General features: G+C 34.6%; 6 protein-coding genes and 1 long non-coding RNA gene across 7 annotated transcripts; 6 read left to right on the top strand and 1 right to left on the bottom strand.

Moving 5' to 3' along the window:
- Window positions 1-9,950: 9,950 nt before the first annotated feature.
- LOC128186064 (uncharacterized) lies at window positions 9,951-11,377 on the top strand. Its single transcript, XM_052855791.1, has one exon. It carries the CDS (start codon window positions 10,087-10,089, stop codon window positions 11,062-11,064), a length of 978 nt encoding a protein of 325 aa, XP_052711751.1. The 5' UTR covers window positions 9,951-10,086; the 3' UTR covers window positions 11,065-11,377.
- A 2,034-nt stretch (window positions 11,378-13,411) lies between these two features.
- On the top strand, window positions 13,412-14,728 carry LOC128183846 (uncharacterized protein F54H12.2-like). Its single transcript, XM_052853025.1, has one exon. It carries the CDS (start codon window positions 13,412-13,414, stop codon window positions 14,726-14,728), a length of 1,317 nt encoding a protein of 438 aa, XP_052708985.1.
- Window positions 14,729-27,113: 12,385 nt separating this feature from the next.
- LOC128186368 (uncharacterized) lies at window positions 27,114-28,721 on the top strand. The gene is made up of 4 exons (XM_052856170.1): window positions 27,114-27,163; window positions 27,489-27,566; window positions 27,835-27,972; window positions 28,202-28,721. The coding sequence occupies exons 1-4, from the start codon at window positions 27,114-27,116 to the stop codon at window positions 28,419-28,421; spliced, it is 486 nt and encodes a 161-aa protein (XP_052712130.1). The 3' UTR covers window positions 28,422-28,721.
- Window positions 28,722-36,252: 7,531 nt separating this feature from the next.
- Window positions 36,253-39,422, top strand: LOC128183147 (uncharacterized). Its single transcript, XM_052852038.1, has 4 exons — window positions 36,253-36,405; window positions 36,749-36,837; window positions 37,704-37,882; window positions 38,737-39,422. Exons 1-4 carry the CDS (start codon window positions 36,377-36,379, stop codon window positions 39,346-39,348), a joined length of 909 nt encoding a protein of 302 aa, XP_052707998.1. The 5' UTR covers window positions 36,253-36,376; the 3' UTR covers window positions 39,349-39,422.
- Window positions 39,423-40,328: 906 nt separating this feature from the next.
- Window positions 40,329-41,928, bottom strand: LOC128185954 (putative nuclease HARBI1). Its single transcript, XM_052855673.1, has 3 exons — window positions 41,460-41,928; window positions 41,084-41,260; window positions 40,329-40,947 (listed from the first exon to the last, which is right to left on the bottom strand). The coding sequence occupies exons 1-3, from the start codon at window positions 41,910-41,912 to the stop codon at window positions 40,435-40,437; spliced, it is 1,143 nt and encodes a 380-aa protein (XP_052711633.1). The 5' UTR covers window positions 41,913-41,928; the 3' UTR covers window positions 40,329-40,434.
- Window positions 41,929-46,068: 4,140 nt separating this feature from the next.
- On the top strand, window positions 46,069-46,766 carry LOC128185889 (uncharacterized). Its single transcript, XR_008243857.1, has 2 exons — window positions 46,069-46,345; window positions 46,454-46,766. It is a non-coding gene; the product is annotated as an uncharacterized LOC128185889 (long non-coding RNA).
- A 12,673-nt stretch (window positions 46,767-59,439) lies between these two features.
- On the top strand, window positions 59,440-64,417 carry LOC128185640 (ficolin-2-like). The gene is made up of 6 exons (XM_052855241.1): window positions 59,440-60,301; window positions 60,580-60,664; window positions 61,019-61,158; window positions 61,381-61,477; window positions 63,380-63,544; window positions 64,012-64,417. The coding sequence occupies exons 1-6, from the start codon at window positions 60,002-60,004 to the stop codon at window positions 64,278-64,280; spliced, it is 1,056 nt and encodes a 351-aa protein (XP_052711201.1). The 5' UTR covers window positions 59,440-60,001; the 3' UTR covers window positions 64,281-64,417.
- The last annotated feature ends 7,672 nt before the right edge of the window (window positions 64,418-72,089 follow it).

The raw sequence follows: 72,089 nt of genomic DNA, 5'->3' as shown, positions 1-72,089 counted from the left end.
TCTCTGCAAACAGCGTTGTCTACCTGTCTGGTGACTTGGGCAGTGCATATAGAAGCACTTGAAGAGATGTCATCATCTTCATTCATAAATGCATTAAGACGGTTCACCGTTATATGAGAAGTGAAGTTGTTCAGGTCAGATAGGGGTACAGAAATGTATCCTCCCCTGGATATGTTCCAGAAATTCTGGAGAGAAGAAGTCATTAGTTTACTGATACGATGCAACGTTGTCTTCAAAAAATAAGGTCCAAAGACTGCTATTCTGGTACTAATGGGAATCTACTATATGGCCCAGCTACATGTACAATATCCAGCGGCATGCAGCATGGTTCTTCTTTTTATCCAAGGGGGTATCTTGCAGGACATGAAGCAGGTATGCCATTAATGAAAAAGCAGAGGAAGTGTTCAGGAATATTTTATGCAATTTCTATTGGAGAATTACAATGAGTGCCTCAGAACTGACTTGTGACCAGGATGACTCCTCTGAAGATGAAGAATATGAGCCTAGCTTTCATCTATCATTTAAGTAATTATTATAATATGTACAAAGTTTAAGTACAGATGAAAAATATTTGATTATTAGAAATATTCTAGAGGAAATAAATACAAGATATTATAATGAGCACGTGAATTTTCAAAGCTGTATTAAAACCAAAGAAACCAGTAAATAAAATTGTCTTTGGAATATATTCACAAGGATTCAAACATGGCAATGTAAGTTTTTGTTTTGTTTTTTTTACCTATGATTTTTGTTTCATTTTTTTTTATTTCAGAAATAAAATTAGTAAATTGCGCACAAGAAAAATAGCGATTACATTATTTATTTCTCTTAAATATAATTTTAAGTCGCTGTACTTGCGAGGAATTGCGTCAAGTAATGAGCAATCTCGCGCAAGCGATTAGCGACTTGGACGACCTGCCATGTCCGTGAGTAATTGATAATAGAAAAAAAATAACACGATTTTACCTAGAAAGTTAGCTACAAGTAAGTCAATTTTTTTTAAAACACACATTACAATGAGAACTTCAGCCAGACAACTGTTAAGTAAAAAAGTAAATTTGAGGATAACTTGAAATGTGAAGCAACTTTGTGTGAAAATGTCTTCTGTAATAGAATGTAGAACGAAGTTGTAAATTAGTCTTTTCATTTTTTTGGGGGGGGGGGGGGGTTTAAGTATGGAGCAGTGTGCCACTCCACTTCTTTCTTCGTAAGTGTCGTTTGTGTTGTTTTTAAAAATAAAACGTACTCTCCAGTGTATATGATTTAAATCTCCGTTCTGTTTATTTATTCTTTATGATTTACACTTAAAAAAAATAAAATTGATCATCATTTTTCCCCCATATGTAAAGTACTCCACTAGCATCCAGAAAGAGGACGTACAGCTCCTCACCGGGATGTTCGTCAGGGTTAGTATTTTTTTCCCAAAATTAACTCAAAATTAATAGCATTTCATATTCTGTCCGTACATATATAGCACGCCGATGTCAAAAAAGAGGAGGGGAAACCTGTTAGTACATTTTATATTTAATGAAACACAATTTCTTGTAAATGATCTTAGAAATATACGTATATATTAATTTTTTCATATATTCTTAACTTTAGTCCCTCCACTTCGTCGGTGCCGATTCGGTCAGTAAATTAATTTTGATTTTATCCTTTTAAATAATAAATTCGTTATTTATACATTGTGGTTTGCAGTAAATATAATGTGACCCTAAATTCTCATGTTCATTTAGATTACCCCCCAATGCGCCGATTCGTCCAACTGTCTTCTGGAAAATAGGTATGTATGTCTTTTTTAATCACCATAGAATAACTGTTATATCAAATACTAACTGTATGATATTTATGTCATTTTTAAATTGTCATGGTTTTGGATGTTTACGTTATTTATTCATGCTTTTATGTATAACATTATCTAACCAATTTTGCACATTTTCTTTACACTGTCTTTTAATCATTTTATTTTAGTTTCGAGAGACAGCTGCTGTGAGTTATTATTTTATATCATAACGATTTCATTTAAAAAAAAAAGAAAGAGAAAATTAATGATAAATTTTTACGTGTATGTAAATTAAGAACTATGAAATACAGTTATTTGTTAACAAATATTTATTCATTATTTCATTAGATAGTCTATTTTTATTCTTTTTTTCTTTCATTTATTTATTAATTCTATATTTATTTATTTTTATTTTTTATTTGGTTTATATTAATTTTTTTTACATAGGGATGACACTGTACAATAAATTTCAGATCGCTTGAGGGAAACGCAAGCATGGCCTCGGCCAGCACCTCCACCGCGGCGATGGAGGAAGAGGAGCCCGAGTAGACCGAGAAATAATTGGAAAAGTAAGTCTATGTTGATGATTGAAAATAAAATGAATGCACTGAAATAAAATTAACAGATGAATATTTTGAATGTAATTAAAAAAACAATGAAATGAAATTTTTTTTTTGTCATGAATTTAACAGTATTGTCTTTGATTAAATTTCTTAGATAAAATTAACAAACAAAAAAATTAAATATAACTTCAAAATGTATTTTTTTTTTGTCATGACTTTAACAGTGTTTTGTTTGAATAAATTTCTAAACTTAAATAAACAAACAAATATTTCAAAGACATAAATGAAAAAAAAACAAAGAAATAAAATGTATTTTTTTTCCTATGAATTTAGCAATATTTTGTTTGATTTAATTTCAGATTAACAGAGGTCCCCTTCCCCCCAGACAGGAGGAGAAAATGGACATGTTTTAAAATTAATAAATATTTTTAAAAGTGTTTGCATTGTTAGTTGTGTATATTGCAATTGAATTACTTGAAATAAAAAAAACCTGGTATCTATAGTTCCAGAAATCTGAAGACTGAGCAATGGATTGATTAATTAAAAAAAAATTCTGCTTTGGGGTGATGACTCATATTTCCAAGCACATTGGAAAAAAAAAGTTTTCAATATATTCCAGAAAGTAACATTAAAGTTTGCGTTTAGGAAAAAAGAGGCTTTTTTTTATATAACTATCTCTTGGACGAAAATGTACAGAAGACAATGTGTACAAAAACCGTTTATCACGGTGTCCGATATTTCCGATGACGCCCTTGGGTACTTCTGATTTTTTTCTGATTTTTTTTCTTATCAAATATGATGATTGATTTATCTCATTTTTGTTTCCGCAAAAAATAATTATATCAAATATTTACAACTTTATTTAAAAAAAATGTTTTTTTACTTTAACAAACATCTATTGAATTATTATATTATTAGTAAAAGACGGGGGGATTTTTTCCATTAGCGTCTTCGGATATTTTAGATCCCATATTTTTTTCATAAACGATATTCTATGTAATTTCTTCAATAATGTCTTGAGTGAATTGAAATAAATAAAAGTATGATTTATTATTATAACACACTGTTAATGTATTTAAATTATGAACCTGTGAAAATTGTTAAAATGCTGTTAAAGCAGAAAGACAATTTATTTTAGATCTTTGAAATTTTTTCGATTTTTGTAACCATGAAGATTTATTGTATTAAAAACCAATCACTACTTATTTTATAAGAAACTATATTCATTTTTGTTTTTAAATCAATACTAAACATAATTCATTTACTTTTTTATTCTAATATTATTTGATATACGACTATTAGTAAAGAAATTAAAATTATTGATATTCTATATTTAAAAGAAAATATATAAAAGAAAATGTCAGCTTGACGCCTTTGTGGTCGTTCCTTTGATTAATATCTTTTTGTAACTTTGAAAAAATAGGTATTTTAAATAATACATTTTTTTTTTTACATATGGAAAAATCGTTATTGATATTTTTTATAAAAAAAAATTAGGAGGTTATTGCAAAATCGGGATGAAACAAAGAAAAAGAAAGATTGAACCGACTACGTAACTAATAAAGGTATAACGCTAAAAAAATACTAACCGTTGTAAATGTCAGTTCGACTCTCGGAATCTCTCAGGAAACTGGTGCCTGAAGTCGACAAAAAGGTTGGTGACGAATAAAAGAGATTGAGTTTTGCAAGAATTCCTAAGAAACCAGAATCAAATGGATTTTTGCCAAGTTCAATTTCCAAGTCAAACGACTAAAATATTAAATTGTGAAAAAATATACCTTGAGTGTGCACAAAGATTATTTGTGTTCACTGACATTAATATGTAATTATGTTTAGTAAAAAATTGTTTCAAATTGTATGTTTTTAAACAATATTTTAAAAAATTCTTAAAACTTTTCTTGTCGTAATTGATGGGTTTGCAAATAAATTTACATTAATGAAGCCAGGAAAACGCCAGAACAGGCGCCATTATGAAAACTGGAAATTCTTCGCCTCAAACTGGAGGCAACATTCTCCGATCGATTTTAAATATTTACAAGTTGAATAAAATGTTTCATTCACAACTAATTAATAAAACGATGATTTTACTGCTCACTAATATAGCTTTTATGGGTTCTCTCATCCCATTCAAACAGAAACATTTATTCAAACAGACTGTTGAATACATTTTACGGAACTGATGACATTTGTTATAAGTTGGTGCATTTAAGACATCTCGCGAGAAATAGGTAAACAATCCCCGTGATCGACAGTGGTTGTATGTGATAGGGTATGGCGGTCGCCCGCTTGGACACGTGGGTTCTCTCCGGGTACTCCGGCTTCTTCCCACACCAATGACCCCCTCGCGCTAACATCCGTGCCAACGAGAGATATTAATAAAAGTTGTAGAACTTGCTTATCAATCGTTGTAAAATAAATAAAGTTTAATTTTAAACATAGGTAAACAACACTGTTGTTTTATGTGTGTGTTTATCACATTATATAAATATGAATCTAGAATGCCGCTTCCAGTTCGAGGCAGCGAATTTACAGTTATCGTAGTATCGCTGGTTCTTCAGGTTTTTCTTGCACAAAAAATATCAAAATTGTTAAAAAAAAGCCAGAAAAACTTCAGATATTTCAAAGTAGACCACCAGAAGAATGGATTTCCACCAGTCTAGCCAACCCGACACGCAGAAACGCGACGGGATGAATGTAGAAGGCAGACAAGGGGACAAATCGCTGTACTGCTGGATACAACACTCCAGATAAATGAATGAGGGACAAAAAGGAAATCAACTACTTCTTTGTCATTATTGTCTCCAAGCGGTGTTTTTAAAATATAAAAAAAACATAGTATTTTCTGGGGAGTTTTCACCTTAATTGTGCTTATGTGTTGAAAAATTTAATTCAGAACTAATGACGATGAAAAATTAGTGGTTTATAAATTGCATTTATGTTATACATCATCAAAACTTCTCTCCTAGGTAATCGTACTATAAATCGTTTGTCAATATGATTTTAGCATACTCGCTTTTTGAAGTACAAAACAAACTTTCCCGTAAGACAGTTATCCCAACGTAAGTATATCGGAAGTACAACCCTTAGTATAGTTTACGATATTGTTTGTACAAAATGCGTTTTTTTTCAATTTATAAAGAAAGATGAATTTTTTTTTCTGTTACGAATTGTGAAAGCCCTTATAAATATACACCCTGGGATTCATTGTTAAACAATCATGCCCACCAAGTGATTTCGAGACTTTAAAAAATGATTTTATGAATGAATAACGAATTCAAATACGTTTATAGATAACAATCGGAATACAGGTGTCACGTTTCATTCACCTGTGAGAGAGGCGCTAGAAGGATTACTCCACCTTAAATGAAACCTTCTAACATTATATAAGCATTCAGGGATACTTTTTTAAAACTTACTGATCAACATACATCATAAACAATAGAGAAAACAAAACATACACAATGAATTCATAATACCTAAAAATAATTCGGAAATAAAAACGTTGCCAGAAAAGTTCGAAAAGTAGTTAAACATCCACAAATTGTTAATTCTATCCTAATTAGGTCGCTTGTATTTTTTTCCACTATGATGAACAATTATCAATTTTTAGCTCATAAATTTAAGACGGATAGTGTTTAAAATGTCAAATTACTTATATGATTCTAGGTCGTATGTGTTTGATTCATTTTGATAAACGTGAATAATGTTCTAAGGTATAAATTAACATTTTGCGAAGGTCTGCAGATTTGTTAACCCGTACATAATATCATTTTTTCTCCGTTTTGAATGAAGGTCTCAAACCAATACAATTCCAAAGGTTCACTAACAATCATGGTGTAGACAAAATAAATCCCTATATTCCCGTTCGATTTTAAAGATTTCCTGCCAGCAACAGTGACTGTATGTTTTATAAGATAAAAAAACAACATGTTAAACAGTAAAATACATGCTTGATTTGGCCTCGTGTAGCAATGCTCATGAAATTCTTAGTATCAAATTTAAATTATAAATATAAATTATATATTAAATATTACCTATTATTTCTGATTACAAAACTACAATTTTCTTAATTTATCTTCAAAATTAAGAAAGATAGAGCATATTAAACATGGGTACCCTCATGTATTTTTTTTCAACTAAATTTTCATGTTTGTGTGAAAAGTGACCCCTTTAAATATTTGATTAAATTTTATGATTTTTGGTTGATATACAGTTAATATGTGCTTAGGGATGACTAAAAAAGAATATTAAAGAAACAGGAGGGGGTATAAATATTACAGAAAGTGTATATTTAGGATTAAAGACACCTACCCTATGAATTTAACCCACATTTTCTCTTACACGTGTATGAAAGTTACTTAAATATGTCTTTTATTTTTATTATCTACTTTATATGTTGGACATAAAATAAGAACATAAAACACAGAAGATTTAAAACCAACAATATATCTCACCAGTGATTTCTTTGTTCCAGCAATTCCACTCCAAACTTTCAGAAATCATACACATATATCATAAGAACATGCAACCAATTAAATAAGTCCTCAATTTTCAATTCTTTCTCGGATTTCACAACTTTAAACAAATCTAAAACTAAGTCATTTGGTATATTGGAAATAGTAGGTACTGACCCACTGTTCAAGTCTTCGAGAGTTATTCTAAAGTGTTCCATGCTACCTATATGTCATAATCTAAGACAGTACGATGTTTTGATACATCCTTTGGATCTTCAAGTGGGTACAACTTCCAGTATGTCTCAGTAAAATCAGTAGAGCCCAATTTCTTGTTGGATTTCTCAACATTAAGAATGTCAATGAAGTGTTCAATCAGATTTGTTTTCATTTCTCGAAAACAATTCAGTTATTAATCATACATTAAACTATATTGCCACATAAATAATAAAATACTTAGCCTTATATAAAGAAATAATGTCATTAATAATGTCAGCGCCACCTATGATCGTGAGCATTGCTACCTCCTGTGAAAATTCGAGGCTATTTTGTTTGTTGACTGTCTGTTGTTTCCCGAGGGAGTAAAAAGCCTGGACTCGGACAATGATATTTAAACTCAGTATGATATGCGCACAAGCGCGAGAATTGTCGTATTCTTAATCTGTAGCTTTCGGTCTGTAAAAAAATCTTATCGTTTACCATATTTATTTTCAGTCTAAAACTGGTGTTTTCACGCCAACGTACAACATGTAAACAACAGCTTTGTTTACATAGCAATGAATTGTAAGCTCATTTACTTTACGTCGCTACTTTTATTTTTATTGTTTTATCATAATTCATTATTTTATCACATGCTGCGCTCTCCCCAACGGTCGCACCGTAATACATATTATTGTATATAAAGGCCCAGTACTGCCACGTTACTACTAGCACTAGCTAGTAGGTTAACCTTTTAAGCTAGATAACCAGCCGCCCTCATTTGCATAAAAAGAAAGTGCATTCAGTTGAACCGCCCAGCGCGGGGGGGGGGGGGGGGGGGGGGGGTAGTAGGGTTCCATTGGGGAATAGCTTGCATTGCTCTCCATTTCTTAGTAAAATATGACCAATTAGTGGTAAAAGTTTAACTGTAATAATTTTGTAACGGTGGGAGATATTTACTTGAAATAACCTACATTAGTTAGACCGATATTTGTTCCGATAATTTCAATAAAAAAAACTGTTTCTGAATTGATTCAGAAAAATTAATATATTGCTAATTGCTTCGAAAAAACGTACTGAGAAACATGAATTTTTAACAACAAAAAATGAAATTTGAAAGTGTTAATAGAATCTGCATCTGGTAAATTCAGTGCCAAAATAAAACCCATCAATTAAATTTTACAGTTTGACCACGGACGGGACCCACTTGCAATTAGTGATAAAGATAATGGCATCTTTATCGGCTAGGGGTGTTGTTCCTTAAACTGCCTTCAAAGCCAGGTCTGGTTGTTTGAAAAAGGTCAAGTGCTGGTTAAAACTAATAAATCAGACCTGAGTCTAGGTGAGTAGTATTCAGGGTTGAATGTTCATAGAACCAGACTGCAATTATCGATATAACTGTTCACAGTACATGTAAAATGGGTAAAGAAAAACTTAAGTGGCTGTCCAATTTTCAATTCAGAAAAGGTAGTGTGCCACACAACAAGAGAAAGAAATTTCAAGGGAGCAATTATCCTGAATCGAAGAAACCACAGACAGTTAGGCTAAGTAGTGAGCTATATGAGTAGTAAGTAGGACAGAGTGCAGTCACTCTACAGTCAGGATGACGTCATGGGTTTTCCCCATAAACGAGGTCAAAGGGGGAGTCTGCAGTCAGGGGGGAGTCTACAGTCAGGGGGTGGTTTACAGTCAAGGGTCAGTCTACAGTCAGGGGGTGGTTTACAGTCAAGGTGAACTCTACAGTCAAGGGGTAGTCTACAGTCAAGGGTTAGTCTACAGTTAGGGGTAGTTTTTAGATAAATACAACGATGATACTGATTTGTTATTAAAAATGGAAACTAAGGAGAAGCAGTACAAATGGAAAATTGTAGCCTGGAATGCTTTAAAAAACAGTGACAAGAAAAAATGGACTTTACAAGAGAGTCAATGGTTTGACAAAAAACAGGCATGTATGAATGATTTTAAAGAAAAAATGAAAAACGGTTACGATGTTGTAGACAGCTGGGGATCCGAAGAATACCTAATGAAACGTCAAATTATGCCCAGAAGGACTTATACGATTTAAGTTACACATGGAGATTTTTGCGTTAATTTTTCATTGGATGACCATACGAGTTTAGGGTATAAAAAGCTAGACAACACAAAAACACAATCAATGTGACAAAAATGGCTGAACAAATGGTCATGATGGAACTTCTAACAAATAACTGTGGAAACGAGTGTAAAGGCATGCTAAATGATGAGTTGAAAAAAAGAATAAAAATTATTATACCTGGGATTTTTGCGGTCGCACTCATTATTTCTTTGTGCGTTGTTGTCAGTGTCCTACACCAGGAGAAGAAAGACGACACTCTGATAGACTGTGTTTTACGTCTTACATTAAAAACTGAACTTAAAACTTGTTCATTTGTGGATCAGTACCCCCTTTCAAATGAGATTTACGTCAGGATATGTGTCAACGAAACTGTCCAGATTGAGATAAGACGGTTTCATAATGGAAAACCTGGAGATGAAGGAATTACCTTGACCAGAACACAGTGGCAATACCTGAAAGCATCTGTAAATCATATGGATGTTTCTATTTTGAAGCATAGAAAAGTGAGAAATAATAAATCAGGGGATGAAGAATAAGAACAAGACTGTGCACTTTTCAGAAACGGTTACGGTTATCCTTATTCCCTATGAAGAACGAAAAGGGGAATGGATGATCATGGCTTTGGACAGATATCGCTTTAAAAGAAGAATAGAAAACGCATCAAATATAATAAGCCCTGTATTGGAGAAACATTTACAAATAATAGTAAGAAATTACACTACGCTAGATGATGACAGTCAAAGACAGCATCCTATTTTAATATCAGAACTTACAGTCAAGGAAGAGTCTGCAGTCAAGGAGCAGTCTACAGTCAAGGAGGAGTCTACAGTCAAGGGGGAGTCTACAGTCAAGGAGCAGTCTACAGTCAAGGAGGAGTCTACAGTCAAGGAGCAGTCTACAGTCAATGACGTCATACGATTACACACACCAAGTGATCTAAATTGTATATAAACTTAAATCAATTTGGAAATTTTACCAGTTCTTGTCGTCAGCAAGATGGAGCAAAAACACCAAGATCTCATCAAAGCAAACTACTCTACATTGGTAAAAAAGATGATGTCTGGTTCAGTAGCAGGACACTTATACGCTTCGCACATTATTACAGATGAAATGAGACAGAAAATAGAAGCCGAAAAGACCAGTTATGACAAAAACAGGAAACTATTAAACATTATTTTGCGTCGAGGTTCTACTGCTTTTATGGGACTCCGAAAGGCATTACTCAAAGCTAACCAAGGCGACCTATCAAGACTCCTGATGAACACTGATGAAGATTCAAAAACCGAATACGAAAAGAAGTTAGCCATGGCAAGGTCGTTAGTGATCAACATGAAAGACAGGGGTACGTCTGAATCTAAAAAAGACAAGCGTTTGCAGGAGCAAAGATGCAGAATACCATTAGATGACGTAAACGACCTCTTCCTCACTGTCATGCCTTACAAGGGGATACTTTACATACATATCCGACACCTTGCAGAGTCCCACGGCCGACTCATTGCCACAAAGAAGGGGGTTACCTTTCCTTTCGACCGATGGTTAAAGTTTGAAGCTCTTTTACCAGATATCCAAAGCTACATCGACAATGTCGGACAAGAAAATGACGAAGCACAGTGGCATGTTGGCGGAGGAGTGTTCGTTTCGTTATCACCGAACAATCCTACAGTAGACATAAGACATTTCTGGAAACCAGATGACGCTACACAACCAGTCCCAACAAAGAAAGGAGTCACACTAAACAGGAACAAGTTGGCAAGACTTGACTATGCTGTCGAAGAGATGCATGAGTATGTTCCGGAGTTAAAAGACGTAGAACTTTGCATGCTGAGCGAGTCTCACCAGAATCAACTTGGAATGCTTAACTGTCCCGAATGTACTCCTTTCGGATATGACCCACAAGAGACTCTACCCTCCTCCATGGAATGTAACCCTGGAGATTCTCAAGATCTAATGAACAGGGAGCGTGATTTTGAATGACAACTTTTTAAATTAATAATTTACGTTTGGTGGCTAAGATATATATCTATACATCTATTCATATAAATATATCTATACATGTATATATTATGTATGAAAACATTGTATTATAACAAAAATAAAATGATAATCGACCAAACAAGACTTGTGTTTTGCTATAAAACTGTGCTCTTAGAATCATGTAGATAGTTTGTGTCAAGTATGTCAAACTACACGGATTACTTACGGGAGCTTTATTATACACCCGGTAAACCAGGCGCATTTGCTGGTCCCGAAAAATTGTATCAAGCTGTAAAATCAGAGGGCAAATATAAGATTGGTAGACAAAAATTAAACAGTTTTTAAATAACGAAGATGCTTACAGCCTGTTTAAGCCGATTCGAAAGACATTTTCTCGCTCAAATGTGGTTGTTGACACGATTGACTCTATGTGGGATGGTGATTTGGCAGACGTCAGCAATATAGCGTCTCATAACGATGGATACAAATTTTTGCTAGTGTTAATAGACATATTCAGTCGATTTTTATTCATAGTTCCTTTGAAAAATAAAAAAAAATCAAACGATCATTGAGGGGTTGAAATCAGTTTTTCAAAAAGGGAGAAAACCGCAAACATTGAGAACAGATAAGGGTAGCGAATTTAAAAATCGTTGGGTAAAATCTTTCTTAAAAAAAGAAGGTATTAGTGTTATATACACCCAAAACGAAACTAAAGCAAATTATGCAGAGAGGGTTATACGCACCATGAAAAATTTAATGTATCGCTATTTCATGAAGACAAGAACCTACCGCTATGTGACTGTATTACAAGACCTGGTGAACAGCTATAACAGAAGACCACACAGATCCTTAGGTGAAAATGCACCCGTTAGTGTCAATAAAGATAATGCTGACGAAATCAGACTAGATACATATTTATCGAGACAGAAAAAGACCAAACTAGACAAGAATGTTAAGGTTCAAGAGGACGTAAAACCATCAAACAAAGTATTACGAAAAAGAATAAAACCTGTGTTCAAGTTCAAAATCGGAGACAATGTGAGAATATCACAGCTCAAGCATCCATTTCAAAGAGATTATCAGCAAAAATGGACAGGAGAATATTTTAAAGTGAGTGTCAGATATAAAAGAGGAGGAATTCCTGTGTACAAAGTAAGAGATTTAGACGATGACGCAATCGAAGGTACCTTCTACGAATCGGAACTTCAGAAAGTCATAAAAACAGGAGATGTATTGTACAGAGTTGAAAAAGTGTTGAAAAGGCGGCGTCGGGGGAACATAAAAGAGGCCTTTGTAAAATGGGAAGGATGGCCGCGTAAATTTAACTCATGGATTCCAGAAAGTTCTTTAGAAAACGCCCAATAAAAACGAGCAAGTTTCATCTATCCTTTTTCATTCAGAATGAGCGTCCGAATGGTATTGACGTCTACCGACTGCTCTGAATATTTTGATAACAAACCAAATTGTTTCCGAGTTCAATTAAATAAGCAAATTCCGTTCGAAGGATATTGGTCGGTTGCATTGACAGAATTCTCAACAGAGAGTTGGATCTCTTCAAAGAAGAAGAAATCGGAGTTGTTTGTGTGTTGTGATATCTGTGAGGAAACGATTGTTGGAGGAAAAGACGCTCCTCTTTTGAGACGTGTATGTCTTGGGGAAAACCCGGAAAACATAACGTTTACTGCACCCTATTACATTCCGGTGAAAATCTGCGAATTACAACAGATCTGTATATATATAACGGACAGAGAAGGAAACTTGGTTTCATTTTTAGATGGACCGGTGGCCGTAACACTTCATTTTAAAAAGTTCCCTCACGTTTTATAATGAACAGTCAGACTTACGTTAGTGACCCCAGAATCTGGGAAGCGTTTTACAAAAACATGGCAGAGAAGAAGTTTAATCCTTACAGGTACAAGCCTAAGCAAATAGGAAGAGGAAGAAAACGACAGAGATCTTACGTCATTCCTTTGAGGCCACACTCACAATTAGAATCTACCGTCAACTCAACTCACGTGACTCCCATAGCTGCAGTGGAGGAAAGGGCGAAAACTGAACACGCGAATGATATCAAAGAAGGTGTTCCATCCGTCAAGGTAGACAGTAAGAGTATAAAAAGGCCCCGTTCTGGATATTCCGTCATTCCTACAAAGAAGAGGAAGAAGGCAGCACGTTCCAATCAAAGACAGAAGAAGAAACCCAAGTCTCGTAAACTAGCTAAGCAGCGAAAATCAATCAAAACAAAGCCGGTTACAAAGAAAAGGCAAATACCTGTCAAGAAAACAAAGTCAGCTCAAGTGAAAAAATTCAAGATTGACGCCTACAAGAGTATCTTTCGGGAATAAATATGGCCTTTTTAAGCGGTGATAACAAAGACATAGCTCAGCCTATGGAACTGTCTCTGTTTGCATCTCCTACCAATCAAGTAGCTGTAGAGAAAGTATATTTCACGGAAGCTAGACCAATATCCAGCATAGGTGTATCAGACACACCAATCGAAATTGTAGTTTCGGGATCGGGTGCAGAATATATAGATTTAAAAAGAAGTAAATTTTACGTAAAAGCACGGATTTTAAAAGCCGACGGAACAGCTTTGGCTGAACAAGAAAAAACGAGTATCGTCAATCTACCTCTGCAAAGTATGTTTTCTCAGATGGACGTCTATTTAAACAACAAACTGGTGTCCTTCAATACAAACAACTATCCATGGAAAGCGTATATCAAGACAATTTTGTTCAGTGGGAAAGACGACTTGAAATCTCAAAAGCAGTCAGAATTGTTTTATAAAGACGAAGGGGCGATGAACGACGCCAACGCTTACAACGGAGGTAATGCTGGACTGGTGCTACGATACGGTTTTACTGAGCAAAGTAAAACTTTTGAGCTGGAAGGAAATCTGAAGGAAGATATTTTTGATCTTGACAAGTACTTGATAAACGGAGTAGATATTTACATCAAACTATTTAGATCCAGTACCCCGTTTGTAATCATGTCTGCAGAATCCTCCGCAGCTTACAAACTAGAACTGCTGGATGTCGTGTTCAAAGTTGCAAAGGTACGAGTTGATCCTGGAGTATTGCTGAACCACAGTAAACAAATAGAATCGACGCCTGTAAAGTATACGATATCAAGGAACGAACTAAAGATGAACACCATACCCAAAGGATCGACCGAATTTTACTGGGACAATATTTTCCCACAGGCTGTACCAGACCGTATTGTGGTAGCTTTGGTAGACCAAAAAGCTGTCAATGGTGATTATACGGCCAACCCATTCAATTTCGAACACATGGGGGTAACAGATGTCGGTATATACGTCAACGGAGAAAGCGTACCTGGTAGACCACTAAAAACAGACTTTTCGGCGGGACAGTATGTGGCTGCTTACACGCGTTTGTTTGAAGCCTCGGAAAAATGGAACTCTGATGCTGGACTCGATATCTCCCGAGAAAATTTCGGATCGGGATACTCCTTGTTTGTCTTCACCATCGATCCTTGTGGGTTTGGCGAAGAATATTTAAACCTCATTCGTCGAGGAAATACCAGACTGGAACTGAAATTCAAAGAAGCTACAACTAAAGCTGCAAACGCCCTTGTATTTGCTACGTTTTCTTCCCTGCTTGAGGTGGATAAGTCACGTGGCATCAATTATATTCAACCATGAACTCGACGCAGATGTTAAATATTGTGAGAACGGACCCATGCTTAAGACGTTACGTAAGAGGAGTGTTTGCTAGCAACACGCTACCTGCAACTGTGACTCAGTTTCCGAGTGCATTTATCGTGAACACACAACCTTTACCGTCCCCCGGAGAACATTGGGTTGCGTTTATTGTGTTTGACTCGTTTCATGTAGAATTTTTTGACAGTCTTGGAAAATCACCAGCCGATTATAATCCCGATATACAGAACTTTTTCAATAAAAATAAAATGCATTGTACTTTCAAAACAATTCCATTGCAACCCTATTATTCTGATTGGTGTGGGCTTTATGTATTGGTGTATTTAATTGCCAGATTGTGTTTCAAATATTCGTTGAATCGTGTGTATGCTTTGTTTCCTAACATACATGTCAATGATACCTTTGTAAAACATTTTATGCATGACTATGTGAGATATTAATAAAATGAGTTCAAACAGTACACTGTGTTATCATATAAATATGAGGTTAAACGCCACGTGCTCTCAGTTTAAGAATGACCAAGGAAAAAGAAACAGTGATCATGAACGACTGGTGGAAAACACAAGCTTTGCTTCCATTTTCTGCCCCTACGACTATTTTGATTTGTGGTTGCACACAGAGTGGTAAAACCTATTTTACCAAATCACTTCTCCAACATGCGAATGGAATGTTCTCTGTTCCGGTGGACAAGATTATTTACGCCTACACCGAATACCAGCCCATCTTTGACGACATGTCTCGGTCAATCCCAAACTTCACATTACACCAAGGTTTGCCATCTAAAGAAGACATAGAACAGTATACGGAGGGTGTCAATCACACCATCTTGGTCTTGGATGATTTGATGTTAAAAATAGCTCAATCGCAAGATTGTGTTCACCTGTTTACGGTGACATCTCATCATAGAAACGTGACTACAGTGATGCTTTCACAGAACCTTTATCCTCCCGGGAAATATGCCAGGACCATATCTTTAAATTGTCTTAATGTTATTTTGTTTAAAAATTACCGCGATTCCAGACAGGTAATCACGTTCGGTTCTCAGGTATTACCGGGACAGGTTTCTTTTTTCAAAGCCGCTTATGACTCAGCGACCAGAAGAAATTTTGGGTACTTACACGTCTGCTCAGAGCCTACACAAAAGAGGGAATACCAGTTAAGGTCTCGCATACTCCCCGGAGAAGATATGATAATTTATCAACCTATATAAAGTTGTACTTAAAACATTTCGTCTTAGTTCATAATTATGAAGCAGACGGTGAAGAAGCATAGAGATCTCTTAAATTTCCTTTTATATGCTGACAGCTCACAACAAAAACTAATTCTGAAAACCTTAACTAGCGAACAATTCGACGTGATAAGTGAAATAGCTCTTAATATTTATACTGGTACATATCCTTTACCCAACAAATATATAAATGGGCTAAGACCATTCGAATCAGACATTCGCAAGCTGGGATCCAGAGAAGTGAGCAACAAGGAAAAACGCCGAATATTATTAAGTCACATTGAATTGGTGCCTTCATTATTGAAACCCATCGTGTCGAGTTTTTCATAAAAATGGCAAAAGAATTGATACGTGTGCCTAAATTAAAGTATGACCGTCTTGTGGGCCAGCATGCCGAACAACTGTCCTCTACAGAGACTCAAAATACTCCGGATTTCCCAAAGGAACGTATGGGCGATAAAGAAGATAAAAACAACATGTTACAAGCAGGAGGGGGTTTTGTCAGCAAGAAGCAAACTATTGGCAGACCTCCCGGAATATCTGATGGTAGACGCAAAAAGAAGAACAAAAACATTCCTTGACTGACATATTGACATTTATTAAATGAATATAAAAAAACCCATTTTTTTACATGACTTGTGAACGAAATTCAATAAAAATGATGTACAAATATACATTTTAGCGTTATCGTTAATTTTTAAAAACCAAATGGCAATGTGTCTAAATTGGGTAGAATTCTACGTTTGGTATAAACCATTTTATAGTTTTTTGTTTCGACTCTGTTGAGCAGTTTTCTCTTTCTACTGTCCCTCGAAATTTTACAAGGATTGACGATCTCGATTTTACTTTCGGGTGACGTACAGATGATGGATTTTATGGCCTCGAAATTGATTAATTTCGAGTTGGCCCAGTTCAATGTAAATCCTCGAACTTTACATTCTTCTTTGCCAGACGATGTGCGATAGGCATAGTTCTTTGGACCCCCCGAGACAAATTCAACAATGTAGCCGTCTTTGGGGCGGATCTCGTTCGTTAATTCTCCTAAGTAATTGCCTATGGGAAGGTAACCCAAATCGTCCGACCGTTTCGTCTTAAAGATGACACTGTCTGTATCGAAATACAATACGTTTTCATTTAATTGATCGAGAACACTGTACAATTTCAGTCGAGCCCACATAGTGGTAAACGATGCCAGAAAGATATTGGTTTTGTTATCGAATTGAGTAAATAAAGGATTGTTGCTCCATTCTAAATTAAGAATGTCTTTTGAGACGATGTGGAAATTGTGGGGGATTTTGGTCGGATCAGAAAGCATTTGAAAAAATTTATCGGCCTCCGTTTCGTGAATAAACGTGGACTGTTGCATGCCCAACCTCTGACCAAATTTGCCCCAGAAGCTATTCAAACAGAGTTTGGCTAAACATCGCAACCCTGGATTCAGCATGATTTTATCGTATTCTAAATCTATGCCCTCTTTTTCTTTGTAATCCTCGATGTATTTACGTTTTGCCTCTTCCGTTTTACAATCATCTGGAAATCCCGACGCCTCCTGTTTGATTTTTAAGAACATGTTGACGTACTGAGTAAACAATCCCCCTTCACACGATTCGGCGTTGTACATGGATGACTCGGCAAAGTGATAGACTTCGTAGATATTCAAGATTGTGTACCCTTTAGACATTGCCATTTGAATTTCAGGAGTACACCACGTGCCTGTGATGGCCCTTTCCTCTAGGGAACACGTGCAATCGTTCTGATTTTCATTGTCCGCACAAGTTCTACACAAGGGAAACTTCAATTTTCCATTAGAACTGTAAGGAAGCACGGGGTGATAGAGTTTTCTGGGAGGTAAAATTTTAATTTTAGCAAGTCCAAAATACTGAGAGATGTCCTGAAAATTGTCCGTGACGATGGTAGGATGTCCAACGGGATATCGACAATATTTGTTTGTCCATGGATAAAGACTGGTAAAGTCGTAGTACTGAATGGTTTCGTCTTCCGCCGCCTTGTAGTGCAATTTTATGGCATTAGTTCGACCGCCAAAAAAACTATCACGCGGGTCCAATCTGTCCTGTATATCCAATGTCGACACGAACTGCTGTAAGACCGCATTCTTTTCCAGTTGATATTTAAATTGATGTTCCCAAATAAAGACGACTTTGTATCCTAGATCCTTGAGCTCTCGTTCTCTCTTCTTCGTCATTTCATATAATTCCTGGATCGTCTGATTGGTGGAAGGATGTCTGAGATGATGACGATCTTCGGCGTAACAAGACGGACAACCGTGGAACACACAACCTATTTTTAAAAAAAAAATGAGAGAAAACAGTAAACGTATTTTTATGGTCAACACTCGGTACGCCGCCGCCGCCCCCCCCCCCTTCAATTGAGGGGGAGAGGGGGTAAATGTTAAAGATATATAGGTTTATGGACTTACCATAAAATTCGTAAACTGTTCCTTTTCCGGTTGAAGAGGGGACAAATCCGTCACATCTGTAATTGGTGCCTGGTATCTGAAATTCACCTCCGTTAAGAGCGTGTGAAATATGAATGGAGTTTCCCCGCTGACGGCTTTTTTCCATTAACCACTCTAACCATTGAATCGAAACTTTACTGTAGTTATCACGTTTCGTATACCCTTGAGAAGGCACGACAGCTATGGGACTCTCGAACTGTCGTTTGCCTATTTGCACGTTCTCGTCATTTTGAAGGTCGACTAGGGAGACCCATGATTCCTCGACGTTGACCACTTGCAGTCCTCTTAAATGTTCGATGTCGTACCATTTCGTGTCCCCGTCTTTGGTTATTTGTATTTTTTTCTTGCCTTTCAAAAATAAAGACTTAAAAATGCCCATGCATACACTTGCGATGGTGACGTAATCGAAAGGGTCGACTCCATAAGTAGTTTGTGTTTTTAACGTTCCGTCTGCTTGTGCAACGTTTTCTTCGATGGTCGTCACGTCGATCATTAACTTTCTAAATTCGAGACAGCCCCGTCGCAATATATCGACGTCCGAGCGGCAGTATTGCAACATTTCTTCTCGAAAATGAAACGTCTCGTCTTTTTTCGTTGCATGCCAGTCTTCTAGTTTCTTTCGCTCTTCTGTCGACAGGAATTGGTATCCGTAGTACTGCAAGTCTGGATACGGGCCCACGTAATTTTGATGAGCTTTGGTGTTGAATAAATGAGGAAAGTACCCTTTGCAGAGTTCTTGTAGACCAAACGCTTCTGGTATTTTAGCTAATTTCATGGGAAGAAAATTGAGAGAATCCATAAAGGTTAAATTCAGTTTTTGGGCTATGTGCATGTACATAATTTTGGAACCATTGTATATGATTTTGCTTGGTCGAATGGAGTGTCGGTCGATGAGAACTTCTAAAACGGGGTACAAGTCAAAACTTGTTGCATTGTGTGCAATTAAAATCGAGTCTTTGCAGTGCTTACTGGTGACGTAAGCGCAAAAGTGTTCGGCGGTGTAGTCCCCGGAAAACACCAGTTCCCTTTTTCCACACGTGTCTTGACATGGCGGTGAAACGTATTCTCCTTTGAGTGTCCTAGAGCAACTTCCACATCGTGTTCCGCAATGACTGCAGGTGGCACCCTCTACCAATTCCTCCTTTTCGCATTGATGACAAGTGCTCTGTAGCACTGCAAAGTTAACTTTGTGTTGCATTAAACCACAGGAAGGATCACGGCAGTTCTGACATAGTTTACAGTTGACGCACTGACGTGGCTCTTTAACGCAATGTCGACATCTGACACGAGACGGACTGTATCCCGCCTCACACTGAAACACGTCATCTTGCCGTGTCTCAAAATCGTAAAAGAAGAATTTCTTGTTTCGCTTTTCGATGTCAGATCCAAACGGTTTCTGGTAACAATTATGTTCTCCAATTTGATATTCTTGGCAGTTAGGGCACTGCCATTCTTCGCAAACGTGTAACTCGGGGGAACGCTTCACACGTTTCATAACGACTCTACACTTTGTACACTGGTAAAACAGGTCGCAGGCAGGGGGATAACTCTCATTTTTGACTGTTCGTTTTTCTTTATGGCTTTTGAAACACGCTAGAGATCGACAAACTCGGCCACAGGAACGACAGCCCATTTGGACATCCGTTTCCGGACAGTTGTTGCGTAAACATACCTCACAAGAAGTGGCACAAGAATGTTTCGATTTATCTTTATACGGTTTTAAACAGGTATGGCAAAAGTATGACGCTTTGAAAAACCCTTGTATGCTGGCAATCCCGTGCCAGTGTTTTTCGTTTTCCGAGTCGATGTGATATAGATAAAGACGGGGTTTTTCCTGGTCCTTCGTCACCCTGACGAACTTGTTTCCTACTCTAGAGGACACGACATTGATAGAGACATCAAGTAAGGTTTCGAAAGGTTCGATGTCATTTAGACCTTAATATCTGTCGGTGGGCACCCCTGCTCTTTGACACAGCCACATCGCCAACTCGGTTTGCTTTTTTTTTCTCGACGTTTTCAGGACGTTGTCATAATAAGCCTTGGATACAGTACGGTGTTTGAGAACGTTATCTAACATCTCTTCGTTGGAATCATTCTTTACTAATTGTGACCAGGTATCCGCATCTACTTTTTTACACGTTTTAAGAAAACACAGACCAATGGAAATAGCCATGCATAAATTGTTATCGTTTTGTACATGAAAAAGTGATTTTTTTTTCTATGCTATTTTTGGGTCCGAAAAGAGAAGTGATGGGTAGTTTTCTAGGGTTACCTCCTCCTTTGGGCAAATCGATGGACCCTATGGTGACCAAAAGGCTTTCGTCTATGGGTAAGCTTTCGTTCGAATTGAGTACTTTGACGATTTCTGACATTGCAACATCTGCATTCAGAGTTTCCCAGGATTGTAGCGGGACGACTATTGCATTGTTGAGACTCGGGTGACTGATGACCACCCGTCCTAGATCCGCATCGTGCCCTCTGGCCTGCAGCAACAGATCTTCAAACATGTGCAAATTGTTTTGTATATCTATTAATTTCTTACCCCGCCACTGTTCGTTAAATTTGACTTTGAATGTTGTGTCGCGTACCCAATGTTTCATAAAAGTTCTGGTATCCCTCTTCCAAATATAGTAAGGTTTAGTTGATGTGTCCTCAGAATCGGAGCTCTCCTCACCTGCCCCAAGCTGTACACTCGTTGAAGGCTGATCGTCATCAGCGAGGGTAGGTCGACTTTTTTTAGCAGGGGATTCCATCTCGGAAAGAACCTCCTGCCATAAGTCTTCGATGTTTTTTTCCCAATGGAGTTCTCTTAATCGGTCCTCGACCTCAGCATCACCGACTAAACCATTCGCTGCGGCAAATAGCTGAACAATATCTGGATCCTCCAATGAGTCCAAGATTTCTTTTAACAAACTACCAGCCGCCATTCTCTAAATTACACACACACAAAAAAATTAAAACTTTTTTTTATAATAATCTTACCCATGAAAATGATTCTTAAAAAAAATTAATCAAAAACAATATGTACATACATACTGTTTACTATAAATTTTCATAAGTTCATAAATAGTTTCATTATTTATCATTTTCAGGGATCTCTGATTGCTTTTTAATCTGTATTCCAATTTAAAACCTTTTTTATATAATCTTATCCATGAAAATGATGTTAAAAAAATTAATCAAAAACAATATGTACATACATACTGTTTACTATAAACTTTCATTATTTCATAAATAATTTTGATTATTTTCATGGATCTCTGATTGCTTTTTTATCCTGTATTCCAATCACTTACTACTTGTTACTTTTAATTATTCAGCATTCCTTTATGATAAAACAATAACACAGAAACTATCAACTTTTAAAAACTTTAATTGTAATTTGCTAACAACAATAATAAAATACAACCCGAAAAAAATCATAATTCAGTAACAACAAAGGTATAATCTCAACCAATGGAAAAAAAAAGGCATGTATACAAAGCACCAGTTTAATCTCAACCAATGTTAAAAAAATAAAGCATGTATAAAAATCATCTGAGTAATCAATAAAATACTTGTCAAAATGTTAATCAATACCAAACATTATCTATGAAAGGCAAAAAAAAAACGATAATCACAGCTTCGATTACATATTACAAATATTGATTAAATCATCAAATACCACAATGAACATTGATTTAAAATCACACAAAAAAAGACAAGAAATATCATATAGTGATATACAAGTACATAAATACTTTTCATGTACTGAATACTGAATACTTTTTATGGCATAACTGAATAAAAAAAAAGGCTCTGGGCCAAAAAATAAAATTAAAAATATCCCACTTACTGACATAAAACTCAACCTCATTTTCTCTGAAAATTTTCTTAGCAAAACAAAAAAAAAAAACCTCCACTTGAACTATCTTAACATCATTTTCTGTAAATTTGGTCTTACATGCAAAATGACATCTGTTTAATTTACAACGTAAACACCCCTTTTTCTCTCTCTGTTTGTCCAAAGAAAAAACTAACTCACTCACAGAAATTAAACTCGTCCTCATTTCTCTGAAAATCTCTAAGCAAAAAACAACCACATGCAGCATCTTAAACGTCAGTTCTGTAATGTTCCCCTACATAGAAAAAAACCAGTAATTTACAACTTAAGGACAGATGATACGAACACAATTTTTATCTGCAAAAGAGTTATTTATCATGTCATTAGTATGTAAAAATAAATTGCACAGGGATATTTCATCCCCTTAACTTCAAATTTACGAAATTTTATATTTTTTTTCTCCTAAAATACAAAACAGGTGTCAACTTTTGTTTGTATCATCTGTCATTAAATATTTATTAATTTTTTTTTTACATCTCTCTCTCTCTCTCTTGATCAATACTTTTTTTTTTCAAAAGAATAACACACCAAAAACAAAACTCGACCCCTACATGTATCTCTGAAAAAAAGAACACTGAAACTATCTTAAACATTAATTCTCTAATTCTATCTTGCATGGGAAATCACTTTAATTTCCTTTTAGCTTACAACTTAAATAAAACTTTGCCCTTTGCCTTTGATCTTGTGTTTTTCGCTGGTGGACTTACAAGTACAGTTGTCGAGGACGGTGTTGAGAGTGTAGCTGACTGCAGAGGGGTGTCATAAAATGATGATGATGGGGTTGCAATGGAATGTGATGGTGTGTTAGTGGTTGGGATTGCGACACTTGGCTGGGTGTCTGCGGAAGTTGGCTGGGTGTCTGCGGAAGTTGCGGAAGTTGCCTGGGTGTCTGCGGAAGTTGCCTGGGTGTCTGCGGAAGTTGTCTGGGTGTCTGCGGAAGTTGGCTGGGTGTCTGGTAGTGGTTGGGACTCTACATTACACTGATTGCATGGGTGAAAGGTCTTTACCAGGTATTTTTTCAAAATTATAAGGATGATGGCTAAGGTGCAGGTGATAGCCCAGGCTAAAAACCCTAAGAAATCACAAATAGATTTTAAAATAAATGAACAAATACAGAAATTATTCAAACAACGATTCATAATGATGATATACATAGTGTGTGTACTTGATCAACTTAACATTTTCTCAAGGCATAACAAATCTAAACTTTTTTTTTTAAATTCATCTCCCAATTAAATCTCTGAGACATCAAATATGGAATCATAATCATTGTCTGAAGTAGAAGTAATAGCTTTTCTTCCTGTTCAGATGATTTATGGATTTTCCGTCTTTTAAATTTTCATTTTCTAAATGTCGTTTTGTTCGTTTTAGATTTTAATTGTATCTTTGATGGAAATAAATATACCTATCAAAGTACAAATTCCTACATTAATACACAAAAGAACTATTATATGCTGACCTGTTGCTGAGGGTACGTCAAATATCTCATCATGGGATTCTAATGCAAAAACAAATAATTATATGAATACCATGGTATCTTTTTTTTTTTTTTAAAGTCTTTTTTTTTTTTTTAAAAACTTTAATATACGTACATTATAAATGAAACACTAACCCTTAAAAGAGAGGTTGGATGAACGATTCTTGGTTCTCGAGAAAATTGTATGGGTCCCAGTTGTTGGAGTTGTACGGGTCCCTGTTGGAGTTGTACGGGTCCCTGTTGGAGTTGTACGGGTCTCTGTTGGAGTTGTACGGGTCCCTGTTGGAGTTGTACGGGTCCCTGTTGGAGTTGTACGGGTCTCTGTTGGAGTTGTACGGGTCCCAGTTGTAGTAGTAGAGACCTGGGGTTCTGTGAAGAAACATTGTAAAATCTGGTATTAATCTAGTATTAATCTAGTTAGAATAATCTAATGTGTCTAGGGACAAGCCCTCACCACAGTTAGAATACCACCGTAGCAAACAAATTGCAGACCACCGGATTTTCACTGAAAATAACTTATAAATTAATCATAGCAAACCTTTTTGGGGCTGCGTAAGTATTTAAACCTAAAGTTTAATCAAAATAAAGACGAAAATTCAAAACAAATTTCCCCAGCTTTTTTTCTCGCTTCATGTTTACATTCGGAACTCTCTCGATTGTTCATAGTAAATGCACCACTTTGCTACATTGTAAAAACAAGGAACGCATTCTATCGTTAAACCGGGTCCAGAGGACATTATAGAACATTCTACAAACTAAATCACTGAATTACCGGAAATATATATATAATATATTAAAAAACGAAATTCAAGCGACTTATGAGATGACCCCCACATTCCATAGTAAAATTTCAATCCTTTCTATTGGGTCTACTTTAGTCACGTGATTAGTCTTTCCCACGGTGCCTTCCAACTTTTGCAATTCATTAGTAAAAGCACCTTAGCGGATCAAGTAAGATGAAGTAAGAGGGGTTGATATTTAAACAAAAATATATACTCACGATGGCAGATTTTTCCGTGCCTGTCCGTTATTAAAGGCAGTCGTTCGTCGCCCCATCCGTGAACCCTAACAGTAACAGCACATGTAAACAAACGGATTTTCCTTGCAGGCTCGAGTTCATCCTTTATTAATCGCACGCATGTAGTCGAATCTGTACAAATGTACATCCCGTGCACTCCTGTACACGGAGGACATGGTAAAACGGTTCCGCAAACTATACTTAATGGAAATAACCAGACAATGATCGCGATCTTCTTCATTCTCACGCCTTGATTTCTCCAATGCCGCGAAAATTGCACGAGATTCGTACCCGGATCATTATCATGTGATCAAAATGTAACCTTATTTGGTAAATTATACTCTAACATGAGGGCGCGACAATACAGCTCTAACATGAGGGCGCGACAATACAGATCATTTAGAGAGTGGCGCCACTTTTTTAAACTGGATGACAGAAATGTTAGAGTGACTAAGATTAGTAATTAGATTAAGTTGTTTTTAAATTAGCCAAACAGACCCATATATATTGTTCTAAATCTATGAAAACAACTTTAAACTGGAAAGTGATCTAAACTGAAAAATCTGCACGTGCAGTTTGATAATACTCGTCACATGATTAAAAATTGACTCGATGAATGATTGATGCTTTGCATTATACATGCAATGTCTGTTGTTTTAATGGTAATAGTCCCATTGTATATGTGAACACAATAGTTAACAAACAAACAAACAAAAATAATGGTATAGAATATGAAAAAGTAATTCCGGACAGAAATAAAGACTCGGCCAGGTTTTACAATAAGTGATACATTAATAAATGAAAAGAACTTTGAATGCACACAACTTTTATTTTTCTTTGAGGTTAACGTTATCTCAACATTACAAGTTTTAAAAAAGAGGCTAGTATATTATATCAGAGGCTGTAAAATTAGACCATGTTGTAAAATAAATGTGTCGTTTCACGGTAGCTCGGTCTTTAAAACCCCCTTTTGATCAGAATAAAGACGTTATCAGAACCCGCATACCAGGTTGCAATAATTGGCTCGAAAAACATTTTTGATGGTACAGAGTGTATATGGTTGATTCGTATAAATAACAATTTCTATCGAATTATGCATATATCATTGTACACTACAAATGCAATCATGAGAAATATTATAAGACCGTAGTAAGTATTGCAATATTTATGTACATATTTTCACTATTTCATTTCCAACCGCAAATGAGCATATGATGTGGCCTTACACAACATACTTTGTACTTGTATATACACGTTATGAATACTGGTTTAAAGTACTTGTCTTCATTCCCTTATTTAAATGAAAAAATAATTGTTAGGTGATTTTTTTTTTAAACGGTTAAAAGGTAGATTTAGATCAATCCACAGTATCTTATCTCATCCCTTTATTTGATCAAACTACTAATTGCAATTTCATTTAAAGTTGGAATATTACTGAACAAATTAGTAAAGGACGCATTGTCCGTTAATAAAAGTACTAATATTAGGTCAGGTCGGGATACGTTAATTGCACCATCGTCACGCATGTGTGAGATGAAACATTTTAGATAGATATAGAGATTGAATAAATTTGCATCTACTCAGTAAAACGAGGTCAGGTCGTGTTAGTCTACTTTTGCGCATCTAACCACGCAAGTATGTCATGATATAGAGCGGTGTTTTTAAATTGGAATTTTGACACTGTTCCCACCCTCAGCAGCTGGCTCTTGGGCTTTCCCACCCTAATTTTTTTTTTTAAAAACGCGGTTAATTATCTAATTCAAATTTTCTAAAGTGCCTAATGCCACGTTCACAGTTTTGGTAAAGTATAAATAAGGGGTTGTTAAAAACTGAATTATCATCATTGACAAACTATCGGACAATATGGCAGAAGCATTCCTTGAATTTCTGTAAGTAAAAATATTCCTTTTTTAAAAAAAAATAATTCCTTAATTTTTTTTTCGAAACTTGTTTCATTTTTTACAAGTTCATTAATTGTAAAGCTTAAGAGTTTAAGAATAAAAATTTCTTTTCACAATTTTAAAACCCCTAAATGGTTTGTGATTAGTGAACGAAACATAACAAAGTAAACGGTATTTCACAAGTTATAAACTGAGTAGGCATAGATTCGTTCATTTCATTATTACAAATTTTAAGGCTATTTTATGCATTATTATTTAAACGCCTAACATTTTGTACGAAAGTAATATAAAACATGGTAGGGTGTAACACCTTTGTTTATTTTCTCTATTACTGTATTTTTTTTTTACAGGGACGCCACAAACTCATTCAATGAGTTTGAAGAAATGTGGTTAAAGATGGGGGAGGAGTTGGAGTTAGAAGTCCTGCCAAAGGGGCGAGTTCAACAGCTTTTGTTAGAGTTATCTTTCTTCGGCTTGGTTTTATATGGTTTTAATTGAACTCAGAAAGTGTGTAAAGGCCTTCCACTCCTACCCCAAAAGTAAAAATAACTGCTTTTAGAACAAGTGAATGCAAACCGAAACAATTCTACTTTAAATTTTAGAATTGAAATGAGTTTAGAACCAATTTAAATTTTCCAATCAATTTTGCATCATTACACCTTTTAATGATAATAAAATAAAATTAAAAATATAAAAGAAAAAACCGTAAGTGTGTATGTATCTTATTTTCACATTTTTTTTCTCACTCTTTTACTAAAGCTGTACTCCACCCCCTCCATCTCCAGACTACCATTCCACATTGAGCACATTTGGCACGAAAAATGAGTCATTAAAAAGGTAAAAATTGGATTCTTGTGCAACGCGTAATGTACCAAAAGGTGTTATATGTGTATTTAATAACTTTTTTTTTTTAAAAAGAATCTTTAGTCATTACATTTTCATATTGTTTAATTTCTAAACTATTAGCAAATTGATTTTTATAAAAAAAATTACAAATTTGGACTTTAAAAAAAAGCATATTTAAATAAGTTAGATAATTTAGTTTTTAACCATATTAAAAAGTTAGTGTCTTTCACGCTCTCTCTCTCTCTCTCGATCTCTTTAGACCTCTAAGTCCTACACCAGAGAGCGACGCCTTTTCACCAGTTGCCAGCTACTCGCCGGCCCTGGATTCATGTAGTGCCTTTACGCCAGTGACACGTACCATTAGTCAGGCCGAAGACTCTATTCTGACTACTTTAAGGTAATAAATGTTTAAACACATTATTTACATTACCGTCTTATTGGTTACCATCGATGTTAATTCTTTACAAAACGGTTCTAAAAAAATGTGATCGCATTACTTTTGCTAAACTCTTTGTTATAAAAGATGTGTGTTATTACAACTCGCAAATCAATTATCACCAAATGGGGCATATCAATCAATTCAATGTGACATTCTGTAACTAAAGTTGATTCTGTTTCATTAACAGGCGAACAAACCAGGACAAGATTCAAAAATTGGAAAAAAGGATGAAGGAAAAAACCCAGGAGGATGTCTTGCTAGAACAAGTAAACGTGTTAAAAACCCTCCTGGCCAGAGTGACAGTAGACGTCGATCAAATGAAAATTATCATAAACTTTTTAGAAGACAAGTTGTCGAAAGGAGATAACAGAACCTCGGCTAAAAGGGTCGCGTTTACAACGCTCTAGTTCTGTAAAGGTGTTCAAGCTTGTGATATTGTACATGTACTATCTCTGTTGTCTTTAAGTTTCCTGATAACAAAAAGACCTAGAGAATCTCAAAACTTTGTAAAAAGTATAACGATAGTTTACTTACTGTAAAGGGTTGAGGAATGGTTCTACCTCTGTTGCAAATAAAAAAGTGAAGTAAAGAAATGCTTCAAATTTTGCACCTTTTATACTCAAATTTTTGTTTATATAATAAAGGACTGACCCTACGAAAAACTGTGTTCTAAAACCATGCCCGGATACAATATTTTGGTAATTCTAATTTTAACAATATTTTACACTGTTGCTGTGGTTACAGATGACTAATGTGACCCTTATAGTAGATATTTATGGCATCATCCTTCAACGGTTGCTATGCGAACTAAGGTGACCCTGATAGCATATATTTATATTAACATTCTTCAACTGTTGCTATGTGAACTAAGGTGACCCTGATAGCACATAGTGACCCTGATAGCATATATTTGTTGCTAACTAAGGTGACTTTATTGACTGTAGAATCCTTGATTGTAGACTCCCCCTGAACCCATGACGTCATCCTGACTGTAGACTCACCCTTGACTGTAAACCACCCCCTGACTGTAGACTCACCCTTGACTGTAAACCACCCCCTGACTGTAGACTCCCCCCTGACTGCAGACTCCCCCTTTGACCTCGTTTATGGGGAAAACCCATGACGTCATCCTGACTGTAGAGTGACTGCACTCTGTCCTACTTACTACTCGGAGGTTCCGTGAGTTTTAATAGCATCAATTCTCGAATTTGATGTGCTATGACAGTGATCCAGGATGTTATGTCCCTTTTGGGTTTTTGTAGAATTTTCGACAAACCTCGCACCACATATTTTTTCACTCTCATCGCATTTGAGCCATGATCTACCCACCTGCCAATGTTTGTAGAAAGCACAATGTCTTGCTTCGTCTTCTTACCTTTTTCTTTTTTCCGTTTTGCCCTTTCCATCAGTTTTGCACTTTTTAAAAATACTCTCTGCAGTTAAATACGTCAGCATGGCAGATGTACACAATGACAAACAGTAAGATTTGGTATATATCGTTACACAATACAAAATATGTTCAAGATTTACTTTAATGTTGAAATTAATAACTATATTGAACAAAGTTAGTGTAAAAACATAACTTTGAAATTATTTATTCTATTTTTTTTTTATTCCGATTCAATAATAATAAGTAATCGGAAATTTAAACATAGAAAAAATCTTTATCGTCACAGACATGGAAGATTCCATCATCAATGCCCTGTAACAACCTGTGGAAGAACTTTTGAAAGAAAATATGCATTAACTCAACATTTAAAAACGGCTTATTGCCGTCATTATAAAGATCCAGTATTTGTTTCTGTTACCAATGATCTATATTCAGATACTTGTGACGAAAATAGAAATGACTTTGAAGAATGTTTAAACTATCCCTATTCACCTGTAAGTGAAATATCCTTAACATCTTTACAAGAAACAATGGACCGAGTTCAGTCTCGGAACGAAAACTATATGAATGAAGAAGAATATACCCTGAACCTAGAAAATGATGAAGACGATGAATATATCCTGAACCTAGAAGATGATGAAGATACTCTGCACCAAGAAAAAGAAGACGTGATGATTCAAGAGTGTAATATAGTACAATCAGATAGTTCATCAGATGTTCCTCATACTAGTGAAGTAGACACTCGTGAACTAATGCGTATCAATTTGACTTTAAAGATATTTCAACAGCCTTGTGTGGACGGGCACCAATCGATAGAAAGAGAAACTGAAATAAGTTACAGTAAAGGACTTGTAACTGAAGAAGTTGGCTTCTCCGCCGTAGCCGAAAACATTCTCAATGAAGTACCGGAACAGATGGAAAATGTAAGAAATCGTTTTGTATCCGCAGAAAATATTCGAGTATTTCGATTAATTGGATTATTATTTTGGACTTATTTTCGTGAATTGACAGTTAAAATTGTTACTAGTCCTATGAACAGTTAAAGATATTATTTTACTATTGTATAATTGATGTTTTATTGTTTGATTCGTTTGTGCGCTTCTTTTAATAGATTTTTATGTGAAATAGAATCATTTATTAGTAGTACTGAGATAAACAAATTAAGGTAGTGGGTAGAGAATTTCATCGTTTATTCGTTAATTTGTGAGGTGTATATACTTACTGTTTAAGTAGTTTAGTGGAGTTTTTTTTTATTATTTCTAATAGTGTATTCTTGGTGGTAGTTTTTTGTAGTGGTACTTTACAGTTATAGTAGTCATAAACTGAGGACAGTTTATTATTTATATTAAAAATGAGGGGAAGGAATGATGAGGGGTAAATTTGAGTGCATTAGTAAGTAGTGATTTATATAGAGTTAGAAATTACTGTTCTTTATCAGGAAAACCTTGGATTGCTGATCAAGGATCCAAACAATCCAGGAAAGTTCGACTCTGTCTTTGTGGACAAGATTAGAGAAAGACAAGCGATCATTCTAGCAGAGTCGTCTAAGAAACCTGCAATGACCTTGCTGAACTCAATTCTCGTTTGTGTCTTCAAAGATGAAGAACTTGCAAGCTCATCTAGGCTGGGACTAAGGAGAAGTGGAGATGACAAAAAGCCACCACTTAATAAATTAAAAGTTGATGCAGTCAGAGGTCTGTATTCATATAATAATTTAATGTGCATTTGTTTGGCAGCAATTGTCATGTAAAACAACATTAATAAGTATTCATTTTGTCTTTATGCAGGATACATCACACGCTACTGCAAAAAAATCAGTGGGAAGAACTCTCCGTCACAGACTTTAATACAGTAGTGACCAACAAGGTGACCAATAAAAGAAACACACTGTACACATCACCAGAATTCAAACAATCCAGGACTTTGTCCGCATCTTTTTCCAAAAACCAGAAACGTCAATTGACCAGCTCGACTATAACTGGTGAACAGTAAACCCAAGTATGAGACTTGATTCAAGCGACTATGTATGTGATAAATATACACATATTCTGCAAATTTGAATTAATCATTTGTGAAAGAATTTTATTGTTATTCCCAGGGTTTTTCCTATATATAATCATTGGGATGGTTAAATGTTCAGTTGGAATAATTTGTAATTTTGTAAGTATATGTTTGCATGTGCATGCAGAAATGTTTACACATATGGAAATTAATTGTCAAGGAAGGCAATATATAATAAATAATAATAAACGAAAGTGGCTTTTTAAAACATGTCCATTGACTATGCCTTATAGAGAGTAGTTGGGATTTAGTGACATTATTTGGCATTTAAAAAACTTGTAGAACCTCTGGCAATGTCATTTTTGTTTTACAGTGTACTAATTTTGAAATCGAGTAAGTGGTACAGTGGTAACAATTTATTTTTAAGGTTCAGTAGATTCGTGACCTCTTAATCTATAGTGAAGGAACTGAATAACATATCAAAATAATTTGTCATTAGCATGAATATATTTCAAAAATATATTTATTTACAAAGTGGTCAACTTATCAAGTTGTATATATTTTTGCATATATTGTAGAATTTAGATTGTTGATATAATGTACCTTTGTCTTGTAAAATACACCGTCCCAGTAAATTTGCTTCGAATGTGTGCATTTTGTAATAAAACAAATTGTTGTTTATACTTTTTTGCTTAATTGTGATAACTTTAGGAAATTTGCTATTGAATGTATTTAATTGATGCAGATTTTATAGCAGTTCATAAACAGTTATTTTGATGGATGTATAAAATAACTGCTTATGGAATGCTAGTTTTTGACAGTTAACAGAGCAGTTCTTAAACAGTTTTATTATACTTTCATGTTAAATACTGATATCTAATTGGTTTAGACGCAGTTGGTAATCCGTTCTATTACACTCAGCAACACTTAGCAACATACTGGGCAACGGGTAACACAACGAATTGTTACATGCGCGTAAATTATGCGCGTACTGATCCCCGTAGAATTCACTTCATTTCTATATAAAATCAGTAAAAAAAAATGATTATCTCGGGGGGTCAATTTTGTTATTATATATATCTATATATCTTGTTTATAATCTTGGTGATTGCATACGTACATGTGTAAATATATACATATTACATGTTCTTGCCTTGTGTGAAAATTTGTGGGAATTTTGTTTTTGTTCCCCAGTCTCCTTGATTTTGTGTCCGGGCACCGGTCGTTTTCAAAGTGACAACTACAAAGCTTCTGGTATTCTGATGGCGTCCACTTCGTTCTCGTGCCACTTTCGTAAACAACTTCTCGTTTGCATGCATTGGTCCACCTTTGAAAATATTCTGGGTCGTCGGGAAATGTGAGGAATGTACAAGTTGCCCCGTCGGCACGGTGGTGGTTGCAGCCGTATGCAACACAAAAGTCATTTTTGCCCATTTCGAAAACAGTATCTAATGACGCTTTACCCCTGACCTCGCTTGACCCCAACATCCGCCGCATGGATTATCGGAATTGTACAAGTCGAGAATGTCCAAAACACCAGTAAAGTTTTTTTATTTAAAGTGATTTTTTTAATCTGCTACATTGTAATCGAACATTAATAAACAGTTGTGAACTAATGATAAGACACTTGGGTTTCAGAATACATGTATATCTTTAAAATATGATTTACCTATCACATAACATTTTATTGTCCTTAAAGCACAAATTCTATAAATAAATTTGTGTAATAATAAATCACTAAAATTGGGTTTTCTTTATGGTTAATGTATTAATTTTTTTTTGTAAGTTTATATCAATTAAAACCTTACTACAAGGTCTTTATATCATGTAAAATTCATTTTTTGTATTATTCGAAGAATAGAAAAAAAAATTCTTCAAAAATTTATTTAACAGATATTTTAGACGATGTTCCAATTAAAACATGATTAGTTAAAAATTCAACCTTGATCATACCATCAAAAGTGAAATCTATGAGGACATTTAGTCTGATAAAGAGTCATTTGAGGAAGATTTATCTCTGAAAAATACAATGATAAAGAACTTGTTCCCGAGTATGAGGAAACATCCGAAAGTCCAACATCAGAGAATTCAAACATTCGATAACGATTCAATTCATCAAGAGAACACTTTCTTATGGGGACGGAAGAACTGAAGTTATCAAAGAAATTAACTTTTCATACACCGAAAAAATGAGGGAAGTTTCTCCACTCGAAGTATTTTCGAACTTTCTTAACGATTTTATGGATGAATCCTAAAACGAATGGGAGTTTGCTTCAAGAGAATCTGAGCCAATTGTGATATCTGACCCGATGAACTATTTCCCTAACAGTTATTTACTCGCGTACCCTGATGACTTACCATAGAGTGACTTCTGTAAATAAACTGTAAACGTTATGTTAAAAACACAAGTTATAAACTGTACGTATTTGTTCTTATAATGATTTCGTACCATTTTTTGTTTGAAAAGCATACGTTATTTAAGAATAGCATATTTTATTTGCATTTCCTTAATTGAACGGTGTGCAGTAGATTAACCCTGACTGCGAACAGGTCATGGGGGGGGGGCAGTTAATTGCATTAGGAGGAGAGTGTTAGATAATAGAGTGTGGAGAGCAAGGGGAGTAGTGATTTATTGTCTTAAGATTTATAGCCTGGCCTTAGGCAAGTTTATGGGGAGTGAAGGATGAGTGAGGGGAGTAATTGGGTACATATAGCCGGAGTAATTCAAGAGGAAGAGAGATATTTTGATTGTTAAATTGGATATTAACGTTAGTGCCTTTCATTTATTTCGGATTTATTAGGTGAATTATATTTTGATTATATCTAAATCTACTTCTGGATTTTAATACACATTTGTATCTATTTGAATTGCGTTCATCTCATCAGAAGGAATTAATTACTACCGGAATAATATATTGATATTTACTTTCCGCCACCAAACATAAGGACAATAGTAAAGTCGATTAAAACTCGGTAACACTATATAATTTTGCAGAGCTTAGGAGTATATTCAACCTCATAATATACTTGTTACGGAAGAAACTCTGGGGATTTTATTGTTTGGATTTATTAAGATCCGCAGTTCCTGAAAGCAACACAGATTGGAGTATATTTGGTGACGCATGGATAGAGAGATAACTGAAGCTCACTCGATCGTTGCCGATCAGATAAACGTGGCATGACGACTATTTGATGAACGAGTTAACAAGTCATACATGGACAAATTTAAACTAAATCTTTCTTAAACAAATTCGTAAAAATCATTCCTCCTTGTGCAAAAAGTGATGATGACAAAAGCTTACATGATCAGGATGATCGACAAAACTCTATATCTAGAGTTTTTACTTTGTTTTATTCACAACCAGCAGAAGATGAGGACATTGATATATTCAAGCCAGTGATATATTCAAGCCTAAATATATCTTTATTAATTTAAAAGTCGAAAACAGAAATCAACACCAATACCATAAGCTGCTTCACATATTTATTTTTGAAAACATTCTGTAGTAGTTTGATCTTTTTCACTACTGTATATGATATATTTTGACTTCGCGTTGTGTTTTTACATGATATTTCACCCAGATAATTTTGAGTCCACCTGTTAAGGCTATTAACAAAGAAAAACAGAAGAATTTGATAAGTTGAAAATATAATTTATTCGTAATTAAATAATAATTAATGACGACGAGGAGCTAGTATACCTTAGTGACCAAAGTGAATAACGAAAAATCAAAGAAAAAAGTAATTTTCCAAAATAAATATGGAATTTGAGTCTACTTAAAATTGCCACAAGGAGGGCGACTTCGTACCTTGATACAAGGTTCAGTGAAAAAGCCCGGAGATTGTGCTCGGGTTTACATACTTGTTAAACAATAGTGAACACTTAAAACAGAATTGGCCAGTAAGAATTTACGTTTTATAATAGATGAAAGAGAAAATGAATAACGAACCCGATGAATTTGGAAATAATATAAGTAGGTATTAATACACTCCTCCTCCTTTAAACAGTTATTACATTTTATTCAATAAAATTAATAATTGTAACAATACGTCATGTTATAAATAAATCAACAAATTGTAACTTTAACTGTACAACAAATGTCTTGAGACATACATTACTTTAATCAGTTTAATGTTCAATAATTTTTTCGAAGTTTGGAATGATGCAGTAGTCTCCAATCACTTCACTTTTAACTTTCTTTCCGTTTTCTCGAAGACTCTTGATGACTGACGTGTTGCCGTTGTTTTCTCCCAGGAAAATATCGATTTCCTCATCTCGACAATTAATTCGACATTCCTCTTCCAGGGAAAATGGCGCAAATAAGCCCCTCTGTTGTGCCCGTCTCTTCCTTTGGGCCAGGGCCTTTTCTTCTTTTAAATTCTTTCTTTTTCCTGCACCACAGAGTACTTACACCATAACTAAAAATCTTGCCACTGAGAAAACAATCATAGGTTCCATGCAAAAAACAAGCTTTGTCGTAAGCGTACTTATAACAGCAAATGCACATATCATTTAGGAAAATTCTCAGCAACGGCTGAGACAGCAACGGTACACCCATCGGCTGTGAATACTTCACCACCGAGGAAATCTGTCATAAATTACTTACAGACCTACCCTCATTAGGCATTTGACTACAGATGGAGACAGTGCCGCATTCCGCAAGAGAAAACAGAACTAATTCCAAAAATATCGAATGAGAGACTAACTGATACTGACTTTAAAAAGCATTTTGGTCCTGACATGGTTGCTGAAATCATTGATATAATAGGCCGAATTAGCAGATAACTGTTTTATGTCTCGGTGAAATCCGGACATAATGTAAGGGCGACTTCGGTTCATACTCGAGTACGTACTATAGTTACTAGAGTTGCAACCGAACACCGGTAGTTTCAACCCGAATTACGTCATCTGACCTAATGAACTCTACCTTCTAAAACCCAAGCACGCTGTAGAATCACTCGAGTTCTAAGATGGCGTCGGAAAGTGCAAATGCAGATGTGTAAGTTTTAATTTGTCGCATTTATCTTTTATTATATTGAATATGTAGAATATTTTTCGTTATTATGCGTACATTTTAATCGACCTGCGCACTATCTTGAACAGGGTGGGATTTATACTCAGAAAATTTGTCATCTTGGAACATTTATGCATAAATAATTTGAAGTTAATACTGAATATATGACAAAATTTCTTTTGGCCACCTTGAATAAAAGTTTTGAAAGCATTAAATTAGGGTTAATTTTGCTTTTAACATATTCAATGTACCAACTATCACAGAACCAGATTATTGATGTTGACAACTTGACAGTTTAGTAGATTAAAATATGTTAAATGTATTGTAGGGTACACATAACACTCTATAGAGGTACAGAGCAATTGCAAGCAGTCTTATCAAGAGACTTGTACGAGATGGTGAACGACCCTAACTGCGGTAACATTTCTTGATTTACATTAGTGGGACTTTTTGCTAAAATTGTAATCTGGAACATTTTTCAAGTTTTTTTTTTAAGATAAACATAGTCAAAATGTAATCAAATAAATTAACGGCCAAATGCCTTATATAGGATTTAATTATGTTTTGACTGTGTTTATACCAAAAATGACTTGAAAAATGCATTTGGTTTATTTCTGAGACATAGAAAATATAAATATCTGATTAATTTATGTTGCATAAGTACTGTAAATGTATTTATATGCCTTTGCTTTCATAACTTTGTGTAAAACAATAAAATCGAATCTTTTTTAGCTTTCAATTAATTCACAATCTGAATTGTTAATGAACAGAAAATTGCTCTATACTCTGTCCCAAGATATCCTGGATTCACATTTGGCTTAATTGCTTGATAATTATAAATACCTCAGGATTCAAACGATGTTCATTCGAAAGTATGAAAAATTTCCAAGATTTCTCAATTGAAACGCCCCTGTTAGCTTATCAGGTTTCAATCCAATGCTTAAAAGTGTGTTGTCTACAGAGATTATTTATTGCAGCAAGCCCGGATGATAACGTTGAAAAATTGCGGATGTATTCCGAATGGAGAAAAGATGTAAACATCCCCATGATAAATCGCTGTAAGGAATGTGTTTTCGTTCCTGTGAATTTTTCCGAGTGAAAGATGATAGAGTGTCAATGAAAATAAAATATCCCTTTCAACTATTTCAATTGCACTTCTTTCACAGGTATTTGTATTTTTAATAAAAATCGTCCAAAATGTGCTGCATAAATATCTTGGGACAGACTATAGACTAGTATCTATACTTCATTATTTTTTACATAAATATTTCTTCACATTATAGACCCAAATCTTAAGGAGCAGGTATATAAAGCTGCGGTTAACAACAAAACGTCAAGTGACACAAGTAGACCAAGTACAACGTCAAGTGACACAAGTAGACCAAGTACAACGTCAAGTGACACAAGTAGACCAAGTACAAGTAGCAGTAGTTGCTCTTCCCCAGTAAACGGACCTGAAAAGGTAATGAAATAACCATGCATTCCATATTACTTGTATAATTCCTACTGACACTGAATGAATAAATACATGTTTAACTTAATAAAATGTACAGTCATGTTAATGAGAAAATGATTCATAATTTAATTCAACCAATTTGATTCTTAAAGCTGCATGGTCTGATTATACATCAAATTTTATGACTGCTTTTAAATGATGGTTATGCTAGTAATTTGTATTAAAAAAATAGACTTTGCAATAGTTTTCCCATCAAAATTTAGTGATATTTAGATAAAAAAAAATTATTTACAAAATTTGACTTAAAAACAAATGACACAAAAGGGTATCATGTTATTTCGCCTCATATTAAAATTCGCCCCTGAGGCTGAGGCGGCTATAATGGTATTAAAACTATGAAATTGCTATAGATAAAGGTCATAATGTTTTAGCGCATCAAAAAAAACTGTGAACATTTTGTTCACTAATATTTCTTAAGTTTAATTGTTTACAATCGATGCATAACATGCAGATTTGAATAAATCTAATAATTTGGGTGATGAAACTAAACGGTTTCCTTTTCTAAACATTCCCATTATGCAGTTTGGGTTTTTTTTGGTTTTTTTTTAAGGATGCCCATAGAAATTATTGTATTTACTTTGAATATTTCTAACACTTTGAAGGGACACCAATTCTGCTGGTGTAAATAGGCAAACGTCTATAACTGTCTAAGATAATTTGTTTCGATAGAAAATTATTTGATACAGTTATAATGAAACAATAAGACCATGCACCTTAAACACATAAATTGGGATACAGCATTCTTCAAGTAAATCATTTCCTTGAGTTAGGTTAGTGATAAGTTTTATATTTTTCGGTAGGTTCATATTTGGAAGGAGTGTGAAGAGAAAGAATTGATCTCCATCAGATCTGACATGGAAGAAGAGTTTGAACAAGTTAAAAACCATGATGTTTTGTGGAATCGGATAACAAAAACATTAAATAACCACAAAGTCCCTGTTAGTTGCAACCAAGTTAAAAACAAGTGGAAAAAATTGAAGAAAACCTACAAAAAAGTAGTTGATGATAATCAAAAAACGGGAAACAAGAAAACTACATGGAGGTATTTTGAAGAATTTAATTTACTGTATGGAAATAGAGCTTCAACAACTGCTAAGGTAACATATGACAGTGTAAAGGGGACACTGAACAGTCCACAGTCAGAAGAAAGTTCTGGTGAACACGGTCAAGGAGCACCTGCTTGTTCTGCATCCACATCTGCACATCAGAATACTGGTAAAAGAAAACCATCAACAAGTGTAACTGGTGATCATGAATTAGAGTTCAAAAATCCCAAAAAAGCAAAGTTGGCAAATGTTGTTGACAAATTAACTGCACAAGGCGATGAAATGATCCAAGAAATGCGAAAACAACATGAGGCAAAGATGAATCGCTTTGACAAGCTACTGGACTTGCTAGGAAAAAGAAATTAAATCTGCGTTAATGTATTTCTCATTCAATTACTGTATTCATTCCATTTTGCCCAGCAAATTTTGTATTATTTAATGTTTGTCAAAGGATCAAATTCACATTTTTTAGTTCAATAGTGAATTCTTTTGTTTTATATGACATCAGACTTTGTCCATCATTTTTGTGAATTTTTCTTGATGGAAAAAAATGAAAGCTTTTTGGAAGTTTTTCTTTTAAGGAATATTCATTCAATGTTGCCAAGCATATGTTTTGTATATTTAATGAATGGTTTATATTTATACTCCTCGCAAACAAAGTTTCAGATGGTATTTAGGAATCACCTTGTCCATCTGTCTGTCTGTGCAATCGTGTCTGGTCCATATCTCTCTTATGAAGAAACATTGGATGTTCCTACTTTACATAAAGGTCGGTTATGTCATTTTAAAGAAAAATGCATAATTCCTTTCTAGTTTATACCTTGTAATGGAATTGATTGGATCCGAAGCTAAAGTTGACACTGAGAATTCTTGTGATTTGTAAATAAGTATTGATTGTGAACTTTGGTCATTTTTGCCAGTTGAAGGTCACTAAGAAAAATGGAACTTTTTTTTTTACCTTGCTCCGAAGGAGAGTGATTTATTTTTTTACACGTCTGCTTTTCTGTCCGTAACAAACTTTTCGTTGCAGTGTAATCAGATATATCAAATATGATGGCTTCTTATTAACTTATGACTGTTTATTTTCACAATTGAATTTTCGAACAAATTTTTGTCACAGTTTTTTCACCAAGTACCCATTGCAGAGTTTTGAAATTTTGAAACGGACAGCCATATGGTGGGAATGGAACAAATCTGACCTCAATTTCCTGTTAATTTTGACTTTGGTTGTTTATTATGTATTTACATCATAGCAGGGGTATTGGTAATGAGCATTAGCTCACATATTTTTTGATTGTTATGAAAACATAAATATTGTTTGTTGTTTTGGAAAATGAAAACGTAAACAATATTCATTATTTTATTGTTATTTTTTATTGTAAAATTTAAAGTAATGGTATGAATGCAACTGTCAGTTCCAGCGTTTGAGAGAGACTGTTTCATCAAATACACTTATGGTAGTCCTGCCATAATTTGTAGTCTTCTGTTAATACCATTCACATCATTTCTAAATAAGTTTGGATAATTGTTTGGATGACCGTTTCCATCTTCCTCAATGAAATTTTCTACATCATCCTTGTGTATAATGCACAGGTTGTGCAAGATGCATCCTGAAACTATGATAGAAACAATATCTTCAGGTTTATGAACAGGTATTTCTCGCGAACGACGAAATCGCCCTTTAAGATGTCCTATACAACGCTCTACAACCTGTCGTCCTGACGATAATACACGGTTGAAGCGTCTTTGTTGTAAATTCAGTCTGCCATTATCCCTGAATGGGGTTACAAGCCATGGCTTTAGCGGATATGCACTATCACCTATGATGAGTTTATCGGGGTCAATACAGCTGCCAGCTTCAGCTCTGGTAAACAGCTCGGAATTCCGCAATACTCTTGCATCATGGGTACTTCCAGGCCACCCAGTGTAGATGTTAGTTAGAAGAGGGGTGTCGTCGCACACAACCTGCAAAATCCCCATTGATATGCAACTTGTATAAAAAAATTTACAGAATTATTTCCGTATTAATACCGATTTTTATTTATACATTTAATTTTTTAAAAATCCTATTTTTTAAAGAATTTTCAAAGAAAGCAAATACCTGAAGCTGCATAGAGGGAAACGATTTTCTGTTTATGTAATCGGGATCTCCTCCAGGGCAGGAAGATAGGCGAATATGTGTTCCGTCAAGGACACCAACTGTGTGAGGAAACATGTAGTTCAGCTGAAACCTTGTAGCAATGACTTGTTGCTCAGCAGAACTTGGCCATCTGATTACCTGGTATTTAAATAAGATAATAAAAACTTTAAATTCTTGTACATGTGTACAATTTGAATAATGTTAACTTCAGAACTCTGCTTTCGAAGCTTTTTGTACATAAGCTGTATTCATTGTAATTAAAAAGTGCTAACATAGTTGTTATCACATTTCAAATTACAGTAATACATTAATTTGTAAGTTCTACTTTTATACATACATTAGCAAGACACTCAATTATGATTCTGCAGGTTCTCCCAATAATTCTATGCACAGTTGCAAGACCAACATTGAAGCACGGGCTAACTTCTCTCATGGACTCGGTGTTAGCCATGTAACATGCAAATATTAGCAGCTGTTTGGTAGGTTCTGTCTCGACCAGTCCTCCACAGTGATCTGAAGCTAGCCTGTGTCCAATGTGAACAAGGATTTCCTCGAACATCTCTCTGCTTAGGCGAAAGTGGTATTTAAAGTCGCATGAATTAAACTGGGGTATAATAATATCTTCGGCAAACCCTGTTATCCGAGGCAAATATGGTCGCCTGGAAGCAAACTGACTCTGGGCAATAAGATGCCCTATTGTCGAATTTCTGAGACTCCAAAAGTGTACAATGTCATGGTCATCGTCAAAAAAATTCTCCAGAATAATATATAGCACACCTAAGGTAGCCATGACAGTACACTACTCGTGTAACTCTAGTAGTCAGCTGTTAGTTCGGTTGAAAACCACGTGTAGCTGTAACCATCCGGTCATGTGATGACCTACTCGAGTGCGTACTCGAGTATGAACCGAAGTCGCTCTAAGAGACAAAGATCATCAGTTAAAGTATAAACTGTAGCGTGTAGTGATGAAAGAAAAGGTTGCTTTTTGGTCTACTTATTTGTGCAGTTAAAGCATTTATATATCGGTTAGCTGCGTCACTTGTCAGTGTCGATCTAACAATTTCGGCAATTATATGTTGTGTGATAGTATATTCCAAATTTGAAAAGACGTTGGATACTTGTTAATTGCCAAATCAAAGGATAACATCAATTAGTATTAAGTCGTTCAATTGAAGGTTGGCAAAAAAGCGAAAAGTACTGGTTAATAAAGTACAACCTATAAAGTAAAATTTCCTTATATTTCGTCTGAATCAAATTTGTTGAAATATAAACAATAGTACATCATGTCAGCTATGACATTTTATTATTATCTATGATTTTGTGTTATGGTTCCTTCATACACCATTGATATTTGTTTTTAGACTCAAGTCAGGTATAGGTGCATCTATACAGTTATCATAGACATGATATAAAAAAATTCATTTTCTGGTTATTTAGTGCATATGAACATGGGCCAAAAAATTCTCTTTAACTGTACCTCTGACAGTAACTCTGGACCCTTCTTGCAATTCCAGAGCATCTCCAACAGAAATGGCTTCAGGAGAAAGGAACAGTCTGATGTCCTCTTCCCATTTCTTTATGAGAACATCTTTGTCAGTGTTTGGGAGCTGTTTGAGCTGTGAGAAAAAGAAGTATTTAAACTTATGGTAAAATCTGTGACTTGCATTTGTTTTCTATTTTTTTTAGGAATTGCACCAAAGTAACAAACCACTTAGTTCACTATACACAATCTTTTTTTTATATAAAATTCAAATGATTTTGCTGGACCTGTTTTATAATTACAAAAAAGTCATAGTTCATTATTTCAATCAAAATGACAGAATTAAATTTTGTGAATATGTGCATATTTTGTATGGGGGTTAGGCCAGCCTTAAAAAAGTGCTTGTTTGGAATTGCGACCTGGGAGTATCTAGACCCAGGAGGGAGGAAGATCAATATTTTTTTATTTTTCAAAACTGAGGTATATTATAACGTAATTATAAATTGATGGAAAAATAAAAATCTCTGTATAATTTTTTTTATACTTTCTTTCTAATAAAATGTTATCAGTGAGAGGTATCTCAATGAAGCGGCAGGCAATTCCAAACAAACAAGAATTCTATTTTGGCCTTATCTACGGTAAAATGTTAAATACGAAAATCAGCATGTCAATCCCTCTGTCTGTGCAAAGTTGGTGTCTGGTCCACATCTTTCTTATGGAGAAACATTGGAAGGTATTGCCTTACATACAGAATGCTTACGACCTAAGAATGTGTCATCATCTTGACCTAAAGTCATTCGGGCAAGGTCAAGGTCACTGGCAGAAAAAGTGCACAATTTGTATCTGGTCCATATGTTACTTATAGAGAAACATTGGAAATTCTTGCTTCACACAAAGATTGCTTATGACCTGAGGATGTTGCCCATGGGCCTTTTGTTTAAGCCCTTAGATGCTTTGTACAAATCTTTTTGATTTAATTGTAAAGATGATTGTTTATAATTGTTAAAAGTTACTACTTAATTTGTAGTTGATGGTACTTACAATGGTTCCTCTTCTCATTGTGAAGTTGAACTATGTTGCATAGAACGAGTCTGCAGCAGTCGGAAGCTTAGAGAACTTTTTCTTAGTGGATATTATCATATTACTACCGGTTTTTAGGTTTTTTAGGTTGAGAAGCGTAGTTAGAAAACGGGAGAATTCCTGTCCAGTCCTGGACAGGAACTTCCTCTCCTCCCCTTCCTCCAGCACGACAAAGAAGTCGTAGGTGGATTTCTGAAATTAGAGAATTGAAAACGTTTTTGGTAAGTTGGACATGTTAGGGTAAAAAATGTAAATTTTCAAACAAATTTTTCAGCAACTATTTATTGCAGATGCTTGAAATATTTCGATTACTGATTGATTTGATGGAAATAATTTTATCTTTAAATATTGCACAACATGATTCATATGGGTTTTTCTCAATATTCTAGTCGGAAAAGTCCAAGAATTTATGTTATAAAAAATGTGTAATTCAAATATATATAAAAACTATTTGCCATGTGTAATGAAGTTCTTTTTGAATTTTGTGGGGGTGATAGCGAAAACGACAAACAGTAAAATAAACAAAACAAAATGAATATATTTATCAACAAAACAAAATAAAATAATAGAATATGAAGAGACTCACACTAACACACACCCTCACTTTCTCACAAAGAAAGAAAATATAACTTTAAAAGTTAATCGATCAACACTGACAACGAAACAACAGTGAATTAATCTTTAACACATTCAATTGTCAGTATCTATATGAAACAAATAAATGCTTTAAACGCTGGCTAAATATAGCTATAACAGTATGTAAAGGAATAAACCAACAAATCAAAATTACCAATACTGTTATATGTAATTTCACAGAAAAAATAAATTGGAATGTTATCTGTAATTAAACAATCAACTTTATCACTAGGTAAACTGATAAATCATTTAATCATAAAATAGAATTGAAAGTTTGGCTTCAAATAATAGCAAAAGCCACCCTAAAATAGTAACCACTGGGCCTCCATAGCACACAAAACACGTAAACAAAATGCCCTGTCTCCAGTCCCGGACTCGAAGGTCTCTCACTGGAAAACTATCCACACAGAGCCTCCTGAGAATAAACGTTCAAACACGAGCTCCCGTGCGTCCCACTTGCGTCACGCGCTGCTCCGTTAATAGTACTCGGTCCTAGTCCTGCCCATCATATGCTACGCTAAGCCTTCACTGACGTTTCACCACTGACCCACCGGCTTTAACGATATAACTATCCCTGCAATGAAACAATAATTACCTATAGACTTATTCATTTATACAACGGAAATAAGAAAGACCACACCCCGTAAATATACTATGAAACTGACAAAATATATACAAAAACTTACCAGCTGGAAAAAATTAATGCAATAAATGATGTTTTTGGATTTGCAGTTCATATTAGAGTTGACTTTGAAAACCGTACCATTTTTGAATGAAATTGTTTGTCCTGTCTGTCTGCAAGTCCAAAAACATCATTTACTGCATGACCTGTGATGGATGCGGAGAAAATTACATTGGGCAAACGGGACCAAATTAGCCGACCGTATGAGGGTACATAAGCAGCAGATAAGGGATCCTTCTGTTCGTAACACTCCGTGTAGTGAACATTTTGATGTGTGCGGGAGAGGCCGATTTGAAATTTTTCCATTTTACAAAGTACCCCAGATAGCATGACTTTGTTGGGCCAACATTGGCTGTAGGTTGTAAGGTTGGCGTTGGCTTAACAATGTTGGGACAACATTGGGCCAATGTACACTTGACACATCTAACTTGAGTGTCAATGTTAGTTGGGAAGACAGCGTTGGGCCAACATTGGGCCAATGTACACTTGACACAACTAACTTGAGTGTCAATGTTAGTTGGGAAGACAGCGTTGGGCCAACATTGGGCCAATGTACACTTGACACAACTAACTTGAGAGTCAATGTTAGTTGGGAAGACAGCGTTGGGCCAACATTGGGCCAATGTTCACTTGACACAACTAACTTGAGTGTCAATGTTAGTTGGGAAGACAGCGTTGGGCCAACATTGGACCAATGTACACTTGACACAACTAACTTGAGAGTCAATGTTAGTTGGGAACACAACTTTGGGCCAACATATTGGGTCAATGTTGTAAATTTACAATCAATGCCAGTTGAGACATGATATCGGCCCAACAACGATCCAACGTCTGTTAATTACATTTTTTATTTCCATATTAGTTTGTTGGTCGATTAAATTTATCAAAACACGCATTATAAACTTTTCAACAGTGGTTTTATGTTTATACATGTCTTTTTATTATTTCTTTTTACCATGTTTTGAGATAGAATCATTACTAAAAGCTAATTATACAGTCAATAGTTACATGTATATACTCTCATGTTAAAATATGCAAGTCTAATTTTTATTCTTAAAATTGTGAAAACCCAAAATTAAAATGAAGATATTCTGCAAATATATTCAGCTGCATAATTGTTCTAAAGTGTAGAATTTAAGTTGCCGATCCTGAGATAAGAGATAGCACATTCACTGACCAAGCAATTAAGACAGAGTTTTCTCAGCGTGAGGCTGGCCAGTTTCCATGGTTATTGTGATATCTGATCTGTTGGGATGGCCAAACCTGCTCCCATTTAGCATTTTGTAGGACAGATCTAAACAGTCTGCTCAATGTATAGCCACAGTCAAGCGAATAAAACAGAAATGTAAGTATTATATTTATCTCAAATAACTGCAGATATTTATTAAGCCAATTTCATTAACGTCTCAATAAATGTTTCTTTCATTTTTTGAATATTTGTATTTTTTTCAAGGGAATATGTGCAAGCTGCCCCCTTCCAGTCTGACGAACTTTCAACTGACTTTGAAATTTGATGTTTTTGAAAACCAGTGTTTTATTTGGATGACCATGAACAGATGAAGATATAAATGAAGCAAAACAAACAGAAGAGAGTGAATTATTACTTTATTCTATTTTGGAGTAACTAAGTTTAAAAAGTGTGGATGTAGATTTACCCTGTGAACATATGCTAGCTAAATAACGAACGGCCGTCATTTAATTTCAAGGATTATTTTTATCATGGTTTGTGCACTCTGGATTCAAAATAAATCCATCATTTAAATTGTGATATATTGTTGCATTTGTATTGTTGCACCTATATTGGAACAACATTGACCCAACATTGTGCCAGTGTTGGTCATATGTTACATATCTTGGCCCACTGTTGGGCCAGTGTTGGTCATATGTTACGTACATTGGCCCACCGTTGGGCCAGTGTTGGTCATATGTTACATACCTTGGCCCACCGTTGGGCCAGTGTTGGTCATTTGTTACGTACGTTGGCCCACTGTTGGGCCAATATCAGAAGATGACAAATGTGGCATTGTGCCTATGTCGGCCCAACATGTTGGGCCAATGTTGGGCCGATTAGCAAAATTACATTGGGCCAACATCATTTGCCAACATTGGGCCAATGTAACTGGTTTTGTTGGGCCAACGTTGGCCCAACAAAGTCATGCTATCTGGGACGCGAGGAAAGTGATCAGCTACGACTTGCAAAAGAACAATATTTCATAAATAAATTTAAACCTAAACTTAATCGATAATTGCATTATTTATTCTGCATTGACTTTATTTAGCTTTCATTTTATTAACCTCTTATCTTAAAACAATATCATTTGTACATATTTTATTACGTTAACATATGTTTGTAAAAAATATTTGCCGCCATCTCCAAATCTCAAAATATTGTTTACACTGTTCATGATGTTGTCTACTTTATGACGTCATAATAACGATGTCAACGTTTGTTATTTCTGTTACAATTTGAAATCCACTGAAGAGCCGATCAGGCGAAAGCGCTCTGGATTAAATTTGAAAGAAATGGATTATTGTGTTATCGTCTACTGAAAACCTTTTATATATATATATATATATATATATATATATATATATATATATATATATATATAATATATATCTTTTGTGAAACATTATAGACTTTCATTCGGTGTTTATCTCCGAAAATTATCCCAGTGTGATAACGAGTCATTGCTCTTTCAGTTTAACCTTTAGCTCTGTTGGCATAATTTGTTAACTCGTACCTTAATTTAGATATAATTTTATAATGGTATACCTGTTTCTGGCGTGAAGCACAATCGGCTACATCTTCGCTAGCCAAGGGTTTTCGGTCCACTTACCGAAAACCCTTGGCTAGCGAAGATGAATCGGCTACAACTGAATCTAAGTGTTACGGCAGTATGTCCCACAGTCATCAGGAGTAACAAAGTACTGATGAAGTTTTTCATATACGTACATTTGCAGGGCAAATGTAGCGCCGAACCAAGCGGTCTTGCAACAACCTTTCATGATTTCAGTTTCCATATTTGTTCCTCACATTTTGAAAATAGATGACGAATTTCAAGTCAACCGTTTATTTACACATCACAAATTTAAACATTCTGAACAAATAATCCACATTATAAAATCCAAATAAACACAATCACATAAACATGTGTAGCGCCGCACCGATTGGTCTTACAATACCTTTAATTCTTCACATTTTGAAAATAGACGCCGAATTTCTAGTCTACAGTTTATTACACATCACAAATATACACATTCCGAACAAATAATCCACAGTATAAAATCCAACTATATACACGTAAATCCAAAACATAGACGACTTTAAAAATCCAATTGCTAAGTGAGTCATATCTAAGTAAGTTCTGCGTCTAAGTACATGTAAGTTCTAAGTAAGTGTCTTCTGTCCTAGCTATTGTCGGGCTATATATACCAGAGATCCGCTCCTGACGATCAGGAGCACTTTTTAGGATCCTAACTATCAGGAGTCGATACACTGTATAATTATATAATTAATGGTCAGTGTGGAGTCAGCAGGAGGTGAGATTAGAGGGACGATTAGGAAACTGATAAGATTTACAGCCTAAGTGTAGATAATGTGTAAACAATTAATGAAAAATTATATCAATGAAGATAAGATATTAAACCGTTACAACTCCCCTGCATTAAGATTTGACTCCGTTTAAATATAAAGATAGCACGTAACAAAATAAAAAAAAAAACTAGCAACATATCAATATATATCAATAACGCGCAATAAAAACAAAATTTCACATGTAAATTGCTAATGTGTCTTTTATTAATTTTCAATCTAAAGTTGAAAATGATTACATGACAAATTATTCTCCACAAGTCACACCCTTTTGTTATTTGTCTTGTTATTTTGGTTATAAACAAAGACTTGGGCAGCTTCTCCACCCAATGGATGTATCCGTTTGTTGAGGCTAGATAGATTAAAAGAAGGCAGAAATAAAGTAAACGTCCGGCTGGTTTTATTCAATGATGAAAAGTGACATAAAACAAGCTATAGAGAGCGACTCAAGGCCTTACAAATTTACCAATGTTATTAAAAATTTCATTCCATCAAAGTTACCTAATTTAAACATGTTAAAGTTTAGAAATTAAACAACAAATCATAAATCAATATCTTGATTAAATCAAACCAAAAATAAAACAATGCTATAAACAACCTGACATAACCTTTTTCTATTCTTTTTCATGTAAACAAAGTAAACAATAAAGTTGGGATCAGAGACTCGGCGATCGATTACGTAATACAAATAAACTGAAAATCTTTGCAAATTCTACTTTACCTGACATTGCTTCAAAAATGCGAAAACATGCATAATGCTTAAATACTTTTGAGAATATAAATGCCATTATTATGTAATAGATCATTAATAACACATCGGCGATCATCTCACTAATATTTCCTAACAATAATGAAAGTAGTCTCGTTCAACCAGACGCTCGGCTGTCTCCGTAAATCTCCGACGAGCAGAGAGTCTGGTAAAGCGTCACGTTGATAACCGCTACCGATAGGGGGCGGTGATTTAGTTTCAATTTGAATCGTTGTCAATGTGTGCCGGTTAAGAGATTTGTGTGACATACAGTACTTTATTTTCTTGCCGTAAAAATTATGGAACTTACGTCAATTTAGTCTTATACTATAGTCTCGCTTTCCATAGACTCATTAAACATGGCTGAACTTAAGTTGGACGAAGCGGTGAATGTTTGTTTACAACCTTGACAGCTATAAAATAGATTAATAATTGGTTTTACCCTATCCCGTAAGGTAACACTGCAAATAAATCCTTTCCATTTATAACCGTTTTTAAACTTTCCAGTCGTAGATCTTTTAGTTTAAACGGCAAAATCGTTTGCTTCTGTCATTGTTTACATGTTATAGGATGTGTGTTTCTTTCAACCAATCAAATTCAATACCAGGATTTTGGTAAGCCTCGTTTTGACGTTACAAACATTAACGTGACGCTTTACCAGACTCTCTGTTGTCGGAGATTTACGGAGACAGCCGAGCGTCTGGTTGAACGAGACTATAATGAAAGTAAGTATGTCCATTTTTGGCAATAATTTGCACCTCGATCCCGATCCCACTGAACATAAAAATTTACAAATTTTACTGTGCAACATAAAAACTATTTCACTACATACCTTCACTTTGTAAACAGGTTTGCATTAGGGATGTATACAAAAGTAACTAACTACACTATAATTATTTCTAACTTAGACAAAGACCAAAGTGAGCAATGACCAAAATTAAAAAAAAAATAAAACTTTTAATTAAATCCTTTACTAAATTAATTTCAAGCTCTAAAATTTCTTAATTTGAATGATTTTAAAAGTTTAACCACAATAATTAATTACCTAAGAAAAATAGAACTAAAGTTACCCAGATAGATTAAAAGAAGGCAGAAATAAAGCAAACGTCCGGCTGGTTTTATTCAATGATGAAAAGTGAACAGCCGGGACGCGCAACCTGTTTGAATCAAATTTCTAAGATGTCCTTTTTAACCAATCAAAAATGATTCTGGAGATATTGGTTGTCAAAAAAAAGAATTAGATTACAAAAGAACATTTGGTCATTGCGTGTCCACTTAATCTATAAGTCTTTGACGCAACTAATTAAACAACACTGGCCAGGTAAATAATTTTAGGGGCATCGTTAATCCCGTAACAAAGAACTTATCACTCATGGACTAAATCAAATGGATGCTATAAAAACATTTACAACAAAATTACCTCAAAAATCTTGTGAAGCCCACGTTTGAAAAACTTTTATCAGAAGAACAAAGAAACCTTAAGTTTGGCATACCCGATAAAATAAAGTTGACATGTGCAATAAATAAAATGACACCTCAGAGTAACCAAACAAAAGCTAAAATAAAATATATAAAAATTTATGAACGTTTTTTTCTTAAAGCACCAAAATCATTAAATTCTGTAATAGTTAAATTTATCATAAAATATATTTCAAAGAAATAAAAATTTAAGATCAATTCTATGTAAGAATCAATGATATATAAAAGGGTCTGGCCACGCTTAGTCACCAATTTTCCTTATATTTCATACATGGACACACCTAGGTGTAAAACGCAAAAAACCACTAAAAGTTGGTTGCTGGGGGTAACCGTTGCCATGGTAATCGAGGCTGAAGATGGGAAAATAGCAAAACTTGCCTACTTTGAAGCCATATTAGAAGGTTTTGCCCACTAATGTAAACTATCAAAGACATAAAACAGCCTTTGTCCTATTTTCAATTATTTAATTATTTAAGAAAATTGATGGAGAAACCAACACTTTTAAAATGTTACCATGGAAACCGTTACAAATATTTTAAATCAGTTTTCTGCGGTTTTTTAATTAGCCCAAATGGGAAACTGTTTAATTTTTACATCCATATCAATGTCCATGCAATATATATTTTATCATGAAAATTGACATCCATTGCTATGGCAACAAGACCAAAAATTAAGAAAAACTGAGAAATTGAAGATTATTTTGATATGCTTTCATTCCTGATTTTAGAATTTATTTGCAATTGTTTTAGTTGGAACTTGTAAAAATATATCTAAATTTTCATTATACACCACAATAACCTTTGTTATGCAACAGAAAAGTGTTGTTGCTATGGAAAATTAAGTTGCGTAAACAATCACATAGAAATTCTTACTTTTTGAAAAGTCCATAGCAACGGCAGTTTTTTGTTGTTGAAAATTTCAGATTTTTTGCAAGTGTCATTTAAGTTAAGGACATACTTTATTTTTTCTCACCATTTGATTTTAAATATTTATTTATTATAAGTGAATAATCTCTATTTAAAGATGCCTTAAAATATTATAATTTTCCTTATTTTTAAGCTTGTTACCATAGCAACGATTTTCAATTTTCATATTTAATTTTTTGATTGCACAATCATAATAGTGTTTACCAAAAAATCCAAGATTTGCACTTTTAATTCAAATTAGATGAAGAAAACAGATTTTAGAATTTCTGTTTAGTAACCATGGAAACGCTCTAAAAATATGCGTTTCTCCATGAATTTTTTTCTTTCTTTTGAAAAATGACAACTAATTTTAATAATATATTCTACCCGGGAAACCCCAAGTTCTGCACATTACTCACAATATGTTCTCAAATAAGCATTAAAATGCCATTTTTACATCTTTACCCTCGGTTACCATGGCAACGGGACCACATAGCAAATACAAATGTTGTTAGGCTTTTTTACTCACCAACGTCTATCAAATTGCCAAGTATGAAGAAAATCCGTGACTATGCATGGCCACTGAATTTTGATTCTTACATAAAATTGATCTTAACTGTTTGAATTACTAAATTTAAATACATATTTCAGATATGAATAAGTATATTGAAAAACTGTAAGTTTTTCTCCACGACACATGCATATCATTCTCTTCATTTCTCTCAACTTTATTTCTATTATGCTTGAATTTATAAAGGCATACATATGCTAATATAAAAAAGGGAATGATCAACAAACCGAGATAATACAATTTGTCAGAATATGTACTTTTTTCATTGTAGATTACACAGAACTCGTAGTTCTACCATTGCCCCGGGCGGATGCGGTCGACGCGTCTTGGGTGGGGTTGTCTGTGACGTCCTCAGAGGATGGAGTCTGTTCAGAGTACCTTTTCGGAATAATGCGGGTGGAGGATATTGTATTGTTGGTGACGTTTGTAAATATTTTGGATACGTTAATAGATTGCGTAGTAATGTGAAATGTGTCAGATGAGTGGTGATTTGATATACGAGTAGGTGGTGAACTACTGTCGTCGACGTCTGTTGTTATACTCTGTAAGGTACTGCTGTTAATTGTTAAGTCAGGCGATTAATATCAGTTGGTAAGGCCGTAGTGACACCTTGCGGGTCTGCGCTCGTGTTTGTCGAAATGTTGTGATTTAATGTAGGTTGAATTGTGGGGTGGCTATGTCGCTGAACATAGGGTTGAGCAGAAGAAGTATCTGCGAAAAATAGAAAATCAATTTCTAGGTGTATCTGCACCCGAAAAATCAACAACAAAAAACAAGAACATAACTCAAACAATGCGCATACTTACACACGGTGGTCATCTCTGTCGTAGCAGTGGGATCTTTTGACATAAAAAAAAGGTATCATAAACATTAAAACTCGATGTCACCGCTTCCCTTAAATTTGGGCAATAAAAAAATCATAAGCAATTACCAGGGCAAACAGCACGTCCGTTTTTAAAGTAGCAAGCCATCTTTAATGAAAAAGGTGATGCGATCAGCAGATAATAGCTTTAGTTCATTGGTAGAGAGTGACAGGGGGCGGGGTTTTCTCACGATCGGTCTTTCTTTAGAAGTGTGACCGCAGCGCTTGAGACTCGTGTAAGGAAAAAAGACAGTTACCTTTGCACCTGTGATTTTCCTCCGAGTCCAACATGACTACGTCTTTGATGGGAATATTCTGACAGAAATACACAAATTGCTTCGCTGATCCACAATTACCCCGAATTCTTCATTGTTTGATTAATACAAGTGTCGTTATATTTTTACATACCATCTAGTCTCCACAAACTGTGCATGAAGGGGACAGACATCCTCCCCCGTGCATACTGCATAATCGGGAACGAGAATGCACATGGATCGCATTCTGTGCATTTCCGAGTAAAATCCAAAAAGAGAACAGAATTACAAAATGCATGATAAAGAAAAAAAATAAAGCTGATCTTTTATGTAGCAGTGTAATTGAGTAACTGAAATGCACTAATTCTGAACTTTTAATCATGAAATTAAAGTTTACCCTTTCACGTGATATTTTGATCAGTCATTAACACCCGTTAACAGTGCGGGTTAGGGTGATCCCGAACAAATAAAAAGTGATGATAACCAATTTTTATTGGACTCTATGTATAGAAAATCACTGTACTGTGCATATCGCTTGAGCATTGTGACATACTTTTGTGTCTACCAAATGTATCAGACGAGGAAACTGATTACACAAAAACTCGCTTTTTCGATAATTTTAAGTTTTATGAATTGTTTTAATTTTAACGACAATTAATTTGGTTTGAAATTCCCTGTTAATAATTGTAGAACAAACCAGTTGGGAGGGTGCGTAAGGGAATTAATGTCATGCGTTCGAACTCGTGATTAAGCTAGTGGCCGTGTTTGACGGTTTTATGTTTGCAAACATGTCATTTTTTTAAAAAGTGATTTAGACAATTTCTAAGGAGACAAGTACCTAACGATCTCCTTCATCCCTTTCTCACGATGAAGTTTTAAGATAATGATAATACATGCATATATCATATTCCGACGAAATTTGACAGCAGGAGTACCAAATATAATTACCAAAAAAAAAAAAAATGAACAAAAGAATAAATAATCATAGTAACATAAAAAAAAATGAACGAATGAGTTTCAGAAAAGATAAAAAAGTATAATGGGTCCCTCCATCTTTTTTTCCCAAACCCAAATTGCATCGAAATTTGAAATTGTAATATTTTTCTAATTTTTTTTTAAATTATAATGAGCACTTGAATTTTCAAAGCTGTATCAAAACCGAAGAAAACGCACAATAAAATTGTCTTTGGAATATATTCACAATGATTAAAACATGGCAATGTAAGTTTTTTTGTTTTTTTTTTACGTATGATTTTTTTTTAATTTCAGAAATTAAATTAGTAAATTCCGCACAAGAAAAATAACGATAAAATTATTTATTTCTCTTATATATCATTTTAAGTCGCTGTACTTGCAGGGAAGTGCGTCAAGAAATGAGAAATTTCACGCAAGCGATTAGCGACTTGGACGACCTGCCATGTCCGTGAGTAATTGATAATAGAAAAAAAATAACACGATTTAATTTAAAAAGTTAGCTACGAGTGAGTCAATTTTTTTTAAACACACATTACAATGACAATTTCAGCCAGACAAAATGTCTTTGTTCTACAAAATTTGAAGCATTCTGATATTGTGAGGAAGAAACAAGATATCCTGTTGAATATGCATGACTCCCTTGATTTTGTGTTTGGTAACGAGAGGAATTTTGATCACGTGGTAAATAGTAGTCATAATTTCTGTAGGCAACTGATTGCAGGTAACTTGAAGGTTAGGTATCCGGAACAGTACGAATGTTTTGCTGATCATACCTGTAACTATCATCATAATAGTCAATACTTGAGAACTCTCTGTCGAACATGGATGGTGTTTGCTGACTTGCATGTTGAGAGGATCCTTGATAGATGGGGTTTTCTTCCAAGTCATACATATCTCTGTTGTACCTGGCGTCTAGATGTCTAGACGTTGGTGTGCTGTGTTTCAAAACAGTCTTTGGTGCTAAGTTAGTTGGTGCTAAGTTGCATGCTCAGAGGTTTTGTTAGGGGACAGGTTTGATAAAGCATCATTAGCTTTTAAATCAGTGTGCTGACAATTTCTCTCAGAAGAGAAGGAAGTGTCTTCCTCTTTTCCCTGTACCTCAAAAGTAACTTTTTATTTTAAACTCATATTGAATGTTTCCTTGACAAACTTTTGAAAAAGAAAATGCTGACTAAGAAAAAAAAATTGATCACAAATTTTAATGAATAACAGTGTCACCCCCCACACTGGCCACCAAAAATGTAATAAGACTGCTACCCCAATAAATCCTGCTCCTGGGACAGTCGGGTACGGGGGTGACTACCAATTATCCCTAATTGCTGATTAGTAGTCTACAAAAATAAATGAAGTCAACAAAAATCAAAGTTTTAAATTAATAACAAATTTATTTGTAACTGATGAATGTTGATGAGAAACTGGTACCTCCAGTTGAACAAATCAATGAAAAATATGTATAACTAGATATGATCTCGTTACGAGTAACGAGTAGGTCTTCCGTTCAATTTTTTTAAACGATACTATTAAAATTTCAAAGAAATTTCAGAATTTCCACTCAACCCCTCCTTTTCAGATAATGTATATGATTGTCAATATCCTTTCAAATGCTTGACAAATAGTTTTCCTTTTTAAACATACAGCACATTAAAGATCTAAGATTTTAGTCCTCTAAAATCCCTAATGACGTCATCAGTGGGTGTGGCAATGAGTTTTACAAACTAATATTGTGACGATCAACAACTTTGCTTCTATAATGCTTTACAAAATCTTGATCGTTTTTAATGTTTTTGTAAGAGACTTAACGAGTCTCTTGGCCCCTTATTTAAAGGGCCAGCCCCTTTCCTTAGAATTCATTCAAAAAGTCCCACGAATATTAACATTTTTTGTTCTTACAACCACCTAAAATGGTTGAGATACAAATGATTGAATATTTTAGGGGCCAGTTCTCTAGATCTCTAATGGGGACAGACATTGGTGCTTTGATTAATTGAATCGATTAAAATCATCATGCAAACATTTTCTCTGCTACAATGCTTAACAAAATATCTCTCCTTTTCTAGATATATTGCGTCCAAGTTTAAGTACTTTGGCCCCTAACAGTCCCTAATTACGTATTAAGGGGCGTGGCAATGAATTTTTCTGATAGATATTGGTATTATCAGCAACTTTGCTTCTATAATGGATAACAATATCTTTATCGTTTTTAAGTTATTTGTAATACAGTTTACGAGTCTCTTGGCCCCTAATTAAAGGGGCCAACCCCTTTTTCTTGATTTCATTGAAAAGGTCTTCAGAATACAAACATTTTTTGTTCTTACATCCATATTAATTTGTTGTTCATTTTTGAGATACAAATGTTTGAATATTTTAGGGGCCAGCCCTGTAGATCCCTAATGGGGACAAACATTGGTGTTTTGATAAGTGGAATCAATTTAAATCATAAATGCAAACATTTTTCCTTCTATGATGTCTAACAAAATATGTCTACTTCTCTAGGTATATTGCGTTAAAGTTTAAGTACTTTGGCCCCTAAAAATCCCTTATTACGTAATAAAGGGGCGTGGCAATGATCTTTTCTGATAGATATTGGTATTATCAACAACTTTGCTTCTACAATGGATTACAATATCTTTATCGTTTTTAAGTTATTTGTAATAGAGTTTACGAGTGTCTTGGCCCCTCATTTAAGGGGCAAGCCCCTTTTTCTTGATTTCGTTAGAAAGAAATTAATTATCTACCACTTTTGTTATACTTATCTTAACAAAATATCAACTGATAAAAAGATACAGGTCAAAACGTATGAACATTATGAATAAAAATTTGTACCCAATTTTCGTGCCTTGGCGAGCTCCAAGAAATGGCGCCACTGGCGTAATACAACACAATAGTGCACAACTTCAAACTATAGACTACATATCCTGAAAATTTCAAAGTCATATCTCTGATAGTTTCTGAGATCAGCTCTGCACAAAATAGGTCGTAAAAAATTACAAAATATCCGAAAAATCGGTACCGGAAGTGACGACACAAAAAATGAAAAAAATGTATGAAGTTTAGATCACACCCAATAATCTGTGAAAAAATGATTGATATCGGTCAAAAGGTTTTCAAGAAATCGCGTGCACAAAATTTGGAAAAAAAAATAATAAGAAACAGTACGAAAACTATAAGGTCTTCCGCTGGAAACGGAAGACCTTAAAAATGACAAAAATTAACCATGAAATATTACAAATTTCACTTTAGAGTTTATATAAGAAACGTGTAAAAACTCCTACACGTTTTTATTCTATATTATATCGGGCTCGAAATTCAAAATATTAATTACACGATGGCGCCAAATCTGAATGAGATAAACTTCTGAGAGAAAAGAAGTTTTTATTGAACAGTGCCTTATTGAAATTTATACCGAAGTCGGTATAAAGCGCTTCGAACGGGAAGATGATATGAGTCTCCTTACTGTTGCCTTTGTATTTTCCCCACCAATTGTTGATAATGTTCTCGCCTGCATAATGCTAAAAATAAAAAGATGGTGATATAAATGTACTGTATATTTACATATCACCTGACTCATCGGCACTTTATCTGCATTTGAGTCACCTGACTCATCGGCATTTTATCTGCATTTGAGTCAGAAGAGTCACTCAACGCATATCATAAAATCACAATGCATATTAAACAAATCATAAGTTCCATGTTCAACTCGGAGTAATGGGATTTTTCTCTGTAAACATTAATGTCTCAACGTAGACATGTTTTTCAAATTATCAGTCACAAAATTAATAGGGCCTTTTTAAATACATAAATATTGAAATTAAAAAAAATGAGAAATCGTTCTACTTATCAGTCCGCCTACAATTTTAAAAGAACATCTAACAGTTTAGAAATCTTGATCGTTACTTTGTATCATACAAGTAGCTTACAGTCGTACCTGATCACTTTCATCCGTCGGCTGCTGCTGGAAATTTACTGACTGCTGTTGGGCTTTCGTCAAGCTGGAATCCGATGATGAATGTCCATATGTGACGCCTTGCAACTCCGTCACAAGCACATTCAAAAACCAAACAAACACTGTGACTTGTGCATCGTGGTCCAGTTGATTGTAGTTATCTATAAAATAAATGATCAAACAGGCGAAGTAAACAGACAGTTAACAAATACTGGTAAACAACATCAAAAGTGAACATATGTGAATACACAAACATGTAAATAAATCATTATAATAACTACAATAGCTTTGTAACAGATACCTGCGGTACAGGTACATGTATTACTGATTAAACCCTGAAAAGGGGGAATGGTCTACAATCCGGATTTTCAACCATACTGCAATCTACATTGTATCCATATTCTGGAGAATAATAAGCATCAGTAAAATCTATGAGCTGAAGAAAAAATAACTTAAAAATAATTTCTGCATTTAATTTTTAATTTAAAAAAAATTGTTCTCCTATGGTTAAAACTGTGCATGTGTTTAATTTGATATATAATTTAGTTTAATTTTGAACTCACCTCTTCATCAAACTGCACTCCCTCAGAATCCTCTGCAACTGAATTTATTAAGTTTAAGCTTGATGATACAAGTGAAGAAGTTGCAGTTTCAGAATCAAGACTAACGTTTTGTTGAGTTGTAGATGTTGGCTTGTCTGTGGTTTTTGATTGAAGTTTGAATAATGTTGATGTTTTTGTTGGGCTGTTAGAAGATTTGGAATTTTGATGGAGATCCAGATTATTAACAGGAGTGGCTGTTGATTTTTGTTTTCTTGGACTTTTCCGAAGTATACCAGTAGCTCCTCAGCAAGTTTTTGTAAGGTTTCAAAATAGTCAGAGTTACTGCTAGGATTAACTTCTTCATTGATTCTTGTCTTAAGTCCTCTGCATTTTGATGTACCTGTGAAATATTTACAGAATATAAAGGAAGTGCCCCAGTATATTTTAATTGATAAAGTACTTAAAATACTAAAAAAGAAAAATATTAACTCAAAACTAGCTTAATTTTTTACAATGATTGAATTAGTTGTTTAAACAAACCAAATCAGGTGTGGTGACTCATAAATTCATCAACTTAAATTTAGGTGCCAAAGAGCGGGGGAGGGGGGCGGGGTTCCAATTGATTGTGTTCAGGGTAGCCCGAGGCCATTTTTTAATTTTTATATGCCATATTTCCAGAATCTTTCCTCTTCACCCCAATCCCCTCTAGATCGTCGGGATTTTCTATTTCTATTTCATATTTTGAAAGTGGGTCGAAATGTGGTAGTTATACATCGAATACCTTAATTTAATATGACTGAAATAATATGAAAAAGAAAATATTCCAATCATAGACGTGAATCAGAGGAACATAAATAATGGATTACATCCTGTTAAAGACGTAGTTATATCTTCAGAGATTTCCGGTCGTGTGCTTCGTGATCTAATATTCAGAACAGTTCAAAGACGTTTATTCTAGAGAACTTCCTAATATATATTATTAATTTCGTCAATGGCTATGTGAAAAAAATGTACATTTTTGGATGTTAAAACATAACTGGCTGTCAGTGTTCACTATAGAGTGTATATTTAGCAAGGCAAAGACAATGTAGTTTACATATGTTCTTAATATTAAGAACAAACACAGAATGGCGGGCCTTTTAATAAGTAAATCTCTGGAAAAAGGAACATTTACACTAGTACTGCTTTGTGTGATATCATCTTACAAGGGAGTGACATCTGCGGTTGTTCCCGGTGAGAGGTATCGTGGTCCCGTTGTCCGGGTTGTGGGAATCATTGGACAACAGCAGTGTGTCCGGGAATGTAGACACAGACCCAAGCTATGTCGGGGAGTCAACTACCGGAAACAGGAACTGCTGTGTGAACTCGTGTCGGCCATCAACAAAACGGAACCAAAACCTGACTATGTTAGAATTGAACTCGATCAGGTAAGTTCTGTTTATACATTCATTCATCTCTCTCTCTCTCTCTGTCTCTTTCTCTCTTCAAACTGTCTGCTGTACCAAACTGATATTACTTTTCCTTTTTATATCTCGGATATTGTTTAAGTTATGGGACGTCTTGTGAATACACACTATATCTTGTTCATTTCATTACCACAAATTAAGATAATATGCATAGTAGATTCCTATATTTACAGCTTTATTTCTCAATTGTTTCAAACTTTGAAAATGTTCCAATTTTTATGCACATGTTCTCACGAAAGAACGATGTACCAGACGAGTGCCTGGCGTGCTCTGCTGACGATCTGTGTGTGACGCTCTCTAGTAAGAAAATGCACTGTATTCGAGGTATGTTATCTAGTTGTCAACCTTTACATCACTAAGGTAATAACAGAATCATTGATCTTTTGATGCCTTTAAGTACATATAGTTAAATATTGGTGTTTTCAGCTTACTTGACTGTTATATACATTAATTCATATATTTAAGAAGCTACTTGACTAGGGATGGGATTTAAAGAATCCACTTACGCTGTAACAACATTGTTACACACATGTAACGACATCTGACAGACATTAAGCACATTCATCTGCTTTATGGGACAGATATGCTCATTTTCTTACAGGTTTGTCAAATACAATAATATTGTAGATTTAATGATATATCACAGTTTAACAAATAATATAAATTGCATGTTATTAGACAATGGCAGTCCGACGGATTGTACATCCTTACACAACATCAACTGTGGCCTGCCTAGTGGACTGTACAGAGTGCGCCTGCCATACATAGATCACGTGACAGTTTTCTGTGACATGGACAAAGATGGCGGTGGATGGACAGTAATGACAATTTTCTAGGGTTATGTATTTGTCATAATAAAAAGCACTTTGATTTTATCAGTTATAAAGATATATATATTTTTAATGCTAAAGTGTACAAGGTATTTAATTTACGTTAACACGAAGTTCATTTTAAAATAAAACAAAACGTTTACAAATTTTAACAATATAAAGAACCAAGACTGCTCCGTGAAGTAGCTACCGAGTGACATGTTTATTTAGGTGTTTCAACGTCGTCGGGATGGTTCGGAGGATTTCTACCAAAACTGGACAGATTACAAGAACGGATTTGGAGATTTGAGCTCTGAGTTTTGGCTTGGTATTTAACTGTTATTTTCTTAACCATTGTTTATTTAAAGATACACATATAGATACCCGGCGCAAGCACAAGAATTAACACTTAACAATGCTTAATTCATAGAACCATTCTTTTGTTCTTTTATTTATATACTGTGTCCAGTATTTAAAAAAAATCTTTCTATAGCATATTCGTTAACTGAAATAAAAACCTATGGCTATATATTTAGAGTAGCGAACAGGGATGAAAACTCTAAACATGTAGTGGATGTTGTAGGTGTCCTTTTATAAATATTAACATTGCAGCTGTCTGGAAACAAGTAGCAATTTTTTTTATCTTAATTAAACCAGTGTCTGGGTATTTAGTGGCGTCGATTCCCTTAACTGTTTCTAAAATCAAATTTCACAACAGTCAGTTCATGCATATATTCTACAACATACATTATAGCATATCATTTAAATCCCATAGCATAGCATTGCAATCTCATCCCTAAGCACTGAAATCTCATACCATAGAATACAATCTCATAGATTCTCATTCGTCATATCATATCATGGCATTGCATACAGCATGGTCTTAACTCGGTTTTAAACGCTTTTATTAAAAGAAATAGATGTTCACATTGCAAACTAGTGGTATGCTTTTGCCTTTTATCATTTTAACCCGAAAGGTTTGGAACTCTTCAGTATACGGAGACGTTTTTGTTCAAATCTCAAAGCATAGAATAGCTGACGGATGTGACCGGTCAGCGGAGGATGCTCACTCATCCTAAGCACCTGATCCTACTTCAAGCATTTTAAAGAAAATTTTGAAAATAGTACATTGTGCCACCCCCATTCGACTTCCCCGTTTTATGCATACATAAGATTAATACATATAGACGTAGATCTGTTCAATGTTCAACAATATATCCTGTTAAAAGATTATGAAATTTAAAAAACGCGAGTGTTTGCATATTTATTTGTTTATTTTAACCCAAAGTTGTCATCTAAAAAGTTTCTGTGCAATTGGTCAACTTGCCCTTCACTTTCCGCCATGAAGTTAATAGGTCTGACCGCGCTCATTGTGAAAAAGTTCTGGAAAGTTCTTTCCATCAAAACTATCATAGAATTATAAAAATCACATCAAATTATTCCCATGTAGTTATTAAGGTTGTTTTTCGAAAATTAACTATAAATTTTCGATCCAATGGGTCTGCCTGAGATGCATGACCAACTCGTCCTGTCAACCCACGTTCTTGGTTACCCTTTTCTAGAAAGTTTTACCTTATTTCTTCTCAAGATGTCGTGCTTCTCAAGCATCTATCCATCAAAACTAAAATCTCGCGTTCCTCAATATAATTAAGGTAATATTCTTCACCTACAGATTATTTACAGGTATCCTAATAAGGGTGATATACAAATGTATATGTATATTCCATAGTCTATTTTTTCTTAAACACTTCAAAATAGCTTGGAAAAGGTGGTATGAAAGTTTATTTAATGGCCCTTTTTTTTTATTTAATTTCATTCATGTATACTGTTTATTTTTTCTTTCTAAGTTTTAGTTTTATTACAGCTCACTGTATAATATATTTTTTATCACATGTTTAGCATGATATTTTACAAAACAATTGGACAAACATGTGAAACAAATAATCTCTCATTATTTTGCGATCATATAAGAAACTCTCATGATATGCGATGGTTTAAGATTTTTATCTAACTGGTTTTTGTGTGATCGCCAAGGCTCGGGGTAAAAAAATACATGACTTGGATAAAATTCTCGATATCCTATATTTAACGTTCTCGTGTATGTTTTATTTTTTGGAACATTGTGCAACAACGGTTCTATATTTGTGTAATTCGATTTTAGGCAAATATTTTGTTGTTGTAATACAGTTCGCTGTAGATGTATAAAATATATTTTCATTGTGTATATCAGGTAATGACAAACTACACCACCTGCTGAGTCAGGGGACGTATCAGATGAGGATGGACATGGAGGACTTTGACAACCAGACACGTTACGTCAAGTACAGCAGTTTTAACGTAGGAGACGAATCAACCAAATACACCGTCACGTTGTCGGGCTTCTCGGGAGATGTTGGTAAGAATTTGTTTTCCTTTCATACAGATCTGTGAAACTGCATTACTTATATTGGTATCTTAATGGTAAACATTTTTCTTTTTCATTTGCGAAACATATATCTGAGCTTCATAACTTCATAGGCTGCCTTTTTAAAAAAAAAATCAACAAGGATTTAAACTATAGGCACAGTTGAAGAACGGTTACCAGAAAATAACCACTTCAATATTTGGTTTATGCTTGGCAAGAGGCGATACAATTCTTTTTCTTTTTTGTCATCAATGTTACAAACTTATCACAGTAAGGTTTGTTAAGTTAACGCATACATGTTGTGTGCATCAACTTTAAATCGCTTTAAAAACTGGTCAAATTATGCATTGCACGACATTAGGTACATACAAAAGAACATATCTATTTACAACGTGCATTCAATCAAAATATATATCGGATCTAGCGTTTATAAAGTAGCACTAGGTTTTTCATTGTAGATAACTGTTTCACGAGTACAACTTTAAATAACCCGATAAACAATATGAAGTTCTCCACATGGGATGACGACAATGACCTTCAGTCAGGTTACAGCTGTGCATCGTGGAAGTCAGGGTGGTGGCACAAAGGTTGTTCCTGTTCTAACCCGAATGGTCTCTACCTAAGAGGGGAGACTTCGTTACAAAATCAGGGGATCACCTATGGACCATGGCGAAATTTTTGGTATTCGCTGAAAAAGACACAGCTCATGGTCAGAAAAGTAAATTAGGCCATCGAGACAACTACGTGTGGTTTGAAAGACCGTTAGTAGCCTTCTCATGTTTCTGCCTATTTATTTATAGATAGAATGGACAGATTTACCCTTTGTGTATCACAAACGTGAACAGATAATGACTAACAATTTCTTTTTGTGTTTTTTAAAATTATATCTTCTATTTAACTATTCATTTTTCTTTTGGCGAAAAGTTAATAAAAAATTATACACTGTCATTCGATTTTATTAACTAGTATTTAGGAAAATTAATGAATGAAAAGAAAAAAGGTGTGTACCAAAAATATCTGTTTTAATGGACCAGCTTTTTTTCAATCAAGTAACTGAGTATGACCACTTTTCCTCCATTATTCTTGTAATTTTATTCACATGTACAGTATTAATATTTTTAAAAAAGCATTTTCACAGGCCTTTTGGACGTTTTTAGCTCACCTGAGCTGAGTTGAAATGTCAAGTAGCTTTTCTGATCACTTTATCTCTGGCGTCCGTTTGTTTGGAAGTAATCTTCTTTAGAACTACTGGTCCGATTTCAACCAAATTTAGTGAAAATAATCATTGGAATAAGTGCATTACTCCAAAGAACTATATACAATAAGAGTTAAAATTTGCCCCTATAATTAGCCATTTTTTGAAGTGTTTCTGGTACAACAAAATGTTATGTTATATTTTAGAAGGGTTGATGTAAAATATTTTTTTCACCTACTTTTTTTTATTTATTTGCACTCACTGGCAGTATTTGACGTCAGAAGAGACGCTATTTCTATAATTCAATCAAAATCAGTCAAAAATTTACATTTTTCTTACCTTTTATGAATGGGAAATATAGAGCGCATGCTTGAACAAGGAAAAGTTTTTGTCACTTATTAGCCTTGGCTAGATATATCTCTGATTAAAATATTTAGTTTGTTCAAGAATGCGCTCTATGTTTTCTAAAAGAACAAGAATAGAATTCCTGGGTTCCCCGCCGGTCAAGCAGTATACTAGTATCGACCAAGGCTGATTTAGGAACTTGACCAAGGTATTAGGGGTATAAACATTTGGTATGAATTCCATGTAAATCCGTCAAAATTTGTAGGCATGAGAGCGCTTACAAGGTCAATTTTTGGATAAAATGGAGTAATTATTGTTGTCAAAGTCCCATAACTCCAACAAAAAAAGTATCGACCAATGCTGATTTTCGAACTTGACCAAGGTAATAGTGGTATAAATATTTGGTATAAATTTATTGAAAATCCGTCAAAATTTGTACGCATTAGAGCGCTTACAAAAAAGTGTGACGGACGGAAACCCGGACACACGGACGGACGCCTGGCATTTCTATGTCCCCGCTCCGCATTGTGGCGGGGGACAAAAACTGCTTGAAAACAAGCGTTTTTGTGCTAAAAATGCAAAAATGGCGGGAAAATGTTGTCTTTACGATTTCATATTTCTAAACTGTGGGCAGTTTAATCAAAATGAACATTATGTAAAAACATCACACATATATCTGTACAAGGGAAACAAAAAAGTAGAGTAAAATGACGATGTTCATTTTAGGGGGCCATTTTAGGCCCATAATATATATAGACCTTTATTTGCATTTTTATGAGATCTTCTCAAAACTCTAATAAGGTATAATTGTGATAAAACTCATCCTATATCATATGTTTATCTTATTAAAAATCATAAATCATTAACTAAGCTAGAAATAATTTAATATAAGATACTTAAATAGTAACTTCAATTTTTGTGATAAGCTATTTCACACTTACATCACGTTTCAAGTGCTACTGTGTTTATACAGGTCAGTCAAATTGGTCCATATTTCAAAACTTTTCATACTAGAGTTTACCTGATAGGTTTATCATCTGTAATTTTATCCAATAAGGTGTATGGTGACATGTCATGGTTGGCTGATCGTTTCTTTTGTGAATTTACACTTTATAAAGGCGTGTTTCGAGTACTTCGGCGGACTGCTCGCCTTGCGTCCACTGATTATAGCAGCCTTATTCTCGGGTAAGCTCATCTTCCCGTTCAAAGCACATTATGCCGAATTCGGTATTAATTTTGATAAGGCACTGTTCAATAAAACTCTTCTTTTTTTCTCTCAGATGTCTGTCTTTTTCAGACTAGGCGCCATAGTTTATGAATAATTTAAATTTCAAGCCCGATCTAAATTATAATAAAAACGTGAAGGATTTTTTTCATTTTTCTTATTTTAACTCCAAAGTAAAATTTGTCATATTTTCATTGTAATTTTCATAAATAGTTTTTATTGATTTGTTCCACTGGTGGTACCAGTTTCTCATCTACATTATTCATCTTTTGCAAATAAATTTATTATTAATTTAAAACTTTGATCTTTGTTCATTTTTTTTTTGCTGACTGTACTATTTAGCAATGATTAAAATACGTTGAAAACAAATTTTACCTCCGATAAACGAAGTCATTTTCTGTTGATTAAAATACGTTGAAAACAAATTTTACCTCCGATAAACGAAGCCATTCTTTCATCATTCATATCATTACATTTAGATAATTGATATCTTAGTTTGACCATCAATACGAAAATGTGATTTAACCCAGTGATGTAAAACCCCTTTGCAGTGACTATACTGAGTTGATATACATCAACTCGTAAAAACACGTATTTCCGACTGAAAAAAGTATTTATTATACCCCCGCTCCGAAGGAGAGGGGGTATACTGTTTTACCCTTGTGTGTCTGTCTGTCTGTCCGTCCGTCTGTCTGTCCGTCTGTCTGTCCGTCCGTAATAAAAATTTATGTCGCATTTATATCAGCAACTATTTATCGCAGATGCTTGAAATTTTAACACAGTGTTTGTTAAGGCATGCCATATCGTGGGATATATTTTTGTACCAATCGGACGTCAACTTCCTATTAAATGACGACTTTGCTTATTTTTTAACCAAAATTTTCAAACAAATTTCCGTCAAAGAATTCTCAGCAACTGTTTATCGCAGATGCTTGAAATTTTTACACAGTATTAGTATAGGCATGCTATACCGTGGGATGTATTTTTGTACCAATCAGACGTCAACTTCCTGTTAAATGACGAATTGGCTTATTTTTTGCGAAAATTTTCAAACAAATTTCCGTCAAAGAATTCTCAGCAACTATTCATCGCAGATGCTTGAAATTTAAACACACTATTTGTTTAGGCATGCCATATCGTGGGATTTATTTTTGTATCAATCGGACGTCAACTTCCTGTTAAATGACGACTTTGCTTATTTTTTAGCCAAAATTTTCAAACAAATTTCCGTGAAAGAATTCTCAGCAACTATTTATCGCAGATGCTTGAAATTTTAACACACTATTTGTTTTGGCATTCCATATTGTGGGATATATTTTTGTATCAATCGGAGGTCAACTTCCTGTTAAATAATGACTTTGTTTATTTTTTGCCAAAATTTTCAAACAAATTTTCGTCAAGGATTTCTCAGCAGCTATTTATCGGAGATGCTTGAAATTTTTACACAGTGTTTGTTAAGGCATGCCATATCGTGGGATATATTTTTGTACCAATCGGACATCATCTTCCTGTTAAATGAGTACTTTGTTTATTTTATCCAAAATTTTCAAACAAATTTTCCTCAAAAATTTCTCAGCAGCTATTTATCGCAGATGCTTGAAATTTTAATACACTATTTGTTTAGGCATGCCATATTGTGGGATATATTTCTGTACCAATTGGATGCCAGCTTTCTGTTAAATGTCGACTTTGCTTATTCTGCATATTTACATCAGAGAGGGGGTATCACTAGTGAGCATTGGCTCACAGATATCTTGTTTTTCTCTTGATATGCCCATAGCATTCAACTACGATAATATTCCTTGATATTGTTTTGAACATCATCGCTTACTTCTAAGTCGAATATTTGTTACGGAAATCAGGGCTGTTTTAGCGACAATAAATAAATCGGGAAGAAAAAGAAAAAGTGTTTTATTATCAACTGGTTTTTACTGACAAAACACGCTCTAAGATGATGAAAGAAAAAAATAACTTCAAAATGTCTAATTCATCAACGATACGCCATTTAGTAATGTAGTAAAATTGAAATATTCACTGGCGACATGCTGAAATATGCATAAAACGATTTTTTATTGAAATATTTAGACTTAATCTGGCACTTCAAATGCATATTGTTTGGTATCAAAATTTATAATTTTTACTGTAGATATCTTCTGAGAAAAGTATCAGTAACATACATGAACAAGTAAATAAAAATTTAATGATGAATGCTAGCGACAACAATATTTTATAATTGGAACCATTTTTAGAGAATGGCTGATGAGTCAAAGTCTTCCTCACAACAAATTGTTTGGGGTAGGCATTGTAAAGTTGCACCATGAATAAAATACATGAGCAGCCATGCTGTTCGAAAGGACGCCATATTTGTACATATCCTGGTTTTTTTGTCGGCAACATAAAAATGATGCAGGCTCGCGCGAAAGAGAGAGAGAGAGAGAGAGACAGACAGACAAACAGACAGTACCGTCAACGCGGATCCCGTATTTAACCGCACTCCCCCCGTGGTTATTTTATCCTTTCTGCGTTACACCATCGCGGTTAATTCATTGCGGTCCTCGCTGCAGCCATGTTTAAACCGCGGCGGTGTGACCTACCGTTAAAGAAGGTGATCGGAGATTTTTACCTGTACGCTATTAGACGAAAAGACGGCCACCTAATATTAAGAATCATGATTTACTGGTAATGTCTGATGAATTTCTTCATTCCACATTAAATGATTACGTATTAATTGCACATTTTCAAAACTCTCTATTAATTTTTAAGAAATTTTAATAAACTAATTATATGCACCCGTAACAATCGTCATGTAACGGTGGATAAAGCTATTATTTCGAAGACATTATATTTTTATCATTTTCTTAATATGTTTTACGGTGCTACCGTTCTGGCGAGCGCAGCAAGAATTAAACATACCTTGCATCATTGTCAACCTAGAGTTATTTAGCATCAACGAACGTCAAAGAATTTTTGAGAGAGTATCGCTCTACAATAAGTATGCCAAAGGTACTAATTTTAATGGTTATGATACATACAGCGCAACCCCCTACCCAGAGAGAGAGAGAGAGAGAGAGAGAGAGAGAGAGAGGGCCCGGTCCCTGACTGTTTGTATGTGTGTAATTTCCCATTTTTGGGAGTTGATTTTAATCAACTCTCCTATGCAGTTACCCGGACAATCCGAAAGTGAAACAGTGGACCTAAGCACAAATCAATACACCGCTGACAACATATAGTTCTACTAAATTCGATGTAATGAGTTATTAAGCATTGTTTTTCAAGGAAACTTATTTATAGATTCCTTGTAAAAAGTCAGATTTTAAATGGTACTGATAATTTAGATATTTTTTTGAAGCCATACGTTTTATGTTTTCCTACGATAGAGTTCAATATAGTCTCGTTCAGTCAGACGCTCGGCTGTCTCCGTAAATCTCAGACCAGCAGAGAGTCTCTCTTGCTTGTCGGAGATTAATGGAGACAGCTGAGAGTCTGGTTGAACGAGACTAGAGTTCAATTTTGCTTGGGTCCATATAATTTCTCATAACTATTTCGATTAATGATACGTAGTTTGATGGAATTATTCTTTGAATATTACATAACATGATTTATATTGGGTTTTCACGCATATCCTGTGTGAGAATTCATATTAAAAAAAATGTACGTAATTCAAATACATAAAGTGAACAGCTTGTCATGCAAAATAACATATCGTTGATTTTATTAAAAATAATTATTGATAAAATGAACTCCCGTAAGTACATCAGTACTTTGATTAAATTTAATGGCCTGACTATATGTAATATCTACATACATTTTTTAACTGTTCATTTTTTTTATTTTATTTCTTTATTTTTTAGTTCAAAATGTCCCATTGTTTATTTCCTCCCTACTCATATACTTACCTGCATTCTGTTCATGCATGTAATGGATCGATATAACAGTAAAGTATGGCTCTTGCTAGTATATATTTATATAATCTCTATATTAAAAAAAATTAAAAACAAATCATATGTCAATGAGGCAGTTATCGCAGTCTATACTACTCATTGCAGATGTTTGATCCACCTCTAAATTTATCGCGGGAAATATAGCGCGAGAGCACTGTGACGTCATCCATGACCTTGTTCGTCTTTGTTTACGTATCTCGACTCAATCCGAAGGTATGGAAGCATGTAACAAATCTGTTGAGTCTCGCCAAACCATATGCGGTACTCAAAACGTGTCTTCAAACTTTAAGACACCGTAAATAACGAGTTAAAAGTCGGCAATTTTTGGCATAGTACCACGGGTGAAAACATTAGAGAGCATTATGGGACGTAGACAAAAAATTGTGTTTGATGAACTGTAGGTAAGCTCGTTCTTAGAGCTCGCTTCGCTCGCATCTACATGTATCAACATGTAGGAAAAAACACTGTGCCAGATAATTATGCCAGTGCCAAGGTGGCATTTTTGCACCCGTCTAAGGTACATATATCGACAAATTCAAATATGCCATATGATAGACCATTGCTTAAAGAGTTTAAAACCACCTTTGTTATCATTGTATCTCACCTGTCAGGTGAGATATTTACCTTTCAAAACTAAATTCCTACAGGAAAATAATTTTTCCCATAGGAAAATCAATACTCCTATAGGAAATTTGAAAATTCCTATCGGAATACTAGAACTTCCTACAGGAATTTCAATTCCGATAGGATTTGATAAAATCTTATAGGAAGGTTTAATTTCCTATAGGAAAACTACCTGTCTGAGTCAAATTCCTACAGGAAATAGCTTTCTCCTATAGGAAATATAATTCCTATAGGATATTTTGAAAATCCTATAGGATTGTCAATATTTCCTGTAGGAGAATCGTTTCTCCTATGGGAATTATCATTTTCCTATGGGATATTAATTTTTAAAGGTAAATAGCTCACCTGTCAGGTGTAACACACTAAAAACAAAAGTGGTTATATACTCTCTAGACAATGGTCTATCATTTGGTAGATATATATTTTAACGAAACTGCATCTTAAGCGGGTGCAAAAATGCCACCTTGGCACTGGCATAATTATCCGGCACAGTGTTAAAAGATAAAAATTTAAAAAAAAAAAATACCGATTTTTTAAATGAGTTTAAACATTTCCGACCATAAATATTTTTAAATCCATATCAAGAAGTAGCACGTCTTACGGCTTGGTCTTTCGATGCTCAAGACAGTAAATGTTATACTATAGTCCGTGACAAGCATATGCTTCACAGTGAACCTTTACCTTACGATCAACGGCTTAAAATGAAAATTTTACTTTACTCTGAAAATACTACATGATGTTATCATGTTATGGGTGTTGTTTATAACTAAAGGTGCTAAAATACGTTGTAACAGTTGCGATTAACGTTTTTCGTAACCCCCCCCCCCCCCCCCCCCCCAAATCTTGGAACTTTTTAAGACTGTCAAAGTAAACTGTATTTAACTTTAGTCCCAATTGTTTTACACAAAGGTGCGAAACCATCGCACTGACAGGAAATCCACTCTACGCTTGAACTACTAATTTTACTAATAGTAACAACAATTATTGTTTCAGTTTACTTCGTTCTTAAATTGTTAAACGTGTTTTAAAATGTTCCTCTCCTCAAAAACCCATTAAACCTTCAATATAAACTAATCGAGAGAATAAAGATTAACAGAACGTTACTTTTTTCCTTTACCATGGAAGGAACGCGTAGTGCAGATAGCAGGATGATTTCATTGACAGGTGTAGCACGTGGACTCAGACTAAACTGCATGTTGGATTCAA

The sequence above is a fragment of the Crassostrea angulata genome, chromosome 5 (genome assembly GCF_025612915.1).
Source record: "Crassostrea angulata isolate pt1a10 chromosome 5, ASM2561291v2, whole genome shotgun sequence".
Classification (NCBI taxonomy): domain Eukaryota; kingdom Metazoa; phylum Mollusca; class Bivalvia; order Ostreida; family Ostreidae; genus Magallana; species Magallana angulata.
This window is presented reverse-complemented; position numbering and strand designations above follow the sequence as displayed.

Excerpts from the sequence above, each read along its gene's own strand:
- LOC128186064 (XM_052855791.1), top strand. The coding sequence starts at position 10,087 with ATGGAGCAAAAACACCAAGATCTCATCAAAGCAAACTACTCTACATTG.
- LOC128183846 (XM_052853025.1), top strand. The coding sequence starts at position 13,412 with ATGGCCTTTTTAAGCGGTGATAACAAAGACATAGCTCAGCCTATGGAA.
- LOC128186368 (XM_052856170.1), top strand. The coding sequence starts at position 27,114 with ATGTGGTTAAAGATGGGGGAGGAGTTGGAGTTAGAAGTCCTGCCAAAG. Across the intron at positions 27,164-27,488 it reads TTAGAAGTCCTGCCAAAGGG|CTGTACTCCACCCCCTCCAT; the intron begins GCGAGTTCAACA and ends CTTTTACTAAAG. Across the intron at positions 27,973-28,201 it reads TCTATTCTGACTACTTTAAG|GCGAACAAACCAGGACAAGA; the intron begins GTAATAAATGTT and ends TTTCATTAACAG.
- LOC128183147 (XM_052852038.1), top strand. The coding sequence starts at position 36,377 with ATGGCGTCGGAAAGTGCAAATGCAGATGT. Across the intron at positions 36,406-36,748 it reads GAAAGTGCAAATGCAGATGT|GGTACACATAACACTCTATA; the intron begins GTAAGTTTTAAT and ends AATGTATTGTAG. Across the intron at positions 37,883-38,736 it reads CAGTAAACGGACCTGAAAAG|GTTCATATTTGGAAGGAGTG; the intron begins GTAATGAAATAA and ends ATTTTTCGGTAG.
- LOC128185954 (XM_052855673.1), bottom strand. The coding sequence starts at position 41,912 with ATGGCTACCTTAGGTGTGCTATATATTATTCTGGAGAATTTTTTTGAC. Across the intron at positions 41,261-41,459 it reads TAATTGAGTGTCTTGCTAAT|GTAATCAGATGGCCAAGTTC; the intron begins GTATGTATAAAA and ends TTTAAATACCAG. Across the intron at positions 40,948-41,083 it reads TTCCCTCTATGCAGCTTCAG|GTTGTGTGCGACGACACCCC; the intron begins GTATTTGCTTTC and ends GGGATTTTGCAG.
- LOC128185640 (XM_052855241.1), top strand. The coding sequence starts at position 60,002 with ATGGCGGGCCTTTTAATAAGTAAATCTCTGGAAAAAGGAACATTTACA. Across the intron at positions 60,302-60,579 it reads TTAGAATTGAACTCGATCAG|AACGATGTACCAGACGAGTG; the intron begins GTAAGTTCTGTT and ends TTCTCACGAAAG. Across the intron at positions 60,665-61,018 it reads GAAAATGCACTGTATTCGAG|ACAATGGCAGTCCGACGGAT; the intron begins GTATGTTATCTA and ends GCATGTTATTAG.